Source organism: Girardinichthys multiradiatus, chromosome 15 (assembly GCF_021462225.1).
Source record: "Girardinichthys multiradiatus isolate DD_20200921_A chromosome 15, DD_fGirMul_XY1, whole genome shotgun sequence".
Taxonomy (NCBI): domain Eukaryota; kingdom Metazoa; phylum Chordata; class Actinopteri; order Cyprinodontiformes; family Goodeidae; genus Girardinichthys; species Girardinichthys multiradiatus.
The window spans coordinates 40,532,347-40,593,294 of record NC_061808.1 but is presented as its reverse complement, the minus strand read 5'-3'; the positions used below and the strand labels follow the sequence as shown (position 1 = coordinate 40,593,294).

The 60,948-nt window shown below is 42.2% G+C and overlaps 1 protein-coding gene and 1 long non-coding RNA gene across 2 annotated transcripts; both read left to right on the top strand.

Annotated features, from left to right (window-relative positions):
• Positions 1-488: 488 nt before the first annotated feature.
• On the top strand, positions 489-43,098 carry serinc1 (serine incorporator 1). Its single transcript, XM_047388162.1, has 10 exons — positions 489-643; positions 1,052-1,213; positions 23,217-23,410; positions 24,805-24,884; positions 26,326-26,463; positions 35,407-35,576; positions 38,575-38,665; positions 41,135-41,276; positions 41,397-41,621; positions 42,403-43,098. The coding sequence occupies exons 1-10, from the start codon at positions 605-607 to the stop codon at positions 42,539-42,541; spliced, it is 1,380 nt and encodes a 459-aa protein (XP_047244118.1). The 5' UTR covers positions 489-604; the 3' UTR covers positions 42,542-43,098.
• Positions 43,099-52,102: 9,004 nt separating this feature from the next.
• Positions 52,103-52,586, top strand: LOC124882551. The gene is made up of 2 exons (XR_007041934.1): positions 52,103-52,230; positions 52,532-52,586. It is a non-coding gene; the product is annotated as an uncharacterized LOC124882551 (long non-coding RNA).
• Positions 52,587-60,948: the final 8,362 nt, after the last annotated feature.

Below are 60,948 nucleotides of genomic sequence, written 5' to 3'. Positions count from 1 at the left end.
ATGGGGAATTATTGACTGGATCAGATTTTTCTTGGGGGGGTGGTAAAACATTTGGCAATGGTAATAATGTCATTGCCTAAAGGCTCAGCTTAATTTAAGAATTATTCACAAGGAATTTCTTTCTGTGTTTTTGTGCACTGTGTTAACGAAAAAGAAAATGCTATCAAGCTATTTTGCTGAGCCTAGTCCAAATAAAATACAACACACCCCCACCCTCTTTTTTAAACTAATATCAAGATTAATGCTAATGACCATCTGATGTAATTGTCTATTTTAATTTCTCTTTTTTATTGTTTTCTCTTCCTCTCTCCTATTATTGGCAAATGTTATCAGGTATAGTGCTGTAAAATACCTTCACTGCTTTTCTGTGTCGCGTATATTCTATATTGCTCTCTTTTTCTCTGCTAGACTGTAAAAGTGTAAAATTACAACGAATTAAAAGGTCTTAGCAGGAAATAAAATGTTTTTGTCGACCTCGAGAGGGCAGCAGAAGACTTTACAACCGAATGTTATTTAAGAAGAAGAGGTCGTTCGTTCTGCATAACAACCATCTTCCAGGAAAACATCCGCCATCAGCTTGACTGAAGAGAATTAAAGAGCTATCATGGGAGCCGTCCTGGGACTCTGTTCCGTGGCCAGTTGGGTAAGAAACTTGTTCAATTTCAAAAATATGACTCAGAATGAAACAATATGATAAAAAAGAGGGACGGTATAGCAAACACATCAGGGAGGAAGGTCTAAATGTCTTCCTCCCCTGTTGGTGAACAAGCAGTTCCTGGCGAACATTGGAGCTACAGGCCACAACCCCGCTTTATGTTGCCTGAGTGACGCAGCCCATAATATTCTGTAAAACAAAAGCCCACCCTTAGCACCGTTACTTTATAATGTAAACCAGAGACGTGGTGGATGTTATGTTCAACCTGCACCGTTAACAACATGGCCACCTAATTGTTCAAGCCAATAAGTAATTTAATATTCTCACTGTTGCACAAATAGGATCCGACATAGCTCGCCTTTTCCTGTCCTCAGCTAATGTGGTTTGTTTGCGCAGATCCCCTGCCTTTGTGGTAGCGCCCCCTGTCTGCTGTGTCGATGCTGTCCGAGCGGAAATAATTCGACCATGACTCGCCTCATCTATGCCAGCTTCCTGCTGCTGGGAGTGGCCGTTGCCTGCATCATGTTGATGCCTGGTATGGAGGGCCAGCTCAAGAAGGTAATGACTTCCTTTCCACCTTGAAGAAATGCCTCGATACTGTCAATGGCAAATAAAAATATGTTTCAGTTCTACCCAGTTGATAAAACATAATAATAGAATTTTGCTGTTCGTAATAACATTTAGAAGGGTTTTCAGAAAGTGGAGCCAGCAAAGAGAGATGTCTTAACCCTGATGCGAGTCTTTAACATGTTATTCCAATATTTGGTATTTGCCGATAAGTTTGGCTGTGTAACATGAATTTTTGCAGTACCTTTTCTTTTTAGCAGCGCTTTTGAAATCTAATTTTTTTTAATCAGTCATACATGTCTATTATATCTGTGCTCTTGTGACTCTAAGCATCTGTGGCAAAACATAATATTCAAGATTTAGGGCCTTTTAAGTGTCTGTTAAATTATTTGAATTATTAATTGGATTTGTCTTTGATTTAGGTTTTGGATGAACAAGATTAGTAAAAAATAAAAACAAATTTGTTTTAGGAATAGTGATTTTTTAACATTTTTATGCAGTGTGGTGTTTCTCCTAGTAATGTCATCTCGGAGCGGGGAGCAAGACCTGAGCAATCAACAAACATAAAGGAGACATCATTTTTATGTTTTTATGATAACAATATAATTTATTGCTTTAATCAGTTTCATATTCAACAGAACATTCCTATAAAAGTATTAATAATAATTTAAATAATAATACTAATAAAAATCCCTTCATTATTCTTTATTTTTATCTGTGTATTTATATCTAACTTTCTGGTAACGTCTTTCTATATTCCATATTTCTGTCATTTTATATCAATCTGTTTCTCTCAATCTCTATTTTTATCTATGAGCTTCAGAATTTTCACATCTTTATTTTATTTATATATAATATTGTAATTTGCATTATCAGTCTGCCTGAGGTGATGCAAAACGTTCACTGGGTGTCATAGCAAAGTGGAAAAAGTTTTAACCATGAATGTATGGTTTTTGTTCACAAAAAGTTAAAATCACTGCTCTTTTTTTTTTTTTTTTCCACATTTTTTCTCAACAAACAGTCCTGTGGGTTTGCCAGCTTGAGTTACAGTTCAGCCCAAAACATTGTTCCTGGCAAGTTTAGATTGAAAGCAATATTTTAATTTTATGAACAGGTTTCTCACGAGTCAAAGTAAAGCACAAATTTAGGAGCATCCCACCCAGAATCTGGACTTTTTGTTTTTTTTATAAACAGTGTCCTGTCCAGCAGAGTAGAGCTTAAAATTGTTGTCTGAGTGTCAAGAAAAAGCCCAACAGATTTATTTTCACAAGTGGAGCATTACAGCTAATGCTTTAAAGCTCTGCTTGATATTTTTAAAAGAAACTTTATTAGAAACTGCTTTGGGATTATTTCAGTTGTTACAGACATGGAGACAGATGTTAGGATTATGAATCTGAGAATATTTAATATTAATATTTTAATATTTTATCAAATAATATTTTGGTCTGTTAAGGGTTGCCCAGTAAGGTGATGGTATTAGGACAAAATAGAAAGGTGTGAGACGAGCTCTGACATTATTGAACAGCATAAACTCTGCACATATATGGAATAAATTCACACAATTTCTTAAAATACAAGAATTAATTAACAGAAATAAGTCAACTCAAAGTCCAACATATTTCAATCAACAAACTCCTTACTTTGCTAAAACAATCCAACTAAACTACCAAGCAGAATTAAAGAATAATGAAGACTAATGGACTATGTACAATATAAACAAGTTGATTAAAGATGATTGAAAATTATGACAAAAAGAGTGATGCAACATTACCATGCGATGTTTATGTTTGAGAACCAAGGATTATCTTGAAGAATCTGGAAGTGAAGTTAAGTTAGTCTTGGAACCAACTTAGGAAATAATCAGCAACATTTAGACAACCATTCACAATGTAAGATCAGATAAAATATTATTTTAATAAAATGTTTTAAATAATGATCTGCTGAATAAAACCAACCTTCTGGATGACTAATTTTCAACGGTGTCTAATTAGCTTCCTTCATTGATTCAAATAATATTTGAAGAAATATTATTAAGGGAATATTTTGGAAACGAGCCAAATCTTTCTGGAGAAATGGGGCTTAATGGTGTTTACTTAGTTATTAAATTTAGTAAAATGATGTTAGGGACACATTATTTACTGGATTGAAAACTAACAACCTTTCTGGGTAAATATTATTTGGCAGCAAGCTCGTGTCCTTAGCTGTTAGCAGTTAAAGCTAACAAAGGAAGCTGATAGCTTAGCACCAGAATCAAACACACACCTTTTAAAAATACCGTTAATAAAATGGTTAAAAGGCATGAGCGCAGACAGCATGTTATGATCAATCTTCTGTTTAAAATCACCCTTTAATAAAGTTTGACTTAACTTTCAAAACACACAAAGACAGAACACAAAACCAAACTTCATAAAATGAAAAACGTTCAGATCATTTCAATCTAAATCACTTCTATATTATTCTGCCCAAACACTTAACCTCATGAACTGTGGTGAGGAACGTTGTCCAAGGCGGAGAAGTTTGAAGAAATGTCCACAGTCTTTAAGAATCAGAATCAGAATTCTTTATTTGTCATTGCTCCACATGGGTGCAACGAAATTTCCAAAAAACAGAACAAAACAGTGCAGGCAAGTAGTGCAAATGAAAGACAATAAATATTAAAAAGTTATAAATTATAAAAAGTTATAAAAAAGGGCTGTGCAGGTGGAAAAAAATATATACAAGAATATTGACAGGTTGTTCCAGTATTGTACATGAGGTAGCATATTGCACTTAGTGTTAAAAGAAATTATACGAAATGTATTTACGGTTTATCCCCCAGTGGGCCCACCACCTGCAAGGGGAACCGTGAGGGAACGGTGCAAAGAGGATTGGGTGGCGGATGAAGGCGGAGACCTCAGCGGCCCGATCCCCGGATGCTTAGGCTGGCTCTAGGGACGTGGAATGTCACCTCGCTGGGGGGGAAGGAGCCTGAGCTTGTGCGGGAAGTCGAGAGATATCGACTAGAAATAGTCGGGCTCGCCTCCACGCACAGCGTGGGCTCTGGAACCCATCTCCTTGAGAGGGGTTGGACTCTCTTCTACTCTGGAGTGGCCCGCGGGGAGAGGCGGTGGGCTGGTGTGGGTTTGCTTGTTGCCCCCCAGCTCAGCCGTCTCGTGTTGGGGTTTACCCTTCGGGTTGGGGAGAGGTCTCTGACTATCATTTCAGACTACGGGCCGAGTGGCATTGCAGAGTACCCGGCCTTCTTGGCGTCCCTGTCGGGGGTGCTGGATAGTGCCCCTCCCGGGGACTCCATTATTCTGCTGGGGGACTTCAACGCCCACGTGGGGAACGACAGTGACACCTGGAGAGGCGTGATCGGGAGGAATGGCCTCCCCGATCTGAATCCGAGTGGTGTTTTGTTATTGGACTTCTGTGCTAGTCACGGATTGTCCATAATGAACACCATGTTCAAACATAAGGGTGTCCATCAGTGGACTTGGCACCAGGACACCCTAGGCAGGAGGTCGATGATCAACTTTGTTGTCGTATCATCAGACCTTGAAGAGAGGGGCTGAGCTGTCCACTGATCATCACCTGGTGGTGAGTTGGATCCGCTGGAGGAGGAGAAAGTCGGACAGACTTGGCAGGCCCAAGCGCATAGTGAGGGTCTGCTGGGAACGCCTGGCAGAGCCCTCGGCCAGGGATGTATTCAACTCCCACCTCCGGGAGAGCTTCGACCAGATCCCGGGGGATGTTGGAGACATAGAGTCCGAGTGGACCATGTTCTCCGCATCTATTGTCGATGCTGCTGCCCGTAGCTGTGGCCGTAAGGTCTGCGGTGCCTGTCGCGGTGGCAATCCCAGAACCCGGTGGTGGACACCGGCAGTAAGGGATGCTGTTAAGCTGAAGAAGGAGTCCTATCGGCTGTGGTTGGCTTGTGGGACTCCTGAGGCGGCTGACGGGTACCGTGAGGCCGAGCGTGTTGCGGCCCGGGCTGTGGCAGAGGCAAAAACTCGGACCTGGGAGGAGTTCGGTGAGGCCATGGAGAAGGACTACCAGTTGGCCTCGAAGCGATTCTGGCAAACCGTCCGTCGCCTCGGGAGGGGGAAGCAGTGCTTCGCCAACACTGTTTATAGTGGGGGCGGGAGACTGCTGACCTCGACTGAGGACATTATCGGGCGGTGGAAGGAGTACTTCGAGGATCTCCTCAATCCTGCCATCACGCATTCCGTGGTGGAAACAGAGGCTGGGGACTCGGGATTGAACTCTTTCATCACCCAGGCTGAAGTCACCGAGGTGGTTAAAAAGCTTCGCGGTGGCAAGGCTTCGGGGGTGGATGAGATCCGCCCTGAGTACCTCAAGTCTCTGGATGTTGTAGGGCTGTTATGGTTGACACGTCTCTTCAACATTGCGCGGTGGTCGGGGACAGTGCCTCTGGACTGGCAGACTGGGGTGGTGGTCCCCCTTCATAAGAAGGGGGACCGGAGGGTGTGTTCCAACTACAGGGGGATCACACTCCTCAGCCTCCCTGGTAAGGCCTACGCCAGGGTATTGGAGAGGAGAGTCCGACCGATAGTCGAACCTCGGCTTCAGGAGGAGCAGTGTGGTTTTCGTCCCGGCCGTGGAACTCTGGACCAGCTCTATACCCTCTACAGGGTGCTCGAGGGTTCATGGGAGTTTGCCCAACCGGTTCACATGTGTTTTGTGGACCTGGAGAAAGCATTCGACTGTGTCCCTCGTGATGCCCTGTGGGGGTGCTCCAGGAGTATGGAATCGGGGGCCCTTTACTAGGGGCCATCCGGTCCCTGTACGAGCGGAGCAGGAGTTTGGTCCGCATTGCTGGCACTAAGTCGGACCTGTTCCCAGTGCATGTTGGACTCCGGCAGGGCTGCCCTTTGTCACCGGTCCTGTTCATAACTTTTATGGACAGGATTTCTAGACGCAGCCAAGAGCCAGAGGGGGTCGGGTTTGGGGACCAGTGGATTTCGTCTCTTCTTTTTGCGGATGACGTGGTCTTGCTGGCCCCCTCTAGCCAAAACCTACAGCATGCGCTGTGGCAGTTCGCAGCCGAGTGTGAAGCGGCTGGGATGAGGATCAGCTCCTCCAAGTCTGAGGCCATGGTTCTCGACCAGAAAAGGGTGGCTTGTCCTCTTCAGGTTGGAGGGGAGTTCCTGCCTCAAGTGGAGGAGTTTAAGTATCTCGGGGTCTTGTTCACGAGTGAGGGAAGAATGGAGCGGGAGATCGACAGACAGATCGGTGCGGCTGCCACAGTAATGGGGGCGCTGTGCCGGTCCATTGTGGTGAAGAGAGAGCTGAGCCGAAAAGCAAAGCTCTCAATTTACTGGTCGGTCTATGATCCTACCCTCACCTATGGCCATGAACTTTGGGTCATGACCGAAAGAACGAGATCCCGGATACAAGCGGCTGAAATGAGTTTCCTCCGTAGGGTGGCCGGGCATTCCCTTAGAGATAAGGTGAGGAGCTCGGCCATCCGGGAGGGGCTCGGAGTGGAGCCGCTGCTCCTCCACATCGAGAGGAGCCAGTTGAGGTGGCTCGGGCATCTATACCGGATGCCTCCTGGACGCCTTCCTCGGGAGGTGTTCCAGGCACATCCCACCGGGAGGAGGCCCAGGGGACGGCCCAGGACACGCTGGAGGGACTATGTCTCTCGGCTGGCCTGGGAACGCCTTGGGCTAACCCTGGAGGAACTGGAGGAGGTGTCTGGAGAGAGGGACGTCTGGGCGTCTCTGTTGAGTCTGCTGCCCCCGCGACCCGGTCCCGGATAAGCGGAAGACGACGAGTACGAGTACGAGTATTTACTGTTTATGCCATTATTGATAGTAACAGTTGTTACAGTGTACATGAGGCGTTCAGGGCAACAACAGCTCTCGGAAAAAAGCTGTTTTTTAGTTTGTTTTTGTCCTTATTGTCCTGAAACGCCTCCCAGAGGGGAGCAGTCCTCAGGAAGTACAGTCTCTGCTGCGCCTTCTTCAGGATCGCCGTAGAGTTGGTAGTCCACGTCAGATCCTCGCTGATGTGGGTGCCCAGGAACCTGAAGTCCGGCACCATCTCCACCCTGTTCCCGTTGATGGTGATGGGCTGTGTGTCCTGTTTACACCTCCGAAAGTCAACGATGAGTTCCTTTGACTTGGAGGTATTCAGAGTCAGGTTATTGTCCACGCACCATGCTGACAGATGCTCCACCTCTGCCCTGTAAGCCGTCTCATCCCCTCCTGAGATGAGCCCCACCACCGTGGTGTCGTCCGCGAACTTGATGATGGTGTTGCTTGGGTGGGTGGGGGTGCAGTTGTGGGTGTAGAAAACGGTTAGCTACAGCTAACCTCCTTAGCTGTGGGGAGTGGCGGCTGTTCTGTCGGCCGGCCAAACTGCACGTTACCGTAACCACGGTGATGCGGCTCCTGTTGTCCTTTTCTTAGGCAGCGAAAACCACTTCACTCGGCTTGTAGAGACACCGTCTCTACTGGGGACTTCTCTGGGACAGTTTGCTTCTGCAGACCTCAGAGAGAAAGTAAGCAATGCTTATACCTTAATTTACCCCTTTTTATGAATGAATACCGGATTCTTTCAACAGTAATTTATCAGTACTTAACCTAGTGCATATGATCGTGGGATCGTATGACACCCTTGGATCCAGTTGAAGAGTTTGTCTGTTTGCCAGCAAAGAGACATTAGCGTGCTGTCTCCTCCTATCCCGATGATCACCGGCGTGGATGAGACAGGATGTAGCAAGAGCGGTGCTTTTAATTGGACAGGAAGTCCGCAGTTACCCCGTTTCCTGGCTGTGCCGGAAGTAGGTTAATGCAATTTATTTTGAAAGTTCCGGGAATGTCTGTACTGGCATTTCATGTTGTAACCATGGCTGTGGGACATGTAAAGGAAAAAAGAGGAGCACGAAAGAGAAGGAGAAAAAAAGAAGGATAAAGAGAATATAAGATAACACCATGCTTGCTTCTACGCTTACAGAAGCGTTCATATTAACACCTTTTTTGCCAAAAAGTGCACAGTACTTATGAATGGAAGATGTATTTAGTGGAACATTTGTGTGTCTGTTAACACCTAAGTCTAAACATCTGTGGGTCTGAGTGTGAACGTGCTTGTGTACACAAGGTTTCTCCATAAAAATATGCAATAGCGAGTGTGAGGAGCCCCAGACCTGCTCCCTTGGATGCGGGACAGATACGGAGGAGATGCGAGCCACTGACATCCAAAGGCCCCCCAGAGCACAGGAACCCCAGAAGAACCACCGCTGGGACTATTTCAACCCCAATCAGAGAAGAGCAGGGGAGAGTCCCAGGGGAACCACCCAGCAGCCACAGTGGAGAAGCCCCAGGGAGCTGCAGCAGCTGTCTACGCCCGAACAGATCTAGCCATGGACCCCGAGACCCGGGGCAACCACGCAAACACACCACATCACTGCCACTGCAATGGTAGCCCAGGGAGAAACATTATCTAGCTCAGCTCTACCACTGCCGCTCAGCCGATCCAAATGCCAGAATCTGGACTTGAATGAGATTTAGAATCTGTGGAAAGAGCTAAAGATTAAGGTGAGGAGGAGGGCTTCAAAACTCCAAAGACTTTATGCTTTTTGTAAATGATACATTTTCCAAAATACCAGAAACATCACAAAGACTTGTCAGAATTAAAAGGAATGTTCAATTCAATTCAATTCAGTTTTATTTATATAGCGCCAATTCACAACACATGTCGTCTCAAGGTTCTTCACAACAGTCAGGTTCATACATTCCAATTAATCGTAACCATTGAACAGTGCAGTCAGATTCAGTTATTTATTCAAATTGGATAAAAAGTTTTTCTATCTAATGAAACCCAGCAGATTGCATCCAGTCAGTGACTTGCAGCATTCACTCCTCCTGGATGAGCATGTAGAGACAGTGGACAGTCACTGGTGTTGACTTTGCAGCAATCCCTCATACTGAGCATGCATGTAGCAACAGTGGAGAGGAAAAACTCCCTTTTAACAGGAAGAAACCTCCAGCAGAACCAGAACCCTGCTCAGTGTGAGCAGCCATCTGCCACAACCGACTGGGGGTTTAAGAGAACAGAGCAGAGACACAAAAAGAACAAAGAAGCACTGATCCAGGAGTACTTTCTATGGGAAGGAAAAGTAAATGTTAATGGATTTAGTTCCTTTAGTTGTTTCATCTAGAAAGAAAGAACAGATAAACTCTGAGCCAGTTTTCAGGGTTAGAGTCTGAAAGAGAGCACATATAATAATGTTTCATTGTCATAGTGCGAATAAAGACATTTACATTTACTAGTGTAAAGCTTATACCAGTATTTAGTGCACCCCCTCGTATCTTTGCATTATTCTGGCTGTGCTTCTCCTTGCTTGGTGTGTCTTCCACCCACCATGCTGCCCCTTATCAATACCCTTAGGTGACTATTTGTTTATTTCTTTTCAATGTGTAGACCGTGAATGCATGACATTTAAAATATCCTACTAATATAAACTATTGCACACGCTGATATCCATTGCAATTCAGTTTATTTGTGTAGAGCTGATTGACAGCAAAGGTACTTTCAAAATAATGTCAGTTCATTCCAATCAGACAAACACATTCCAAGTCAGTTAAATATGTTCCAGACTGATCTCCGTTATTCAATGCAATTCAAAAATACTTTATTAAGTCCAAGGGGAAATTAAACATTGTTGTAGCTCATATTATGCAGGCGAGTTTAGTTTATTATTCTAATTGGTTACCGACAACTGTAGTGGCATTATCATTAAAATACGTTCACTTTTTGTTTATTTATATAGCGCCAATTCACATGTCATCTCAAGGCACTTCACAAAGGTCAGGTTCATACATTCCAATTAATCCTAACCATTGAACAGTTCAGTCAGATTCAGTTATTTATTCAAATTGGATAAAAAGTTTTTCCATCTTAGGAAATCCAGCAGATTGCATTGAGTCAGTGGCTTACAGCATTCATTCCTCCTGGATGAGCATGTAGTGACAGCGGACAGTTGCTTGCATTGTGTCGTTGACTTTGCAGCAGTCCCTCATACCGAGCATATGGAAAATGGTAGTGGTAATCAAAAATCCAAAGGAACACTTCCCTGAATAATTTGGTTGGGATATGGTCTAACATACAAGTTGAAGGCTCACATCAAGCTAATTACTATATTGCCCAAAGTATTCTCTCACCCATCTCAATAATTAAAATCCGGTGTTCCAATCCCTTCAATGGCCACAGGTTTATAAAATCAAGCACCTAGGCATGCAGACAGTTTCTACAAACATTTGTGAAAGAATGGGCTGCTCTCAGGAACTTCGTGAATTCCACCGTGGTACTGTGATGGCATGGCACCTGCTCAGAAAGTGCACTTGTAAAATTTCCTCAATCTTAAACAGTCCACAGTCAACTGTCAGTGGTATTATAAGACAGTGGAAGCGATTGGGAATGACAGCAACTCGGCCGCGAAGTGGTAGGCTGTGTAAACCAATAGAGAGGAGGCCTTGGATGCTTATGCGCATAGTGCACAGATGTCAGTGACTTTCTGTAGAGTGAAATGCCACAGACCTCAAAACTTCATTTGGCCTCCATATTAGCTCAACAACAGTTTGTAGACTGCGCCATGGAATGAATTTCCACGGACGAGTAGCTGCATCCAAGCCATACATCACTTAGGATGAAGTAATCATGTTCGAGAGGATGCCAATAATTTTAGTCATTCATTCATTCATTCGGGAATGGACCACAAAAGAGAACAGAGCTTTTATTGTTTGGAAATTGTACTAAAATGGGAACCATGGATTATTCTTGTTCTCCTCTCGTAATGGTGAAAAATACATTGTTCTTGCTTGACTGTTTTTCCAGATTCAGTAGGACTCCTGTAGATTTGTAGAGCTCCATTTTCTCTCCAATGTCTTAGCATTGTGCTTTAAAATAAGCTGCTCTGATCTGATTTAAACCAGGCAGTCAGCCTTGTATGAAAAATTACCTTCTTTTTCAAAGGGGCTACACTGTCTAATGTCACAGGGAATGAGGAAGTAACACTATAATCAAAATAGGCAGCGTATGTGGCCAGTAATAAAAAGAGTAAACCTTAAAATGGTGGGCTCAGATTGAAGCTGACATGGATTCCCTTCCTAAAGCCCATGGCATCCTGCCCTACTGACTGCAGTTGATCATTCAGTTCAGTTTATTTATATAGTGCCAATTCACAACACATCTCATCTCAAGGCACTTTACAAAGTAAGTTCAATCGAGTCATACAGATTTCAAGTCGGGTACATACATTTCATTTGATCCTAAATATCAAACGGTGCAGTCCAATTCAGTTTATTATATTGACTCAAATTACTCTATAATTGCGCTGCTCACAGTGGCAAAAGGTTGGAGCAGCTCTGTTACTTTTTATTCAGATATATTTTTAAGAACTCAAATTCATCTTGTGGATAAAAATTATCCTCTGTTATCAGTTGCTATGCAGTTGGAAGGATTTTTGCTGATATCTTTTGACTAGTGGACATTTGTTATGATGCATCACCAGAGCAACAAGATGTTTTTTTTGTTATTTTTTACAACCAGGATCAGCTGATTAAAATCTCAAAAGCCCAAATAGTACTTCAACTAAACCTTAAACCCCTGATGTGTCGAAACTGAGGCGCTGTGGAAGCGAAGCACTACAAAAAGAGAAGAGATGGGAGGAACTTCAAACCATCTCCTCCATCGATTATGATGGGCAATGTGAGATCATTTGGAAACAAGTTGGACGAACTCCAAGCCCTACAAAGGACCCAGCCAGAATATCAGAAATGCAGTATTATGTGTTTCACTGAGACATGGCTGCAGGATCGTATCCCTGACTCCAGCGTCTCTGCCAGGCTTTCTGACCATACGAGCAACAGAGATTTAAAGAGGAACAGCAAACGCAAAGGAGGTGGACTAGCAGTACCTGTGAACAACAAATGGTGTCATCCAGGACATGTTACTGTGAAGTGTCTAGATATTGTACTGCCAGCAGTAAGTTTTTGTCCATATTATTTACCCAGAGAGTTCAGCAGTGTTATTTTGGCAACAGTGTACGTTCCGCCTTTAGCTGTTACCGACACTGCATGTGATGTTATCAGCTCAGTTGTTGCTAAGCTAAAGACACAACACCCTAGTTTGTTTGTGGCAGTATCTAGTGATTTCAACCGTGCTTCACTTTCTGCTACATTTCCAACATTTCAACAGTTTGTCAGCTGCTCTACCAGAGAAAACAAAACATTGGATTTGTTTTATGCTAATGTCAAGGACTCATACATCTCTAGACAAATCAGATCACAGTCTTGTTTTTCTCTGCTCGAGTATAAGCCCCTTGTTCAGAGGCAACCTGTAATAAAGAGGACTGTGCGAAGATGGTCACAGGAAGCTCAAGAAGCTGCATTGTGCCAGCCACTTGGAGAGGACATCAATGCCATGACTGTGTTACTGACTATATAAACGTCTGTGTGAATAACACCATCCCCACCAGAACGGTGAGATGCTTGCCCAATAAAAAACCCTAGTTCTGAAGTGACCTGAAGGACATGCCGAACAAGGAAAAAAGAGAATTTAGAAAAAGAGACGGGATTATTGAGGAGTATACAGAAGCAACTTGAAATGAAGATAAGAGACAGCAAGGAGTTGTACAAGAAGAAGATGGAGAGCAAGCTCACCACTATATCAAGAGATGTGTGGTCAGGGACGAAGAAGATCACAGACTTCAAGCAGGACGGTGATCGGATCGATGGATATCTGAACAGAGCCAATGAACTGAACACATTCTTCAATAGGTTCAGTTCAGAAACAAGCTTCGCATCCTCCTCTCCTGCTCTCAGCCAAACAGACATTCCACCCTCCTTTGACCCACAGCTTTCCTGAAGCACCTCAAATGTTTTATCTTCCACCTCAGCCACGGAAAACTTCTGCGTCTACATGTTTGCTTTCAACCAAATCAGAAGATGCTGATGCTCCCTTTGCCTCCATCTTCCACCTGTGTGTCTCAAGAAGTCAAGTGAAGAGACAATTGGAAAGAATGAACCACAAAAGAGCTGCAGGTCCAGATCATGTCAGCCCTAGAGTCCTGAAGGGCTGTGCAGAGCAGCTCTGTGGGATTCTGCAGCACCTCTTCAGAATCAGAATCAGCTTTATTGCCAAGTTCGTGCATACAAACAAGGAATTTGACTCTGGTACACTTTGCTCTTTTGTTCTGTTTTTGCATTACAGAATATACAAATTTACAATTTACAATTTACAATATACACATATCTAATAGAAAAGGTGCATTTGCAACATCTGTATGCTGTTGTTCTGTACTCTATTGAATGTTCATCAGAGAAACAGCCTGGGGGAAGTCTTTGTGGCGGCTGGTTTTAGTGAACAGTGCTCTGTAGCAGCGGCCTGAAGGTAAAACTCTAAACAGTTTATGTGCAGGGTGTGTGGGGTCTGCAGAGATTTTGGCAGGTCTTTTCTTGACCCTAGACCTGTATAGGTCCTGGATGGAGGGAAGGTCAGCTCTGATTATTCTCTCTGCAGTCCTGATTATTTGTTGCAGTCTGGACCTGTCCTGTTTTGTGGATGAGCCAAACCACACTGAGATGGATGAAGACAGGACAGACTGAATGATGGCAGTGTAGAAGATGACCAACAGCTCCTGTGGAAGGTTGAACTTCTTGAGTTGCCTCAGGAAGTACAGTCTCTGCTGGGCCTTCTTCTGAACAGTGTCTATGTGCGAAGACCATCTCAGGTCCTCAGAGATGGTGGTTCCTAAGAACCTGAAGTGGTCCACGGCCGATACAGTGTTGTTGAGGATGGTGAGGGGGGTGTATGGGGGTGGTGTTCTCCGAATGTCCACCACCATTTCCACAGTCTTGAGTGGGTTGAGTTCAAGGTAGTTCTGACCGCACCAGTGTACCAGCCGATCCACCTGCTGTCTGTATGCAGACTCATCACCGTCCTGGATCAGACCAATGACAGTGGTGTCGTCTGCAAACTTAAGGAGTTTCACGGACGAGTCCGATGAGGTGCAGTCATTTGTGTACAGGGAGAAGAAGAGTGGGGATAGAACACACCCCTGGGGGGCACCAGTACTTATTGATCTGGATCGGGAGAAGATGCTCCCCAGTCTCACCTGCTGCTGTCGGTCTGTCAGGAAGCTGTTGATCCACTGACAGGTGGAGGCTGGGACGTTGAGCTGTGTGAGCTTCTGGTAGAGGATGTCTGGTATGATGGTGTTGAAGGCCGAGCTGAAGTCTACAAACAGGATCCTGGTGTATGTCCCTGGGTGGTCAAGGTGTCGCAGGATGAAGTGTAGATCTAAAGGATTTCATGACCACAGACGTCAGGGCTACAGGCCTGTAGTCATTTAATCCTACGATGGTGGGTTTCTTGGGCACCGGGATGATGGTGGATCGTTTGAGGCAGGAGGGGACCTCACATTTCTCCAGTGACTTGTTGAAGATCCTTGTGAAGATCGGAGCAAGTTGATATGCGCAGGCTTTCAGGCATGATGGGGAGACGTTATCAGGTCCTCCAGCTTTCTTTGTTTTCATGCACTGAAAGAGCCTATTTACATCTTCCTCGGAGATCTTTAGTGCAGGCAGAAGATGCGAAGGTAGGCAGTCAGGTTTCTCAGACCAGTCCATACAGCTGAAGTGTCACCAGCAGAAAGGCTGTTCTTAAACTTCTCACTGTAGCTTCTCTTGGCTGCGTTGATCTCCTTTGTTGGTCTGTTCCTGGTCTGCCTGTACCGCGCCCAATCTCCACTGCTGTGAGCTTCTTCCTTTTCCCTGCGCAGGTTCCTGAGGTGTGGAGTAAACCATGGCTTATTGTTCCCAAAGGTGCAGAAGGTCTTGGTCTGTACATACATGTCCTCACAGAAACTGATGTATGATATTAATGTCAGGTTTAATCAACCTAACAATACTTATAACAACACAAAACGAAAAGAGAGACAAAGTATTAGTTCTTTACTCGCTTTGCGAGGAGAAACGGTCAAGATGTGCTCAGTTACAGATCTCGCACCGCTCTGAAGCCTATCCGACCGCACTCCTCTTTTTATTGTCTTTGGGGGTCCCTAGTTTACAAAAACATTATTCTCTAAAGGATGGGAAACAACAGCTGCATCGTAAACAGGTCATAAACAGCTTTATACATTAACAACACATTTCCACAGTTCCCTTTCAGCTTCCAGGGTCAATTGTGCCTTTTGTTGAGTGCAATCAGCCTTCATCTTTATGACCTCCTCAACTGGACTGCTTCCTTCTCTGCTAGCTCAGCTCCATTTACGATCTTTGTCTGCAGACAACTCATCACATTCTTTACTCACACAAACATCATGAATGATTATGAGATCAAATAGTCAAGTTAAAGATTAGGAGAAAATATAAGATAAATCTATATTCAATTATTCCAACAGTCACCAACCACATCAGTTAGTTGGTTTAGGTCAGTGGCTGAAGTTTCAAAAACAGTCCAGGCTGTGCATTCAAAGCAGGCCTGTAGCATCTGCTTTGATTCCTCAGTCCACTTCTTAACAGTGTGAACCTTGGGTTTGGAAGCTCTTAGTTTCTGTCTGTAGGTTGGGATGAGGTGGATTAGATAATGATCTGAAAAACCCAGAGCAGCCCTGGTAACAGCATGATATGAGTCCTTTAAAGCTGTGTAACAATGGTCCAGTGTGTCTTTGTCTCTGGTGGGACACTTAATATGCTGTCTGTATTTGGGGAGTTCATTTGAGAGGTTTGCTCTGTTAAAATCTCCCAGTATTATGATGAAAGAGTCCGTGTATGTTTTCTCCAGGTCTGTAATCAGCTCAGCAAGATGTTTTTCAGCAGCAGAAGTGCAGCCATGCGGTGGAAAATATGAGCCGATTATTATAAACGAAGAAAACTCTCTCTGTGAATAAAACGGTTTACAGTTTATGGAAAATGACTCCAGATCCGGGCTACATGTTTTTCCCAGCACTTTTACGTCTCTGCACCAACTTTCATTTATATAAAAGCAGATTCCGCCTCCTCGCTTCTTCCCCGATAGCTCCGCGCTGCGATCCGCTCTGAACAGCTGGAAGTCCGGCATCAGCAGTGCTCGGTCCGGGATGTTTTCACTCAGCCATGTCTCGGTGAAGCAGAGAACCTCTGATCCGCGGAGGTCCGTCTTTTTACCGGTGAGAAGAAGCAGCTCGTCCATCTTGTTGTTTAGAGAGCGGACATTTGCCAGGTGGATTGAAGGCAGTGGTGTGCAAAGTCCTCTTTTGCGGAGCTTTACCAGCACGCCAGCACGCTTTCCCCTCTGCCATTTTTGGCGCAGAATCCCATATAGAGCCGCAGCTCCACTTGCCAGGAGCTCAGTGAACCTCGGATCAATGAAAGATGGTGAAAAAAATCCAAGAGAGGACTCTCTGATGTTGAGAAGTTCCTCTCTACTGAATGAGACCACAGAACTGTGGCTCCAAAAACATAAAAACACACAAAAACAAAGAGAGACCAAAGCTCCGAGGCTGCCATCGTCGGCGCCATCTTGAATGTTCAACCTTAGCCTGGCCCAGATGAAGGTTCCAATGTTGTGAACGACCTCCTGTCTTGTTCTGGTACCAAAGAAAACTCACCCATCAGTCAATGAATATACCCTTTTTCCCTGACATCCAACATCATGACGGTCCTAGAAAGACTCCCGTTGGCCCACCTGAGTAAGCACAAAATAAACTATCAGAACCCCCTGCAGTTGCTTATCGCTGTGGAGTTGGAGTTGAAGATGCCATCATACACCTGCTTCAACAAACCCACTGTCATCTGGACAAAGCCAGTAGCACTGTAAGGATCATGTTCTTTGATTTCTCCAGTGCATTTAATACAATCCAACCTGCTTTGCTTTGTCAGAAACTCCAGAAGACTCAGGTGGAGGCCTCAACAATCTCCTGGATCAAAGACTACTTGACAAACAGACCACAGTTTGTGAGACTGAAGGGTTGTGAGTCTAACCAGGTAGTCAGCAGCACAGGAGCACCACAGGGGACTGTACTTTTCACTCTGTACACCTCAGACTTCCAGTACAAGACAGACTCCTGTCATCTGCAGAAATCCTTGGAGGATTCTGCAGATGTGTGTAACAGAGATGGACAAGAAGATGAGTACAGGAAGGTGGTGGACCGCTTTGTGGCATGGTGTGGAAACAATCATCTCATTTTGAACGTGACTAAAACAAAGGAGATGATTGTAGATTTTAAGAGAAACAGGAATAAGTCAAAAACAATTTATATCATGGGAGAAGACGTGGAGGTGGTGGAGGAGTATAAATACTATCCAGTCTATTGTTCACCTGGACAATAGACTGGAGTGGAGATTATAGAGAACCCTGAGCATCCTCTTCATAAATCTGTCATACAACAACAGAGTGTCTTCAGGCAGTCTTCTTCTGATCTGCTGTAAGACAGACTGCAATAGGAGATCCTTCCTGCACAAAGCCATCAGCATCTACAACAGGTCTTTGAAGAAACACGCATAATATGACCTACAACATTTAATTTTCCTTTGGGATTAATAAAGTACTTTTGAATTTGAGTTATTCAAATTGGTTAAAAATGTTTTCTATCTAATTAAACCCAGCAGATTGCATTGAGTTAGCAGATTAATTGAGACTTGAGGTATTTACTCCTTGATGAGCATGTTGCGACAGTGGGCAGTCACTTGTGTTGACTTTGCAGCAATCCATCATACTGAGCATGTAAGTAGCGACAGTGGAGAGGACAATTCCCTTTTTAACAAAAAGAAACCTCAAGCAGAATCAGGCTCAGTGTGAGTGGCCATCTGCCATGACTAACTGGGTGGCTTAGAAGACAGAGCACACACATAATAAAACAGAAACACTGGTCTAGGATACCTTTCTATGAGAAAGAAAAGTACTGGCAGTTGTGGCTCCTTTATGCCCCTTTTTCCACTGGCTCGATTTGGCCAGCCCGTAACAGCTCCGCACGTTGTGTGTTGCATTTCCATAGACCCGCTTTCGCTCCACTGAAGGGAACACCTGGAGGCACAGCTTTAAAGTTTCATGTGTCATGCTGCATTACCGCGAATAAATCACTGCCATGATGTGCGGTAAAAACCTTGGCTGGCCATTTGATCGGCTACATCAGCAAACACCTTTTCATTCCTTGTCGCCCCATCCAGCTGCCGCTGAATATTGCAGTCTGCTATGATCGGCAGAAAAGCTTGCACTTCGTCGTTGCCTCAAGGGTGACTTTTCCGGATAAATGTCCAGACTCCATCATATGTTTCTCTCACTCGCTTGAATGCACGTTTGAGAATACCGGTTGTTTTTTTTTTTTTTAGGCTGGTCGACTCTTATGGCTGGCCGCGCCCACGGCCAATCAGTGAACAGCCGTTTGTTGTCGTCACGTACAGTACCTCGTTGGGCCCTGCTAAGAAGGAGGTACCAAAAAAGTAGGTACCGGTACTGAAATAACAGTAAGGGAAATGCCCTGAAAGCGAGCCGTGTCGGGCCAAATTGAGCCAGTGGAAAAGGGGCATTAGTGGCTTCATATACAGGTCCTTCTCAAAATATTAGCATATTGTGATAAAGTTCATTATTTTCCATAATGTCATGATGAAAATTTAACATTCATATATTTTAGATTCATTGCACACTAACTGAAATATTTCAGGTCTTTTATTGTCTTAATACGGATGATTTTGACATACAGTTAATGAAAACCCAAAATTCCTATCTCACAAAATTAGCATATCATTAAAAGGGTCTCTAAACGAGCTATGAACCTAATCATCTGAATCAACGAGTTAACTCTAAACACCTGCAAAAGATTCCTGAGGCCTTTAAAACTCCCAGCCTGGTTCATCACTCAAAACCCCAATCATGGATAAGACTGCCGACCTGACTGCTGTCCAGAACGCCACTATTGACACCCTCAAGCAAGAGGGTAAGACACAGAAAGAAATTTCTGAACGAATAGGCTGTTCCCAGAGTGCTGTATCAAGGCACCTCAGTGGGAAGTCTGTGGGAAGGAAAAAGTGTGGCAGAAAAAGCTGCACAACGAGAAGAGGTGACCGGACCCTGAGGAAGATTGTGGAGAAGGGCCAATTCCAGACCTTGGGGGACCTGCGGAAGCAGTGGACTGAGTCTGGAGTAGAAACATCCAGAGCCACCGTGCACAGGCGTGTGCAGGAAATGGGCTACAGGTGCCGCATTCCCCAGGTCAAGCCACTTTTGAACCAGAAACAGCGGCAGAAGCGCCTGACCTGGGTTACAGAGAACCAGCACTGGACTGTTGCTCAGTGGTCCAAAGTACTTTTTTCGGATGAAAGCAAATTCTGCATGTCATCCGGAAATCAAGGTGCCAGAGTCTGGAGGAAGACTGGGGAGAAGGAAATGCCAAAATGCCAGAAGTCCAGTGTCAAGTACCCACAGTCAGTGATGGTCTGGGGTGCCGTGTCAGCTGCTGGTGTTGGTCCACTGTGTTTTATCAAGGGCAGGGTCAATGCAGCTAGCTATCAGGAGATTTTGGAGCACTTCATGCTTCCATCTGCTGAAAAGCTTTATGGAGATGAAGATTTCATTTTTCAGCACGACCTGGCACCTGCTCACAGTGCCAAAACCACTGGTAAATAGTTTACTGACCATGGTATCACTGTGCTCAATTGGCCTGCCAACTCTCCTGACCTGAACCCCATAGAGAATCTGTGGGATATTGTGAAGAGAACGTTGAGAGACTCAAGACCCAACACTCTGGATGAGCTAAAGGCCGCTATCGAAGCATCCTGGGCCTCAATAAGACATCAGCAGTGCCACAGGCTGATTGCCTCCATGCCACGCCGCATTGAAGCAGTCATTTCTGCAAAAGGATTCCCGACCAAGTATTGAGTGCATAACTGTACATGATTATTTGAAGGTTGACGTTTTTTGTATTAAAAACACTTTTCTTTTATTGGTCGGATGAAATATGCTAATTTTGTGAGATAGGAATTTTGGGTTTTCATGAGCTGTATGCCAAAATCATTTGTATTAAGACAATAAAAGACCTGAAATATTTCAGTTAGTGTGCAATGAATCTAAAATATATGAATGTTAAATTTTCATCATGACATTATGGAAAATAATGAACTTTATCACAATATGCTAATATTTTGAGAAGGACCTGTATAGCATGGATGACCTTGAACTTTCTGCATCTGAACAAACAAACGCTAAGAACTTGACGAACACATTATTTTTTTAAAATATATATTCATGATAATAGATATGAGAGATTGTCTTAACCTTTCTGATCATTTGAAACATTTTTTTCCCAGGGTCAGACTTATTTCTATGTAAAACCAGCAAAAAGGAAATTATCATGAGACAATGAGTAGAGACTCAAATTCAGTTCACAAATATTAAGTCTACATGAAATATAAGATAAATTAGTACAATGTTCCACTGTTTGAGAAAAAAAGGATGTAAACTATAAATGATAATGGGTCTGATCTGGAGTAAAAAACATATTTGAGTTTTTTTTTTGGCCCTGGTCCAAAGATGCTATTCCTTTCTTCATCAGAATGATGAATAATAGGAGGCACGTTGTTGATGATCTTTTTAAAATGTTTATTTTTATACAAAGCATGAGAAAAGTGTTGCTATGACATTGTTGTTATTGTTTGTCATTCTATGTTTTTGTTTGTTTGTGTCAGTAGTGCCCCCTTCAGCTTCTAGTAGGTCAAAGCAAGTTTTTCATACAGCGCCTATCATATCAAACTCATTTCAAAGCGCTTCACAGGTCATCACAGTAAAGAAGGACAGAATATGGCAAAGCATAAAAGAAACTGATAAAGGCTATCCTTACTGGTTTTCCATGTAGGAAAGCTACTGTTTTTTCAAAATGATTGCTGAATTGAATTCCACTTAATGATTTTTGCATTAGTATCAATATTGAGTTTAAAATGTTTTTGTCATGGCAACTTAAATACCAATGAGATTAAATAATGAGGTAACCTTAGGATATTTTGGCCATGAAGGTGTAAAAAAAAAATCACTATATGAAAAAGAACAGAAAATCCATGATTCTAATCACCACCAAGGCCCCACCCCACTATTCATTAATTTCCATATAATAAATAATTGGTTTTGTAATCAATAATGAATAACTTCTAAGCAAATAAACTAACATTTAAAGGGTTAAAATCCTACTGGCAAAAGAGTTTTTAACAAGTTTGTGGAATAAAACCGAGTGATGTACAAAGGTTTAATAGCATATATTTGTGTTTGTCTGTATATTTACTACCCTCTAAAGGTATTTAAAGGGTAGTAAATTCGAGGAGTGTACACTGGTGACGTATTTAATCTGGAATCGTGAACAATAATTTGATCACCATGCTTGTGCATTAGTATGTCCGAAATCAAAATATCTTATTCCCCTGTTCTTGTTTTTGACACAGAGCACATCAGAAATTAATTTAGCATTTCTATTGTTATTGGGGGAGAAGAAAGAATTTTAATATATGTAGCCATAAGCATGACTTATTTTTCATTTAATTCAAGTAAAAAATACTTTATCCATCCCAAAGGGAAATAAACGTTGGAGCTCATTTTATGAAGGTTTCTTCAAAGAGCCGTTGTAGATGCTGATGGCTGTGGGCAGGAAGGATCTCCTGTAGCGCTCCGTCTTACAGCACATCTGAAGAAGCCTCTGACTGAAGACACTCTGTTGTTGTAGGACAGTCTCATGAAGAGGATGCTCAGGGTTCTCCGTAATGTTCTTCATTTTATGAAGAATCCTTCTTTCCACAATGATCTCCAGAGGTTCCAGATGAGTCCCCAGAACAGAGCCAGCCTTCTTTATCAGCTTAAAGTTGCAATATTCCTCAAGCTTACATTTTTATAAGTAACATTCTGTTTTGTTTACATGGCTGCTACATAGTCTTTTTTTTTTCTTTTCTTTTTTTAAATAGTTCATTTGTTTAGTTAGACATTGCATGGGGTTATCAGATGTGCAGAGCTGCAGAGATAATGAAAGAATAATGTTAATAATGTTCCTCACAGTGGCAAACGAGTCTTACAGTTGACTAACGGACATCCCAACCCCTTGCAAACGTATTCTCAGCTCTTTTTCCACATTTCGTCTTAGTAGAACAACAAATGTTTGTACTTTATTAGAATTCAATGTGATGGAGCAAGAAAACTGACATGAGATGCTTCTCTTGAAAAGGGATAGGCGAGTTGGTCAGAATTGATGGGAAGATGGGTAGAGCTAAATACAAGACGATACTGGAAGAAACGTGCAAAAGACTTGAGACTGCAGCAGAGGTTCACCTTCCAGCAAGACAAACGCCCTAAACAAATAGCCAGAACTACAATGGAATGGTTTAGATTATTGGTCCTCAGGGCCAACTGTCCTTGTAGCTTGAGCTACTAGTTTTCAGATGTGCAAAGCTAGTGACCTGCTGCTTGGAGCTGTTTTTACTCTTATTTGAGGTGCTAGTCAGAGCATGATCCCACAACTTTAATTCAATTATTTTTGTAGTCCAATGAACCAGCCACATCTATATATTTACACAAGCCATGACAGCAATGGACAACAAATATCAAGACCTCAATGCAAGTTCATTTGAAGGAGCTGTATTTGTTACAGCAATCGGGTGTATGTACAAAGTTCAGTTTTGTTTTCTATTTAAATCAATTTTGATTTCCAATCACTTTTCACAAAGTTTGGTCCGATTCACTTCATGAAGGCAAGAGAATCAAAAGGAACTGAGAATCTGGTGTTTTACCAAAGATAACCTCCAAAGACAGGATGCAGAAACGACAGGTTTTGCCTGATTTACCTCATTGTGTTTTGTGATTGAAACAGTGGGTTGGACTGCAGTTCCTACGGTATCAGGCAGGCATTGATGCTAATAATTGCAGCAATTGGTAGTTCTACAGAAAAACTCTGAGGGACCCAAGCAAAGACTACTACACAAGATGGATAATTACTGTGTTGCCGAACTGTAAGATTTCTGTATTTGCATCACTGTAGATTCCAGGCTTCTGTGAAGGGGGGATCGGTTCAACTATCCCTGGCGTAGAAGGCCATGTGAACTGTGACGTTCTGGTTGGTTACAAGGCTGTGTATCGGGTTTGTTTTGGAATGGCCATGTTCTTCTTACTGTTCTCTTTGCTCATGATCAAAGTAAAGAGCAGCCAAGACCCCCGAGCTGCACTCCATAATGGGTAAGTCTCTTTCTATCAAGGTCTTTCACATCATCATTTTGTGTGTGTGTATGGATGTGTCTGCTTATCCGGGACTGGGTTGCTGGGGCAGCAGTCTAAACAGACGCCCAGACTTCGCTCTCCCCAGGCACTTCCTCCAGCTCCTCTGGGCAAAGCCTGAGGCGTTCCCAGGCCAGCTGAGAGACAGTGTTTCCAGCGTGTCCTAGGCCATGCCAACGGCCACCCCTGGTGGGAGATACCTGGAACACCTCCCGAGGGAGGCGTACAGGGGTCAACTGAAACGGCGGCCACACCGATTTGTCTGTTAATCTCATGCTCCATTTTCCCCTCACTCGTGAAAAGACCCCCGAGATACTTGAACTCCTCCACTTGAGGCAGAAACTTTCCTCCAGCCCGGAGAGGGCAAGCAACCTTTCTCCTGTCGAGAACCATGGCCTCAGACTTGGAGAAGCTGATCCTCATCTCCGCTGCTTCGAACTCGGCTGCAAACTGCCCCAGTTCGTGCTGTAGGTCTTAGCTTAAGGGGGCCAGCAGGACCATGTCATATGCAAAAAGGAGAGAAGAAATCCACTCTTCACAAAAGCAAGCCCCCTCTAGCCCTTGGCTGCACCTAGAAATCCTCTCCATGAAAGTTATGAACAGGACCTCTCCAGGCTGGAGGGAACTTCCTGCCTCAAGTGGTGAAGTTAAAGTATCTTGACATCTTTTCACAAGTGAGGGGAAAATGGAGCGTAAGATCAACAGACAGATGGGTGTGTGTGTATATGTAATAATATAATACAATATACAGGGGGACAATATACGGTATACAATATTAACCAATAGAGGAGACATGCACTATATCGGGTTATAGTGCTAATTTCCACCTGTAGTCCCTCACCCAGCTAGTACATACAAACAAAACAAAATATAAATAAATATATAAAAACAGCCGGATGCTATTCAGTAAGTATAAAACACAATTAAAAAGAAAACGCCATCAGATATCCAATGCACGAGCATACACACACACCCCCTATAGTCAAATTATAACCTCATACTCTACTACGGATGCCAATCACTAACAACACATCCTCTTTCATTCAAAAAAAGAAGAGAAAAAAAGTAAATGAAGATTCTAAAATGGAAAAATGTTTAGTCATTTCACATTTTTTCTTAACTATAATTCCATGTGTATTCCTTCACAGCTTTGTTGCTTTTGGCGAGAATCTACAATGCAAATAGTCATGAAAATAAGGAAACCCATTAAGTGACAAAGTGTATCTAAAACTTTTGACCGGAAGTGTGTATATGTAAATACCAGTTTAAATCCAGACACTTTTGCTCAATTTGAACTGTAATTAGCATTGGCCTTATTGACTGGTATCCGTATTTCTGTTTTTGTTTTGTTACAGATTTTGGTTCTTCAAGTGTGCCGCAGCCCTTGGCATTACTATTGGATCATTTTTTATTTCAGAAGGACCTTTTACTACTGGTAACTCTTGATTTCCATTCTTTAATTAAAATTAGTAGTTATTGCTTAATTTTGATTTTGCCTTCTAAATACAATAATGCAGCAATTCAAATCACATACCAAAGTCAATCTGGTTATTTTTATTGGCTGCGTTGTCTTTCAGAACATACAGTTTGGGTTGCCTATAACTAACTGGCCTATAACTTCGGAGCCTTCACCTGAGCATTTTTGTCTGGCTCAATATCTAGACCTGCATGATGCAGGCTGTCCAAATGTGTCAAGTGCTTTATATACAAGCAAGCTTGTGCTCAGTCCTTAGTGTGCTATTATCCCTCTGATATACTGTGAAACAACGTGTTTCTTGGATTAGCTTGGAACATCCTCTCAAGACTCTGCTCTGTTTGGACACATGGATTGATGTGCTGCTGTTGTCCTTTTTTTTTTTTTTGGATCATGTCATTATATCACGCTTATTCAGCACTCCCATTTGACCCTATAACCTCATCATGGTTACGGGTCGGAGTACCTCCAAAAGTGCATCAGAGGTGCAGCATCCCCATTCCACATTCGGATCTGATTGTGAGGCGTAAAGACCATGTATATAGCCACATTCATATCCAGTTTAATTACATCCTAGTGATAATACAGCCATCAGTTTGTGCAGGGCGCTGTGGGGTCTATTGCCTTTCTCCAGCAGTCATTGGGCGAGAGACGGGGTACATCTTGGACCAAGTGACTAGTCAAACAACCATGCACACACTCACATTGATATCTGAGGGCAGTTTTAGATACACATGCAATTTCTTTTGTCATAAACTTGTTGTTTTGTGAATGTTTTTGTATTTTAATAAATATTGCGACATACTATACGTCTGATCCACTGCCCCTTTTAGATCGTACCTTAGTTCTGTGATCTACACTTGTTCTTCATGCTTCACAGTCCACTGTAAGATCCCCACACGGAATGGGAGGATTGTATTCAACCCCAGGAACTTGTTACAGACACAGAACCACTATGAACGGAGTAAGGAGTAATACAGGATTGCGGACTGAGTGTAACGTAATCTAACCATACAAAGACCACAGCAGAAGCGGCAGCATGTTCGTACGTCCAGAGAACCCAGACCATCCTTCAGTGTACGTCTAACATGAGAAATACATTCATCAGCAGAAACTGAGGCACATACATGTTGAGGATAGAATACAGCTTTCCTTGTATTTAAGGTATTGAAATCATTTGAACAGCCACCATGAGGACCATGACATAGAGCTCAGCCGGATACAGGAAATATCCCTGGCAAACATTCGCTCAGTTGAATACTGTGAACCGTAAGGCATGCCTTTGATTCTGCAATTCCAGCTGTGAGGTCTAAAAAAACATCCTGTGAGCTCAGTGAATTGACGTGTGTTATGTAAAAGGATAAAAAGATCATTTAGTTCTCCTTCTTGCTATGTTCTGCAGTGTGGTTCTACATTGGAATGGCAGGAGCTTTTTGCTTCATCCTCATCCAGCTGGTTTTACTCATTGACTTTGCTCATTCCTGGAATGAGTCCTGGGTGGAGAAGATGGAAGAGGGCAACTCCCGCTGTTGGTATGCAGGTAGGATAATAGCTTTATAGGTTTGAACATACAAAACAGCATAAAAAGTAATAAACACGTTAATTGATGACCTAAAAGAAAGGGGATTATCAGTTGACATTTCTAATATTGAAACTAAGAATATATTTTCATTTGGTGTACATGGATGGATATTAATGCCTACAAATACCCATAAAGTACAAAGTAAATGATGATAAAAATGATCATAATATATAAACGGACTGTGCAGTGCCTTGCAAAAAGACATTGTGTGGTTTACTACTACAAGAACAAGAACAAATTTCTGTATTTTAATTAGCATTTTTGTTATAAACCAACACAAAGTAACAAATGGGTTTTCTGTCAGGATTGTCCGGAAGTCCCTGTCCCTTTTTTGTGGCTTTAGGTTGCTTAGAGGGAACATTTTGACAGTTATCTGTACATATTCACCAAACAGAAGTTCAGATTACTACATCATTCTTAATGTTTCTGGATGGGTTTCTCAAAGGGTTACATCTAGGGCATCTGTAGTGCACTGGAGGGACTGAAGTACCCATTTAGAAGTACCCATGTACATAATTATGATGCTTCAGGGATGTGATTGGGAGGGTCAGCATCTTTGATCTGAATAAAGCTGTGTTTTGTTGTTGGACGACTGTGGAAACCTTATGGTTAGGCTAGGCGCAATAACCTTCTTTGTATTTATTTTTTAGGCAGATTTGTTTTTTATTCATTTGTTTTATTGGCACTAGTTGCCTTTATTGTTCAGTAATCAGACAGGAAAGAAAATGGAGAGAGAATGGGAAGATGTGCAGCAATAGCCCAAGACCAGGAAGAATAAACTTCTGTGTGGATACCACCATCCCCACCAGAACCGTGAGATGCTTCACCAATAACAAACCTTGGATCACCAGTGACCTGAAGGACCTGCTTAACAAGAAAAAAAGAGCCTTCAGAGAGAAAGACAGGGAATTATTGAGGAGTTTACAGAAGCAACTTAAAGTCAAGATAAGAGACAGCAAGGAGGTGTACAAGAAGAAGCTGGAGAGCAAGCACTAGCTAAACAATATAATAATAATAATACAATAATCATCTTTATTAGGCATTGCACATGTACATTACAACGAAATTTGTCCTCTGCATTTAACCCATCCCTCACAGGGAGCAGTGGGCTGCCGTTGTGCGGCGCCTGGGGAGCATTCTGGGGCTAAGGGTCTTGCTCAGGGACCCAGATTGGCTATCTGTGGGATACGAACCTGACCCCTTGTGTCCCCCCTGTTCTAACCACTAGGCCACCACTCCCCAGGGGTTAGGGTAGGGTTAGGTGTTATCAGAGATGTGTGGTCAGGGATGAAGATCACAAGCTTCAAGCAGAACTAAGATCGGACAGATGGAGGTCTGGACAGAACCAATGAACTGAACACATTCTTCAATAGGTTCAGTTCAGAAAGAAGCTCAGCATCCTCCTCTCCTGCTCACAGTCAAACAGACATTCCACCTTCCTTTGACCCACAGCTTTTCGGACGCACCTCAAATGTTTTATCTTCCACCTCAGCCATGGAAAACCTTTGCTTCTGTTGGGATTATGATTATTGATTAATTAATATTTATCAATAATTATAATTAAAAATCATAATTTGAGAAAATTTATTTATTAACCAAAATCCTCATTTATGAATCGAGACCAGAGATGTCTTCTGGTGTTGTAATTGTGGCTTAACGCCTTTGATAATTACCACGGTTAAATACTCTGTAATAATTAATAACTATTACCAGAGATGTCACTGTTTAATCGACAGTTTCTGCCGAAACGTGTGGAACCTTATTTTGACTGACGAATCACTCTTACACACAATAAACACAAACGACTTCTCTTTATCTACGTGAATCTTTATTGAATCAACCACCTGATCCACCTCGCTATTCCGATTCAATAAATCAAACATGCATGAAAAGCAAAGCTTTTAAAGGGTCCACCTTTATTTATGCTTTCCGTGACGTCAGACTTGGGATGCCCCGTCATGTCAGCCACGTTGGCCGCTGGGATTCGTAGTAGCGGGCTATCCTGGGATACAAAATGGCCGATAACGCCAAACGGCCTGGTAGCGTTCAGCAACGTGGAAATGGTCCAATATTCAGCACAACATATGGTCCAACACTTCTACATGTTTGCCTTAAACCATATCAGAAGATGCTGATGCTCCCTTTGCCTCCATCTTCCACCTGTGTGTCTCAAGAAGTCAGGTGAAGAGACAACTGGAAAGACTGAACCGGAATAAGGCTGCAGGTCCAGATCATGTCAGCTCTAGAGTCCTGAAGGCCTGTGCAGAGCAGCTCTCTGGGATTCTGCAGCACCTCTTCAACCTTAGCCTGGCCCAGAAGAAGGTTCAGATGTTGTGGAAGACCTCCTGTCTTGTTCCGGTACCAAAGAAAACTCACCCATCAGTCCTTAATGACTATAGACCTGTTGCCCTGACATCTCACATCATGAATGTCCTAGAGAGACTCCTGTTGGCCCACCTGAGTAAGCAAACAGTAAACCATCAGGACCCCCTTCAGTTTGCTTATCGCTGTGGAGTTGGAGTTGAAGATGCAATCATACACCTGCTTCAACAAACCCACTGTCATCTGGACAAAGCCAGCAGCACTGTGAGGATCATGTTCTTTGATTTCTCCAGAACATTTAATACAATCCAACCTGATTTTCTTTGTCAGAAACTCCAGAAGACTCAGGTGGAGGCCTCAACAATCTCCTGGATCAAAGACTACCTGACAAACAGACCACAGTTTGTGAGACTGAAGGGTTGTGAGTCTAACCAGGTAGTCAGCAGCACAGGAGCACCACATGGGACTGTATTCTCACCATTCCTTTTTACTCTGTACACCTCAGACCTCCAGTACAAGACAAACTCTTGTCATTGGAAGATGGAAAAATGAAAACAAAAAAAACACAAAGAAGAAAGTCTGCTTCTTCTGGGTTTCTGTTGCTACTTTGGTGTCTAAATGTAGCTGTGTGCCTGTGCCTCTTCACTTCTTCGTGTGTTTTGTTGTCAGATTCGTGCTCTTACACTATTTTTCTTCTACTCACATGCACTGCTCTTACGTCATATGCCATGCTGGAAACGGCACACATTTATACGGCAACCAAACTGCTACTGGGTCCAGATAAACTGTGCCAAAACTGGCAGTTGTAACTGTTGCTGGGTATTGTTCTTGGTTTTTATGCTACGGGAGGGAAGTGGAGACATTAGGATAGATACCTGCCAGGCGTTTTAATGAATGGTCAGGAATGCACATTTCTGAAAGAACCCAATAGGTTTTATTCTGCATAAGTAGTGTACCATATTAACTGTATTCATTTATATGGGTTTTAAACATTTAGCAAATATTGTTTTACTATTTTGATTGAGTAGAAGCTGATGGAAATCGGTTTTAAGTTTTATTCATACTTTGCAGACAAAAGAAATGGTTCAAATTTTTTTTAAGAGAAAGATGAATGAAGTTCCAAGTAATATGTTTGTCTTTTTTTGCCTTTATCCAATATTAATTAGAATTAATATTGATAATTCTTATAACATTTTGATGGACTTAAAATGTTGTTAAAAATATTAACAGTATTAATGTCCAACTGGTCAGCTTGTACAGCAGTCAGAAAAAAATATAGATTTTCACAAATTGGATTTTTTTGCACAAATTAGCTTTATAGATCTTATGTAGCAACGGTGGTAGTGGTTCGTCCTGTAACCGGTGGGTTGCTGGTTCGAACCCACATTTTGCTGTTTCAATCGTTGTGTCCTTGACCAAAACACTGCAGCTGCTTTGCTTGCAGATAGTAGTAAGAGGGACCGGTGGTGCCGATTGTATAGCAGCCTCACTTCTGTCAGTCTGCTCCTGGGCAGCTGTGGCTACAATGTAGCCTACCACTGTCAGTGTGTGGATGAATACAACTACAGGCTAGTTACCATTTACCAAGTATTTACATTAATACATTACAGTATTTTATTTAATTTTATATCCATTCTTTAATCATTAATAGCCAATGGGTTTATTAAAATTCTTAATTGCTCCTTTTATTTTGAAAAGATCAGAAAGACAAAATGATAAAAAGTAGTCAATTTTCTTCTCGACATGAAAGGATAAAATAAAAATAGGAACTTCAGATAATGACTTAAATGATTGACTGTCCTTCCTTTTTTGCTAAAATAATTTTTTTTCCCTCCCTCTCTTGAGATGGGGGCTTGTGGAAAATTGTTCCTCAAAAGGGGAACTTGACCTAAAAACTTGGGAACCACTAACCAATTCAATACAGTTTCTTTATATAGCGTCTGTTCACAGCAAATGTTATCTCCAGGCACTTTCAGAAAAATAGTCAGATAAAAACTCAATCCAATCATGCAGAAGGATTCGAGTCAATTACATACATTTCAATTTGATCCTAGTGATCAAACAATGCAGTCAACGTCAATTTTTTTTTTTTTTTTTCAAATTTATTAAAACGTTTTATCCATTATGTCCTTCAGCTGTCAAAGCCTATATCAGCATAACCATTTAAATCCCGCATTAAACAGGTTTCTAGGTGTCAAGTGGTTCCCACTTTTTTGGGGTTACACTGCAGGTTTCCCCCACTTAAAAAGGCAATAGGATTCAAAATGGATGTCACTCAATGACCCAGAAACTATTTTTTTCTTTTCTTTTCTTCCTTTCCTTTATTTTTTAAAGTTAACAGGTGGTCAGAATAGGTGAAAAACATTAAACACAAAGAAAACACAAGAGTTAAGCAAAACCTGATTAACCAAATTTAACTGATCAAAATTAATTAGCCTTTAAATGATTAATTATTCTTGAAACTAAGTATAACATATCCAAATTAAACACCCAAAAATCAAACAAATATATTTAAAGCACTAAATATCAGTTTCTACATGTATTCAAATACAGTCCACAGCTCACCGGCTCCTTCCTTTCCTTGAAACAAGCTTTCTCAGTCCTGCAGTGTCCAATTCCCAGCACCTCTCACATTTCTAGCAGCTCCTGTGTTAGTGAGTACCTCCAAACAAATCATTTAATCATCTCCACCTGGAGCAAACAGCCTGTTGCCACCAGGCTGGGAGACACACCCAGACCTGCACTCAGCCAGAAAGGGGCGGGGCCTGAAGCTCAGCTCAATACTAGGATTTCCTTCTTTCACCTCCAGAACATTGCCAACATTAGAAATATCCTGTCCAGGAGTTATGCTGAAAAACTAGTCCATGCATTTGTTACTTCAAGGCTGGACTATTGTAATTCTTTACTATCAGGATGTCCACAAAATTCAGTTAAAAGCCTTCAGCTGATTCAAAATGCTACAGCAAGAGTTCTGATGAAAATTAAAAAGAGAGATCATATTTCTCCTATTTTAGCTTCCTTTCATTGGCTCCCTGTTAAATCCAGAATAGAATTTAAAATTCTCCTCCTCACATATAAAGCCCTTAATGATTTAGCTCCATCATACATCAGAGATCTGATTGGTCCATATGTTCCTAACAGAGCACTTTGTTCTCAGACTGCAGGTTTACTGGTGGTTCCTAGAGTCTCTAGAAGTAGAATGGGAGGCAGATCCTTTAGTTATCAGGCTCCTCTCCTGTGGAACCAGCTCCCAGTTTTAGTCTGTGAGGCAGACACCCTGTCTACTTTTAAGGCTTTTAAGGGCGAGGACAGCTGGCATCGAACATCGAAAGGCATCAGGGGATGCACCGCCTGAATTTGGACACAGCCATAGTTAAGAATCATCTGTACAACAGTTAAAATATTTCCCATGCCGTCTGGTAATCTTACCAAGTGGAAGCATATACAGACCCATTCAATAACACATATGTTTTCTTTTTATTTTAATTTATTGCCTTTCTTAGTGTAACTCTTCCAGAACAAACATGTACCATGTCATTTAATAATATCAACTTAGGTCAGGATTGACTGTCCCTGAATGTTATATACACTACTCAAAAAAAATAAAGGGAAGACTTAAACAACACAATATAACTCCAAGTAAATCAAACTTCTGTGAAATCAAACTGTCCACTTAGGAAGCAACACTGATTGACAATCAATTTCACATCTTGTTGTTCAAATGGAAAAGACAACAGGATGAAATCTTTGGCGATTATCAAGACACTCAATAAAGGAGTGGTTCTGCAGGTGGGGACCACAGACCACTTCTCAGTACCTTTGCTTTCTGGCTGATGTTTTGGTCACTTTTTAATGTTGGTGGTGTTTTCACACTCGTGGTAGCATGAGACGGACTCTACAACCCACACAAGTGGCTCAGGTGGTGCAGCTCATCCAGGATGGCACATCAATGCGAGCTGTGGCAAGAAGGTTTGCTGTGTCTCAGCGTAGTGTCCAGAGCCTGGAGGTGCTACCAGGAGACAGGCCAGTACACCAGGAGACGTGGAGGAGGCCGTAGGAGGGCAACAACCCAGCAGCAGGACCGCTACCTCCGCCTTTGTGCAAGGAGGAACAAGAGGAGCACTGCCAGAGCCCTGCAAAATGACCTCCAGCAGGCCACAAATGTGCATGTGTCTGCAGAAACGGTTAGAAACCAACTCCATGAGGATGGTATGAGGGCCTGACGTCCACAAATGGGGGTTGTGCTCACAGCCCAACACCGTGCAGGACACCGTGGAGAGAGATCTGCTGCCTGCAACATCCTTCAGCATGACCGGTTTGGCAGTTGGTCAGTAATGGTGTGGGATGGCATTTCTTTGGAGGGCCGCATGGCCTTAGACAAAGTCAAATCTGTGTTACATATTGTAACCATCCATTACAGATGTTTAAATTTCTCAACCTCCAATCTTATTGACACCGTTAATTTCTCCAAAAACATAAATACTTAACAAGACAGCTGTCAATAAATACATGCATGTATTTACATTTACACGTTATATTAGCAATTGTTTACATTAGATCAATTAGTTCAGTTACTGGGCTATATATATTAACTAAGGTATTCTAAACCAAACAATTAAACATTAAATGCACCAAACTAAGCAACAAATATAGCTTTGGTGTACTCTGTACATTGTAGAACAAAAACAGGAAAAATCAGGATGCTTGAAACGAATAGTAAAGTCGTTTTAACTTGTTTAACTTCCACAGAATGAGTTGTTATGGACTTGCTTCCTCATTTATCACTGGCTTTTATTGCACGATCTGCGTATGGTTCTTGGAGCACCTCCAGGCTTCGCAGCGGAACAGAGATCAGAAGGGTGGAGAAGTTTGCGGCTGAACCAGAGCAGATACACTGTAAATCCAGGGTTACTGTATGGACGACGCTGAGTGATGCAACCGGAAGCGAAGCTGAGCAGCATGGAGTAGCAGCAGGCACAATGGATGATTCAAGATTTGAAGACACTACCTGGTGTCATTTTTTTCTTAAACTTTATATTTGAATAAATGTTTCTATCATATTGTATATATTTATTAATAAGAATAATAAAACATTTGGATTTTTAATTGACAATATATGCAGATATCTAAATGTACTTTTGTGACGAGGAAGTGTTCTTACCAGGGGAGGCATCAAAAATATTGCTGTTATAAGTTCCTTTCTAATTGTTTTTGGGGAAATACTATCCCCTAGTTGCTGGTTGCAGTCCACCAAGATATTTCTGTGCTATGCAACCCCAACCATCAACATTTTTGAGGGCCAGGGCCCACAACAGGTTTGCCAATTATCAGTGTAGTCCACGTCGTTTTCAGGACACAACCTAGACAACTAGTGATTAAATGACAGCATGTGGCTACACGTGGTCAGATCAGGGAGGGGGACCAGCGAAAATTACGGAGTCCAATTTTATTTTAGCAAACTTGCATACTGAAGCAACACTGATTTTAGTTGCCTTCAATTGGTGTCACCAGGTGTCAGTATGACCAGAGTGAATAACAATCTTCCTGTATTTACACTTATCTTTAGCCAGCAGTTTCAGGTATAAGTAGATGTTGCCTGTTATGGCCCCTGGGTTTTGACTGATGTCTCCAATGCTTTTCAGCAGGGAGGTTGCTGAGTCAGGAAAATGTGCTAGAAACGCAGATGGGTTGGTGGTGATCTGTGAGCTGGGATGTAGGACTATGCTTCCTATGTATCATCGACCAGCCAGCCTGAAGTCTGCTGAAAGGCTGCTATCGGTGGCTCTGTGCTGGCTAGGGGCCTTGGTCATCTGCTGGTTTTAAAACAGCGTAGAGCCAATTCCAACACCATCTCCTCCAAAGCTACAAAAAGACTAAAATGTTGTATTGGCATAGCATTATAACTATAGGAGGCAGATAAGTAACTAAATGTCTTATACGCTGGAGAGAAAAGGAGAGTAAGAGAAGGAGAAACAACAGGAGAGACAATAGTTATGTTAGTGCTAAAGCTAAGCCACCCCTAAGCACAGAGAGAAAAAAATTGTGAAACAGTAGGGGTTCCCAAATGTAAAGTGCAGCACCAGAAAATGTGTTTAAACTTGCTAATGTATTAGAATACCTGAGAAATGTCACAATAAAGAGAAATTAGATCAAGTTGAGTCAGAAAGACCAAACAGATTCACTGTGGATTGAACAGAGCTCTAGGAGATGTTCAAAGCTTGGGATATTGTTTTAGAACACAACTCTGCGTTAAACTTCTCCAAAACTTTCTCCCTGACCTGCCTGTTTGGTTCCTCGGTGTTCACGATGCTGTTTGTTCTCCAATGTTCTCTAACAAATCTGTATAAAATATTTTTAGAACCATGTTCTATTTCTTATTTCTTTCTCTTTCTAACCATGTGTACTACTTTGTGTTGGTATATCACATAAAATCCTAATAAAATACATAGAGGTTTGTGGTTGTAACAATTTGTAGAAAAGTTTAAGGGGGTATGTATGCTTTTGTTACTGTTGTACAGTATGTCCTTGTGTTTTTTAACTAGACCTTTATCTAAAATTTGCTTTGCTATTCTTTTGCAGCTCTACTTTCAGTCACTGCGCTGAACTACCTTCTGTCCCTAGTCTCTTTGGTCCTGTTTTATGTGTACTACACCATTTCTGATGGTTGCACTGAAAATAAGGTCTTCATTAGCATCAACTTGCTTCTCTGCGTCACAGCCTCTGTTATGTCCATTCTACCACAGATTCAGGTAATCTACAGTACTCTTCAAGTTCACCTGTGTAAAGGAGAATCATGTCATTTAAGTTGAAATTATTTGGTTTATGTAGAGTTTTTTTCTCCTTTTCTTTTTTTTTTGTATAAATTGTCCCTAAAGTAGGCTCAGGAAAGATTTTATTGCCTAACATAATTACAATGCATCTCTCAATATTTAATGTGTCGTGGTCTGGAGACCGGTCTCGAGGAACTTTAAAAAGTCTTGAGTCCATCTAGTTTTCACATGAATATCTATATATATATATATATATATATATATATATATATATATATATATATATATATATATATATATATATATATATATATATATATATATATATATATAGAATACATGTCTGGTTGACCATACAAAACAAAATGCAGAAGTGATTTTAGTGCTTTGCAATTCGGTAGAGGAAAATTATGGGTTAAATATTTTAAAGAATTGTAGCTATTAATAGGCCTGGGACTAATGAAAAAATTGGACTATAAAGATGGTTGCTGGGCGTGGCGCTGGTGGTGTAACAGTTGAATGACAGCATGCAGCTAAACATGTCATCTGTCATTGTTTTGGCAATTTTACACACCAATGCCGCATACATTTTTGTGAATTCCGACTGGGGAACCAGGTGTCATTACCGCCAGCATGAATAACAATCTTACTGTATTTAAGCTGATCCTTAGCCAGCAGTTTCAGGTAGGATTTGATGTCGCCCGTTCTGGCCCCTGGCAGACATTTGACTATGGTCGCTGGTGTCTCTAGTGCCACGTTTCTGACTATGGAGCTGCCAATTACCAGAGTCGGCTTCTCAGCGTCTGTGTCGCTGAGCGGGCAAAATCTGAAACGCGGACAGGCTGTTGGTGACTAGTGGGCTGGAATATAGAACGATACGTACCGTCACCTGGTCGGCCTGACGCCCTGGCTGCACAGGCTCTGCTGGAGGACTGCCCTGGCTAAGGGGAGTTGGCTGTCTGCTGCTGGGCCTCCAATTTTGACAAGCTGGCTTCCAAAACTATAAAATGCTGGATTTATTACATTCATGATTTTATGCACTCTTTGTGCATAACTTCCAATATGTAATGGCACTTTGTGGATATTTTTAATACATTTTTACAAAACCATGAAGATTTCTCAACAGTAATGGGAGCACAATTGTTAAGTGTTATTACATCCCAATTTAGAATACTGTAAATTTGTACAGAAAACGATGGCAATCATAAAGCTGTCATATTTGTGATGGTAAAAAATGGTTAAATGTTTGGTGCAACTATCTAAAAACATTAGCTCTCAATTTCAAACTCCAAAAGTGTTTTATTGCCTCCCATTAATCATATTAAAGATAAATTCAAACAGTAACCTAAGGCAAGTTGTTGATATAGTAGCCCCTCTAAAAAAATAAAGAGCTATAGTAAAGGATTAACTTCTCCTAGAGCAAAGAATTAACACAATTAAATAGAATGTCATAAAAATACAAAACAGCATAAGAACTGTTAATTATCTTTTCCATGAACAGCAGCTACCTACGATGTTATTCCTTAAAGAGGAATTAAATCCCAAATCAACTTTTTTTTATTCAGATAATCTGTATAAACTGAGCCTGAAGGGTGCTATCTTTATGTTACTGTGCTATTTTTTTTATAGCACAACTAGTCCACTAATTGAAAAAATAATCAATAGATTAGTTGACTATTAAAATAATTCTAAATTGCAGCCCTACCACTGCTATATTTGACAAATTACAATCACAGTGTGGAAACACTTGTAAAAATCCTAAACAATCACTGTCTGTGTGGATGGATGGGAGGAAATCATCAGCATCAGTTCAACTCTAGCAACTTGCTTTAGGCCACAGGTGTCAAACTCCAGTCCTCGAGGGCCATTGTCCTGCAACCTTTAGCTGTGTCTCTGCGTCAACACACCTGAATCTAATAATTAGGTCATTAGCAGGATTCTGGAGAACTTGACTGTAGATTCATGTGGACACATGTAAAAGCTTGAGGACACTGGCCTTCGAGGACGGGAGTTTGACATCCCTGCTGTAGAGCATTCCTTCCTCTTGCCTTCCGGATTGATTTCCAGATTATCTTGCGCTGATGGTGATTGGCTGGCTGTTTTGGTTCTACTCTATGGACCCATTGGAATAAAATGTTAATGTTATCTCATGGCTACTATGTAAACATGAATCCTTTAACAAGGTGTTTTTGGTTTTGGTACGCCAGTAAAGACCACATTGTCTCTCTAATTTGAGTCCTGGCTAATCCAGGTGGAAGTGGACAAGACTTTAACCCCCAACATTAGTGCTTGGCAGATTGATCTAAAGATGCATTAGCATAAATACAAAGGATCAATCCCGGTGTCATGGGATTCTTCATTCAATACTCTGAGCACACCTCAGTTTAGGCCGTCATGTGACTCAGCAGAACTGAGTTAAGCTCAGAGCTGCAATGAGAGGCTTGTTTCAGCGCTTTCAGAGTCTTTTAGAGGTTTGAGCGGCTGGGTTCATTTTGTTAATGTGGTCCAGACAGTTTTTAAAGGTTTTGTCTTAATCTTTTCCAGGAGATTGTTGTAGTACATTCAAGGTGCAAAATATAAAAAAAATGAGCAGAAATTATTATGGAAAATAGAATGACTGTTCAGTTCCTTAAACTTGTTGAAACAAAGAAGCTTCAATAACAAGTAAACATACTAACTATGCTGTATCATTTTAAAGCTAGAAATACTGCAATCATTCCTTGACAAATCTCATCTGTATGTTTTGGGCTGTGTACACGTTGTATGTGAGCTTACCTGTTTTTACATGTATGGATTCATTCCATTTATTTAGAATATGTCCTTTGTCAAATGATTGGAGTGATCTTTTTTGTTAGGTAACAAAGACAATTTTAGATTCTAGCAATGTCATTAAGAATAAAGTTTTGGTGAAAGTTTTCAGGTGGTAGTTTGTTTTACTTCTCTACTTTCTTACTCATGCTGTGTGTTCTTCATAAAGGAGTCCCAGCCTCGGTCTGGCTTGCTGCAATCCTCCCTGGTTACACTTTACACCATGTACTTGACCTGGTCTGCAATGACCAATGAGCCTGGTAAGAAAACACATCTACTAATTATGGGGATTCTGGGTATCTAGTTACTGTAATAGTTGTGTCCTGTTAACACAGTGCTTCTGTGAGGACATTACACACCTCACACAACAGCAGTTCAAAAAATGAAGAGAAACATAATCCGTTTTTACTACCACATTATGTTGTTATTATTCTTCTTGAGCTTCTGGTGTATTTAGTACATTTTAAAGCAGGCCACAGTAAGATGTTTTCTTTTACTTCTCTTCTATAACATGTTGAATATCAATAAATGCATGTGTCTGTTCACTCACGGGGCACACAATAAGTCAGATTGCACAATAATACACTAGTGAGTTGTAAAACTTTCATCTTTGTCTGGACAGCTTAAGTGAGAAGTGAGAAGATGTTTTTACACTCAGCATGTGTTTAAATGAAACAGTTGGTGAATTAAAACGTATTATATTTACTACAGCTGCATTGTAGTTTAGAAGAAGATTCTAGAAGTTTAGGTCACAATCTTGAGATGGGTAGAAATAGACTTATTTCCTGAATGAGCTTTTCTTCATGTACAGGTCCTTCTCAAAATATTAGCATATTGTGATAAAGTTCATAATTTTCCATAATGTCATGATGAAAATTTAACATTCATATATTTTAGATTCATTGCACACTAACTGAAATATTTCAGGTCTTTTATTGTCTTAATACGGATGATTTTGGCATACAGCTCATGAAAACCCAAAATTCCTATCTCACAAAATTAGCATATTTCATCCGACCAATAAAAGAAAAGTGTTTTTAATACAAAAAACGTCAACCTTCAAATAATCATGTACAGTTATGCACTCAATACTTGGTCGGGAATTCTTTTGCAGAAATGACTGCTTCAATGCGGCGTGGCATGGAGGCAATCAGCCTGTGGCACTGCTGAGGTCTTATGGAGGCTCAGGATGCTTCGATAGCGGCCTTTAGCTCATCCAGAGTGTTGGGTCTTGAGTCTCTCAACGTTCTCTTCACAATATCCCACAGATTCTCTAAGGGGTTCAGGTCAGGAGAGTTGGCAGGCCAATTGAGCACAGTGATACCATGGTCAGTAAACCATTTACCAGTGGTTTTGGCACTGTGAGCAGGTGCCAGGTCGTGCTGAAAAATGAAATCTTCATCTCCATAAAGCTTTTCAGCAGATGGAAGCATGAAGTGCTCCAAAATCTCCTGATAGCTAGCTGCATTAACCCTGCCCTTGATAAAACACAGTGGACCAACACCAGCAGCTGACACGGCACTCCAGACCATCACTAACTGTGGGTACTTGACACTGGACTTCTGGCATTTTGGCATTTCCTTCTCTCCAGTCTTCCTCCAGACTCTGGCACCTTGATTTCTGAATGACATGCAGAATTTGCTTTCATCTGAAAAAAGTACTTTGGACCACTGAGCAACAGTCCAGTGCTGCTTCTCTGTAGCCCAGGTCAGGCGCTTCTGCCGCTGTTTCTGGTTCAAAAGTGGCTTGACCTAGGGAATGTGGCACCTGTAGCCCATTTCCTGCACACGCCTGTGCACGGTGGCTCTGGATGTTTCTACTCCAGACTCAGTCCACTGCTTCCGCAGGTCCCCCAAGGTCTGGAATCGGCCCTTCTCCACAATCTTCCTCAGAGTCCGGTCACCTCTTCTCGTTGTGCAGCGTTTTCTGCCACACTTTTTCCTTCCCACAGACTTCCCACTGAGGTGCCTTGATACAGCACTCTGGGAACAGCCTATTCGTTCAGAAATGTCTTTCTGTGTCTTACCCTCTTGCTTGAGGGTGTCAATAGTGGCCTTCTGGACAGCAGTCAGGTCGGCAGTCTTACCCATGATTGGGGTTTTGAGTGATGAACCAGGCTGGGAGTTTTAAAGGCCTCAGGAATCTTTTGCAGGTGTTTAGAGTTAACTCGTTGATTCAGATGATTAGGTTCATAGCTCGTTTAGAGACCCTTTTAATGATATGCTAATTTTGTGAGATAAGAATTTTGGGTTTTCATGAGCTGTATGTCAAAATCATCCGTATTAAGACAATAAAAGACCTGAAATATTTCAGTTAGTGTGCAATGAATCTAAAATATATGAATGTTCAATTTTCATCATGACATTATGGAAAATAACGAACTTTATCACAATATGCTAATATTTTGAGAAGGACCTGTATATGTTAGGTATTTCACCTGTCCTCCTGTCTTGTCCCAGCCGACAACCAAATTGTTCCTGACTAAATAATGCAAACTATTGCAACAAGCACACAGCACATTGCTTATGACTGAGAGATCCCATTACATGAAAGTTCTGGTTTAAAATGTTGCAAACACTTTGCAGATCCCTCTAAGATAGGGCTTAGCATTCCATCTGTTGTGATGCGTTCATTTATTTGACTTTATACCCCATTCACAAGCAGATTCTCAACATACAGAAACTTGTCATGAAGTGAAAGTTTGTGTATATTTGTGTGTGTGTTGGCAGACAGAAAATGTAATCCCAGCCTTCTGGGTATAATTGGGCTGAACAGCACCAGTCCTAAAGGCCGGGACCATGTGGTTACGTGGTGGGATGCTCAAGGGATTGTGGGACTGATTCTTTTTCTCATGTGTGTCCTGTACTCCAGGTGAGAAGCTCCCTTTATATTCAAGCTTGCTTTGAACTAGCAGAGATGCTCAGATTATCAGTAGTGGTCTATGAAGGGTTGCTGCATAATATAACTCATGTTTTTCTGTTTGTCCATCAGTATTCGTAATTCTTCAAATGCCCAGGTCAACAAGTTGACTCTGACCACTGATGAGTCTGCTTTGATTGAGGACGGGCCTCAGACGGACAGCTTTGAGGAGGGCAGCAATCTTAACAGAGCTGTGGACAATGAGAAAGATGGGGTCACCTATTCTTACTCATTTTTCCACTTCATGTTGTTCCTAGCATCACTCTACATCATGATGACACTTACTAACTGGTACAGGTAGGATTACCTGTACTCATACCACCTTTCCATGTGTTTTGTCAAAGTCCAAATGGCCTCTGCTTACACCCCTTACTCATCAAGCAAGGACGTTCCAGCTGACTTATGCAAGGTCAAGCTGGCTTTACAGGTTGAGTGAGTGATGTAGTGACGACTCTGGGTTTGTAAGAGCAGCAAGCAGCATGATTTAACAGTGTAATCAAGACTCAGAAATCATTTCTGACAAAAGGAGTTAGGTGAGAAATATTATTTCAATTTCAAGCATTTGCTCATCCAACACCAAGTTTACAACACTGAGTTTGTCCACTATAAAACAGTACAGGGAGATTTCCAGCACATTTTCTGCTTAGTTCTGACGTGAATGCTTCCTGTCATCCCACACAACCAGGTTTGTTTCTGAAAGCTGTACTAGATATCTGACGCAGCTCATCTTTGTGGAATTCTGAAAAAAACATTTTGTTAAAGAGTCAGAGAGCCGTCTCTCCGACCCAGAACGACGCTGTATCTATTGGAACAATGTATTTATTGCACATCTTGAGTTTAACTACCATTTAAAGATTAACAAGCTTGTTATCTGATTTGTCAGGATGTTCCATGAATTAAAGACCCTTTGTGTAGAAAAATGATGGATGTGTCTGTAAACCTCAAAATCATGTTCAACACACACAGCAGAGAATTTTGTCACTTTGCTTAATTTATAACAAAACAGAATGGCAAAGTTTGATTTTTCCAGTTAAAGTGGCAACTTTCAAACCTGTTGGCTATTTCTCTGTATCTGCAGCCCTGACTCCAGTTACGAGACCATGACCAGCAGGTGGCCATCTGTGTGGGTGAAGATCTCATCCAGCTGGATCTGCATTGGCCTTTATGTGTGGACACTAGTGGCTCCACTGGTCCTGGTTAACAGAGACTTTGACTAAAAGCACGCTCTGTTGTTGCTAACCAACAAATTCTCGCAATTCTTCCAGTGTTTTCTGTAATCAGCTACATTATATAACTTGCGCCCACTGACTGTGACGAGCTGATTAGTCCTGGTGTTTTTGGCCTGTGCAGTCTGAGTAAAATCTGTGTGCATTTCAGCTTCATTCTCAGTAATATTAACCTTTTTGTCCTTTTAAATCTTGTAGCCTATTTTAGTGAGTCCTTACACTGATGCAGTTGTAAATATGTTGAGTTTGTTCTGTGGTGCATCCAAAGTGCTAAGCTAGTTAATAAGCATGATTTTGCATTAAACAATAAATGTCTGTTTTTTCAGCTTTTAGCGGTGTTGTAATGGTCTAAATTGGCTCTAGTTGTCAGCCTAACAGTAGAGATCTCTGTACTTAAGGACAGGTGAAAAGCTGTTCCACTTCTTTGCATGAGCAGTGCGGTTTAGATGTTTTCTGTTTGCAGCTTGCACATACATAACAGACATTCTTATGTTTATTGACTCTAATCAATATTGTCTATTATGTAAAAATAAAACTGGTTAAAAATATTTTTGTGGAGTGGTTGGACAATAGTTGAGCACTATGTTTTCAAGGCTTTTTATCATCGGTTTCCCTCAACAAAATGAAAGTGAGTGACTGTGTATGCCTCTGTTAAGCTATAATCAGAATATGTTAGACCAGTGGTCCTCCACCAGGTACTCAGGGCCCACTGCGCTTCACATTTCAGATGTTTCCCTGCTCTCACACACCTGACTTAATACATGGGTGATTAACAGGCTTCTGGAGCACAAGATGGCTGCTCATGTTGCTGGAGCAAAGATACATCTGAAACATAAAGGACAGTGGGTCCTGTGGACCAGGATTCAGTAGCTGCACCGAGGTAGCAGCTATTTTAGTACATTGTTTACATACATTTTTTTTTCAGTTTTATTATGAAGGTAATAAACAAACAAATAAACACATACTATGATCATTCTCACATCACCCTGCTTTAATCAGATTCGTATACAACCACTATGACGGCTGTGGCCATCGCATGCATCGTGAATGATTTCTGAAAGTCATAACACTCAAATTCAACAAAACTTTATATTTAACTTCATTTTAACTGCATGGCTTGCAGCAATGCCACACACGAGAAATTGCTGATAAAGTTTAATTTGATCACAGAGGAACGTCACCTAAAAGCTCCAGGTCTAAATGGGTATTTTTCTGCTGTGCTAGATAAAGACCTGTTTTCACTCTAGTCATCTGGGCCAAACATGCCTAGGGGTATTCAAGTGTACTGAAGAAATCTAAAAATGGAGACTGTTTGGTTCTATAAAGGCAAAATAGACTGAATTGATAATTGTGGTCCTGAGAAACAAGTGGGATAAGTAAATAGTTCGAACATCTTTTCATTCTTCTGCGTGCCATCTTATGATTGTGGTCAGATGTACAGGTCCTTCTCAAAATATTAGCATATTGTGATAAAGTTCATTATTTTCTATAATGTCATGATGAAAATTTAACATTCATATATTTTAGATTCATTGCACACTAACTGAAATATTTCAGGTCTTTTATTGTCTTAATACGGATGATTTTGGCATACAGCTCATGAAAACCCAAAATTCCTATCTCACAAAATTGGCATATTTCATCCGACCAATAAAAGAAAAGTGTTTTTAATACAAAAAACGTCAACCTTCAAATAATCATGTACAGTTATGCACTCAATACTTGGTCGGGAATCCTTTTGCAGAAATGACTGCTTCAATGCGGCGTGGCATGGAGGCAATCATCCTGTGGCACTGCTGAGGTCTTATGGAGGCCCAGGATGCTTCGATAGCGGCCTTTAGCTCATCCAGAGTGTTGGGTCTTGAGTCTCTAAACGTTCTCTTCACAATATCCCACAGATTCTCTATGGGGTTCAGGTCAGGAGAGTTGGAAGGCCAATTGAGCACAGTGATACCATGGTCAGTAAACCATTTACCAGTGGTTTTGGCACTGTGAGCAGGTGCCAGGTCGTGCTGAAAAATTTAATCTTCATCTCCATAAAGCTTTTCAGCAGATGGAAGCATGAAGTGCTCCAAAATCTCCTGATAGCTAGCTGCATTGACCCTGCCCTTGATAAAACACAGTGGACCAACACCAGCAGCTGACACGGCACCCCAGACCATCACTGACTGTGGGTACTTGACACTGGACTTCTGGCATTTTGGCATTTCCTTCTCCCCAGTCTTCCTCCAGACTCTGGCACCTTGATTTCCGAATGACATGCAGAATTTGCTTTCATCTGAAAAAAGTACTTTGGACCACTGAGCAACAGTCCAGTGCTGCTTCTCTGTAGCCCAGGTCAGGCGCTTCTGCTGCTGTTTCTGGTTCAAAAGTGGCTTGACCTAGGGAATGCGGCACCTGTAGCCCATTTCCTGCACACGCCTGTGCACGGTGGCTCTGGATGTTTCTACTCCAGACTCAGTCCACTGCTTCCGCAGGTCCCCCAAGGTCTGGAATCGGCCCTTCTCCACAATCTTCCTCAGGGTCCGGTCACCTCTTCTCGTTGTGCAGCGTTTTCTGCCACACTTTTTCCTTCCCACAGACTTCCCACTGAGGTGCCTTGATACAGCACTCTGGGAACAGCCTATTCGTTCAGAAATGTCTTTCTGTGTCTTACCCTCTTGCTTGAGGGTGTCAATAGTGGCCTTCTGGACAGCAGTCAGGTCGGCAGTCTTACCCATGATTGGGGTTTTGAGTGATGAACCAGGCTGGGAGTTTTAAAGGCCTCAGGAATCTTTTGCAGGTGTTTAGAGTTAACTCGTTGATTCAGATGATTAGGTTCTTAGCTCGTTTAGAGACCCTTTTAATGATATGCTAATTTTGTGAGATAGGAATTTTGGGTTTTCATGAACTGTATGACAAAATCATCCGTATTAAGACAATAAAAGACCTGAAATATTTCAGTTAGTGTGCAATGAATCTAAAATATATGAATGTTAAATTTTCATCATGACATTATGGAAAATAATGAACTTTATCACAATATGCTAATATTTTGAGAAGGACCTGTAGACCCGGCTTAATACTTTGAATTCTGATTTAGGGAAAAAGAAAAACCATGTTAATAAAATTTATTTAAACCAGTCATTCCAGCTATTAGACACAAGGATTTGAAATGGGACTGACAGTTAATTACATGCTTCCAAAATGAGGAGTTCCTTTCTGTCTGTTGGGACCCCAGCCATGGATGAACATGAACTCTGAAATATACATCATCAAAGGCCTGTATGAATGTCTGCACCTTTCACCGTCACACTAATCTATTCCTAACACAGCCCAGAAAGAAGAGGAGACAGAGCTGGAATATTTGACACGGACACCTTTCCCCCTCTGCTCAGCCTCATTCCAACTGCCGACAGCGGATAATGGAGGGACCAAAGCACATGTCAGCCGAAACCTTAGGGTTTGAAGGAGTAAGGGTTCTCCTTCAAAGAATCCTTGGATCCAAAAGTGACTACAATCAGGCTGATCGTATGCAACAAAGTTATGATTTTGCTGTTCATGTATCAAGCAGTCATTCATAAAAAGGGTGTAATAAGACAGGCCTGGCTTGCCTTCTGAGGCCTCCAAAAGCAGCCCTAACCCAAGCAGATTTCCTCCCACAACCTGAAGAAGGCAGCATCGGGACCGCAGCATTACATGCCTTCCTGCGTCCGTGTCCAGGTAGTGAGAGCTACGCCCACTGAAGTTGCCGCAACGTGCCTTTGTTGTACAGTTTTGCTGGGCCAGCTAAGCAGCCAACCCTTTACAGCTACTGAGATTAGCTGCAACGCTAGTCCCTTTAATGCCCACACGAGTATGACCGGACAGCTTCGCCTCCCTCAACCCATCGCCCGTAAACCTTTTCCTCAGTCTTCCAGAGTTACTAGTAATATTTTAAGCTGATAATAGCATAGACAATGAATTTTAATAAAAATGGCAAGCTCCGGTCCCAGAAGCACGCACCAAGAGGCAGGCCCCGTCTAAATTTCTTCCAAAATTTTCTAGTTCTCCATCTGCATTTCACACAATGGGCATCGAGATAAGGTCAGTCTCTGGCATAAACAAGCTCCTGCAAGGAGGAGCCATAGTGTTACCGCGTGGGAAATTCCCATCACACTTTCTCACAAACTAAACGATTCTTAAACACGACAAAACAATATAATAGCAGAACTGGCGTGACCTGGATTAAACATATTTCAATAATATGCAAGAAAACAGAAACCATAAACATATTTCATAAAATGCATGAATAATATTTCTTTATCACAGCAGAGACACGTTACCTCGTCAATGATCCTCATGACTCTGAGGATTACCCATAATACCCCGCTCTTTCTAAGGTGAATACATTACGACTTTTTACCAGCAGATGGTGCATTTTAGCAGGATTTAACCTGAATCATTTTAACTATGTTACATTAGCTTCAATTGCTAACGGCTAAGGTAACATGTGACTTATGACCGTTATCTTATGAGCCTGAAGAAGGCTTTGTTGTCACCAAGTTAAGAATCACGTATCGAGAAAGGTTGTTAGTTAGTTTCCAATCTAGAAAAATAATATTTCTCTAAATATTATTTTACTAAATGTGATATCTACTTAAGACTAATTTGTCCAGAAAGGCAAAGAACACACCCTCCATTTCTGCTACCTGTATGACCCCTTCTCTTTTCCAATGGTTATAATCAGTCTGACAGAGAGAGGTATCCCAATCATTGTGGTTTTTAGTAGAACAATGACCATCAGTGGGACCCTTTATGAGGTTCCTTGAGACGACATTGTTGTAAATAAGCGCCATTTAACTAAATAATCTGAACTGAAACTATCTGTGTAGTTATGCTGTTATAGGCTTAGGCTGCTGGAGGACATAACGACCACTTTCACCCTCTTCGCTACATTCTCACACTACTCTCCAATTTTGCATTATTTGCTGTTATTTCAGCTTTTAACCTGGTTCTCTCTTTTCTCTTCCTAGAAGCTACACCTGGCCTGACTCTGTGTCTCCCTGTGACACCTTTCTGGAGAGGGGAATTGTCCGAGCTTCTGCTGGCAACAACTTAATGCTCACCCTCTACCGATGATCCACATAGCCCTGTCTTTTAGTGTTTAACCCTTTCTCTCTCCTAGACATGGCTACTGACTGAGCTTTTACTGTAACTAACTCTATGTGCTCTCTTTCAGACTAACCTTGAAAACTGGCTCAGAGTTTATCTGTTCTTTCTTTCTAGATGAAACGACTAAAGGAGCTACTCTGCTCTGTTCTCTCAAACCCCCAGTCGGTCGTGGCAGATGGCCGCTCACACTGAGCCTGGTTCTGGTTCTGCTGGAGGTTTCTTCCTGTTAAATGGAAGTTTTTCCTCTCCGCTGTCGCTACATGCATGCTCAGTATGAGGGATTGCTGCAAAGTCAACGCCAGTGACTGTCCACTGTCTCTACATGCTCATCCAGGAGTGAATGCTGCAAGTCACTGACTGGATGCAATCTGCTGGGTTTCCTTAGATAGAAAAACTTTTTATCCAATTTAAATAAATAACTGAATCTGACTGAACTGTTCAATGGTTACGATTAATTGGAATGTATGAACCTGACTGTTGTGAAGAACCTTGAGACAACATGTGTTGTGAATTGGCGCTATATAAATAAAACTGAATTGAATTGAATTGGCTCTTTTCAAAATGTTTCCTTAAATATTATTGTACTAAATAATGGCTGCTAATTAAACATCACTGAGAATTTATTATCCACAAGATTGGTTTTATTCAGCAAATCACTCTTTAAAATATAATTTTATGAAAATAATGTTTTATCTGATCTTGCATTGTGAATGGTTGTTTGAATGTATATAAACTATTAAGTTGGTTCCAAGACTAATTTAACTTAATTTCCAGATTCTTCAAGTTAATTATTGGTTCTCAAACATAAATATCGGTGAATGTTATTGTTGCATCACTTTATTCTTTCATTTTGCTTGGTAGTTTAGTTGGATAAATTTGGTATAGTAAATAATTTATTGATTGAAATATGTTTGACTTTAAGTTGACTTTTTTTTGTTTTTTATAAATTCTTGTATTTTAAGAAATTATGTGAATTTATTACATGTGTGTGCAAAGTTTTGCCCAAACCACCGCCTTATTGGGCTGGTATTCACCGGAAAACAATTTAATAAAATATTAAATAATATATTCTTAAGCACACATTACAGTTAACAAATACTGAAGGCCCTATTTAGTTTTAGGCAAAGGGCCCACAGAGTCCAACAGAACTCTATACAGAGGAAAGCATTTGTTCTCGACTCCATGATTTTGGAGCATTGAAGCAGACTCCTTGAATCTTTCCCTCAAGAAAAGCTCCTACCTAAACACCACTTTCTTGGGCATTACCCTCAGCTCATTCAGGAATTTAGCCCTGTTGCAGCAACGAGATTTGAGGCTGAACATAGCTTCTTTAAGTGAATTGTCAGGCAGATAAGCAGTTTCAGGATTATCTTGCTGTCCCTTGCAAACAAGCACCAACTCAAGGTTTCAAACCACTTCTCTCAGTCACAAAAACAGCAGTCTCTTTAGATGTACATAAGGATGACCTGCAGTACACGGTGAAGTCCAGATTTCCAGCTGTTACATCAGTGCACATTGCTTATAAGTTGTGCTTTTTGGGCACTAACTATACAGTTGGAATCTTGTGTTGCAGGTCCACTGCAGGATTGCCTGACTTTGCCGAGCTATTACAGTTACTGATAATTTGTGACAAGCTGATGTTTTTTGTGAGACTACAGTGTGCATGGTATAATGAACACCTGAGGAGCTATGAGTTGGAAAACACATGCAACGTCCAGTTACTTGAGCAAAGTGATCTTCCACATTTTTATTCTTTAACTACATACTAGTTACCAGACTAGACTACTAGTCCAGACAGAAGATGACTAGTGACCTTGAAAGACATATTTGCCTGGCCTTTAAATATCACAAGGATGAAACTTGTTCTGGTCTATGGCTAATGCACATTTTATTTCAAAGTGGTTATCTCTTTTCTTTATTTTTTCTTTTCTTTATAATGTAGTTTTCCTTGGGTACCCCTGCAAAGCTGAATATCAGTTTAGGAGATGATGAAATTCAGAAACTGGTTTTACCTTCAGGCATCCCTAGTACACTTCAGGATCTTAGTGATGTAATTCAAGAAAATTTTTATATTTCCAGGGCCTTTACTCTAAAGTATCAAGACATGGATTTCGATAGCCAGTTTTTCAGAATGACCTCCATTAAATTGAACAACTGATCCTGCCATAATTAGGAATAAATACAGAAATAAATAAATGAATCAATAAACTAATTACTGGGCCAAAAAGTAGCTAGAAATATAAATTAGTGCGCCATTACATGCAACAAAATAATAAAAAGAAGAGATTTATTAAATTATTGATTGGGGCTGTTGGTGCTGTCTGGGGTGGGTTGGGCGGGCTTGGTGGTGTGCTGCTCTGCTGGCTGTCGTCTGTGGGGGGGGGCTCGTGGAGGGGCTGCAGCCTGTGGGGTGAAGGGGTTGTATCCTCTTCTGGGATGTGGGGTTGCCTGCGTTTGGATCGGCTGGGCGGCGATGGTGGAGCTGAGCTGGATGGTGTTTCTCCCTGGGCGGTCGTTGCAGTGGCAGGGGTGTAGTGTTTTTTTTGTGGCCGACTGGGGCATTGTGGGGGCATGGTGGGGGACACTGGCCCCGGGTACCGGGTGGGTGAGTTTGTCCCGTCATGCTGCGCGGTCGGGGGTCCTGTTGTGGGTGCGGTGCTTGGTGGGGTCTGCCCTGTTGCGCTGGTGGGCGGGGGTGGTGTTGCGCGGGGCCCTTGCCTTGCCGTTGCGGCGCGCTGTGTGGTGGGGTAGCAGGGTGCGGCGGGGGTGATTAGAGCGGGGCTGAGTGTGGAGCTTGCGCTGGGTGGTTGTGGCTTCATCGGCCTCTCGGCTATGGAGTTCACCTGTGGGGGTGTTCCCCTGTGGGGGAGGGGATTTGTAGCGTTTGGGTTTGGGGGCATGTGTTCGATATTGGTGTTGTCCTTGTTGGGGGTGGCCCTGTGGGGAGGTTCATGTTGGGGTTCACTGGGGGTGGGAGGAGGGGTTGGGATCGGAGCTCATTGGGGGATCGGGACTGCTCCGTCCTGGGGCGACTCTGGTTGGCGGGCTGGTTTGGGCCATGTGGATCCCTCTTTTGTGGTTCCGGGTTCGGGGCGGGGGCCGGGCCGGGGCCGCCCGGGTCTGGGCGGTGCTGACGCTGTCTGCCTGTCTCTGCCCCAGGAGGGAAGGGGACCACCTCCTGGGTCCGAGGGCTGGTTGCCCCTAGGGGGTACCGGCGCAGGCGACCCCACATCCCAGAAGCGGATACCGGCGCCTGGACCTGGGAGTATAGAGTATGCATGGGGAGTGTGAATGAGTGTATGACATCCATTGTCCATTGTTTGTCTTTACGTTAGGTACGAGTGATTTTATGTGTATGCATGAGGGTGGGAGTGGGTGATTGTGACTGACTGTGAGTGCCTGTTTTATTTTTATTTTTATTTTTTTTTGTGGCAGGTTGGGTCTTGGACTGCTCCCTCTCCTGGATCAGCTTAGGCCCCCCCCCCCATCTTATGGGGGGCCTATTTCCTCCCCGCCACACTACCTGCCGGTGGTTGGAGTCTCTGCCCGCTGGTGTACTTGTGGTTCTCGGTGTCCGGGGCTGGGTGCTTTGGTGTGGGCTGTTTCACTCCAGGTGGCTGCTTGCCCCTGGGCTCTGTCAGGCCTCTGCTTGGGGGGTGGTGTGTCCCTGGGTCTTGGGCCTCTGGGTCCATGGCTGGATCTGCTCGGGCGTGGACCGCTGCCGGCGGGGCCTGTGAGCTCGTCGCTGCGGCTCCCTGGGGCTTCTGCATTGTCGCTGCTGGGTGGTTCCTCTGGGACTCTTCACTGCTCTTCTCTTGGGGGGTTGCGGTAGTCCTGGCGGTGGTTCTCCTGGGGTTCCTGTGGTTTGGGGGGCCTTTAGATGTCTGTGGCTCTGATCTCCTCAGTGTCTGTCCAGGGACCATGGGGCAGGTCGGTGGGTCCTCACACTCGCTATTGCATATTTTTGTGGAGAAACCTTGTATACTGGAGCGCGTCCACACCCATACTCACAGGTGTTAAGCTTCAGGTGTTGACAGATACACAGATGTTCTATATTGGGCTGCACCTCTCACTAAGTACATTTTACATTAATAAATACCATGTACTATTTTGTTAATTCTAATGTGTTGTGAATTCCTCCAGGTTACGGTGAATAAACGAACGCGCAGAAGGCCCCGGTAAAGGGGTACTTCAACACTATATTTCATGTGGCATTACTAAATTAAAGCCAAAGACCAGTGCTCCATACATCAATGATGTACAAGACAAATTGTAAAGGACCTTACTAATATGTTCTGTATTTTTAAGTTGGTTCATAAGTGTTTATTATTTTGCTGCAGCAGTAACGCAGCCAATGCTTTTATTTTGAAAAGCTCAGAACGGCAAGGTGTCATAAATCGATTTCCGCAAACGGTACAGCAGCAACGGCGCGGATTGCTGTGTGCTCAGAGAAGGTGTGCCACACGGTTGTATAGGAAAAGGATATTGTTAAGGTTTAATTTCAAGCAGCAAATTGTTTCTTAGCACCTGGTCGAGGAGGGAACAAGGTTGGTATTGGCATTTAGACGTGAAAATGTGTGTTTAGTTATATTTCACGGAGCATACGGGTTGTTACTAAGTGTAGCAGTTACGTTATTACTCAATAGAGGGTGCTCATGTTCTTCGTTAAGTTATGTTTAGCAATTTAAACGTTTCAATGTTATATATACTGTGTAAAGACACAAACAGTTGCAACATAGTGTATCTTGTTTTATTTCACAGTATAGTAAAAATAGAAGGCAATATTAAAGGGTTAAAAGCACATACTGGTTGAGTTATTAATAGTATATTTATTTTGTATGTTTATAGCTCTTACGGTGTGTTCACAAGAAAGGCCGCACAATAAAAGGATTGTGAAACATCAGTTTGAGAGACCATCATTTCGACCGGGACGCTACACAAATAACAACAAATAATGCAAAATTTAAATTTGGCCCTTTTTTAAAAACAGTTCTAAACTTTTGTTCGTATTTATTTTTTATTTTTCTGTTGTCCTTCGCATTGGTTCAGGACACAAAGCATGACAGAAATATTATTCTATACCTCAAAATAAACCCATGAAATTGTGAGACAAATGCACATTAATTTATTAAAATGACATTAGAGTGCTGTAGGATATTAAATGGAACTTTGAAGGTGGCAAACAAGACACTTTGACATGATAGTATGCCAAAATGGGCTAAGGGTTAGAGCAAGTACACCTCGCTGCATCAAACAGCAAGGGGCGAGGACAGACCCCACGACAGACTCATGCCATACTTGGAAATGGCACCATTGCACTCCGAAAATGAAGGGGACACTATTTTCTATACTAGCTGCGGAATGTCACTTTTTTTTTCTTTTGAAATCTTTATTGATTCCGACTGTTAAAACATAATAAAAAACAACGTAGCCGTGGTGTCAAACGTTTTTAAAGAAAATCTTCTAATTTACTTTGCTTGTATTCCTTATTTTTTAAAAGAAGATTTTTATCCAATTGTCAAACAAAACAGTATATTTAAAATTTTGTAGTTTGTTGGTTTTACTCTTTTTTTTGTAACAGCCACAAACAAACTTCACCATTTGCTTAGAAGTGGAGGTGGAGCCGACGTTATTCGTATGAAAAGTAAATAACACTGTCCTGCACAGGAGTGGGTCAACAGAGCCAAAACAAAAGGGACATTTGTAAATGTACATAATATTTAAAGAACACATTTTGTAAACAATCAAAAAGATGAATGCACAATTCCAAAGGCTCAAATAAAAATAATTACCAACAATATGTGAAAACTAGCCTAAGCATCTGGAGATCGGGCCGCCGAGGTCTCCACCTTCATCCGCTGCCCATTCCTCTTTGCACCGGTCCTTCATGGTTTCCCCTGCAGGTTGTGGGCCCCGTGGAGAATAAAAATCATGTACTTTCATGCTATTAGTTTAGTTTGCATGTGGGAACATTAAACTGAGACTTAACATGAGTGAGGCTTAAGGACAGGAATCACAGATCACAGCAGGAGTCTGATGGAACAAGGGTGAAACAGAGGTTAGGAAGTTCTCAACAACTGCAAGCAGTAAAAGCTGGCTGTAGGGACAATAAAGCAATAAATGTCAACTTTTGGGCATGGTATAGATACCACAAGGGACCTTGGCTGATTTACAGTGCCTTGCGAAAGTATTCGGCCCCCTTGAACTAGTCAACCTCTTGCCACATTTCAGGCTTCAAACATAAAGATATAAAATTCCAATTTTTTGTGAGGAATCAACAACAAGTGGGACACAACCGTGAAGTGGAATGAAATTTATTGGATGTGTCAAACTTTTTTAATCAATAAAAAACTGAAAAGTGGGGCGTGCAATATTCGGCCCCCTTGCGTTAATACTTTGTAGCGCCACCCAATTACAGCTGCAAGTCTCTTGGGGTATGTCTCTATCAGTTTTGCACATCGAGAGACTGAAATTCTTGCCCATTCTTCCTTGGAAAACAGCTCAAGCTCAGTTAGGTTGGATGGGGAGCGTTTGTGAACAGCAGTCTTCAGCTTTTTCCACAGATTCTCGATTGGATTCAGGTCTGGACTTTGACTTGGCCATTCCAACACCTGGATACGTTTATTTGTGAACCATTGCATTGTAGATTTGGCTTCATGTTTTGGATCATTGTCTTGTTGGAAGATAAATCTCCGTCCCAGTCTCAGGTCTCTTGCAGACTCCAACAGGTTTTCTTCCAGAATGGTCCTGTATTTGGACCCATCCATCTTCCCATCAATTTTGACCATCTTCTCTGTCCCTGATGACAAAAAGCAGGCCCAAACCATGATGCTGCCACCACCATGTTTGACAGTGGGGATGGTGTGTTCAGGGTGATGAGATGTGTTGCTTTTACGCCAAACATATCGTTTTGCATTGTGGCCAAACAGTTTGATTTTGGTTTCATCTGACCAGAGCACCTTCTTCCACATGTTTGGTGTGTCTCCCAGGTGGCTTGTGGCAAACTTTAAACGAGACCCTTTATGGATATCTTTGAGAAATGGCTTTCTTCTTGCCACTCTTCCATAAAGGCCAGGTTTGTGCAGTGTACAACTGATTGTTGTCCTATGGACAGACTCTCCCACCTCAGCTGTAGATCTCTGCAGTTCATCCAGAGTGATCATGGGCCTCTTGGCTGCATCTCTGATCAGTTTTCTCCTTGTTTGAGATGAAAGTTTAGAGGGACGGCCGGGTCTTGGTAGATTTGCAGTGGTCTGATACTCCTTCCATTTCAATATGATTGCTTGCACAGTTCTCCTTGGGATGTTTAAAGCTTGGGAAATCTTTTTGTATCCAAATCCAGCTTTAAACTTCTCCACAACAGTATCTCGGACCTGCCTGGTGTGTTCCTTGGTCTTCATGATGCTCTCTGCACTTTGAACAGAACCCTGAGACTATCACAGAGCAGGTCCATTTATACGGATCTTTCATATTTAACACTTCTGGAATGTGGACAGATGAAAATCAGATCGTTGTGAATTCTACACTGCGCAGTGACCAGAGATTAAATTATAGCTGTGACCCAGAAAACTGCACTTGCGACAGAAAACAATGGCAACCTCTCAACATTACAGGGAAATCAGAACCATTCAAAGCATATGTAACAGACCCCCGAGGGCGGCGGGACCGTATGAGTATTTCCCACAAAATATAATCTGTTTACCGTCCATGGGTTTCTGCTCATACAGAGTATTTTTCTTATTCGTTTTTATATTAAATGTTTTTACTTGTGATAAAAGGAGGGACTGTTGGATGGGTGCAAAAACTTGTTATCACTCATGTAAAAACTTTGTGTTGCAAGGCACCTGCACTATGCCTTCCTCCCTGTGTGTGTGAGATCATTGTTATCTTCGTGAGAACCAGCCTCCTTTCTGTCTCACACACATACAACCGGTCTGAACTGTCTGTTGAATTGTGTATATAAATAAAGAAATAGGGTGTCAAAACTTTGTAGTTGCACTGCAAAGTGGGCTACCCTTGCTGCAAGTAACTCTGACTGTATCGTTCTCGCCTCTGAGTTGACTAAACAATACCTAACAGACACGATGGTGTTCCAGAAATCTCAGAGTTAGCATCTATGTCAATGTCTTGTAGCCCTAAATCCTGTAAGACTGAATTACCCAGTGTGGACACAGAACAATCAGAGCAAGCCATCAAACTCTTTTCACTGGCACTGTCTGCCTTACCCAATCCGCACTTCACACAGTCTGGAACGTCACCCATATATAAATAGTCAGTGTCAAAATCCTCAACTGCTCACCAGGGGGAGACATCAGCAATCTTGCAGCTGGGCTTCAAGGTTACAGATTTATGATGGGGGTTAATGACTCTCACCGGCACCCAACCATTGCCACATAATAGTGTCACAAGTCGCTCCTCTAAAACTGTCCTTGACACTGTTTTCGATTCACTTTCCTCAACAACAACTGTGCTGCCAATGGAGATGCGCACATTACCAGGCAGCCGACCCCACACTAGGTGTTCTGTCATGGGTTCTAAAGTCACCACTCGTTTCAGCATAACTGTACCCACTGTACCCACTGTACCCACTAGAATCACATCCCTTCTCCAAGTTTCAACACTGGGTAACAACTGCAGCACCTCTTTCTCCACGTCAGAAACCTGCTTTCCCCCACAGACCAGAAGTTTTATATGTCCAAATGAGGTGCTTTATGATATTGCTACCCAGAATCAGGTCATCACTTTGGCCATCCACAACCAGCGTGGGTACTTTGATACAACATTTAAGCACCTTTATCTGGAGTTCACAGACTCCGATTGGCCGAGTCCTCAAACCCCCACAGCCTATCAATGTAACTGAGATAGGTGAAATAGATCCAGGAGAAATCAAATTAGCCTCCTGTAAGCGTGGGACTATACACAAACTCAAAGAACAGGCCATTAAACCACTATCTAACATGGCACTCAGCACGGTGTCATGAATCAGCACAGTGGTATAAAAAAGATTATCCCTGTTCGTCAGCCTGTGTGATGAAGTGTCGTTCCAAGCACTATATTCAGAGTAAATATATTGGAAGTCAAGCTCATCACATGGGGATTCATCCACCAGCCCATCACAACTCCCTTCCATGTGTGGGAAGACTAGTTCTCCTGGTTTGTAGGATTCACCTACATTGAAGCAGGTGAGTGAGAAAGAGAATCAGTTGAGCACGATCCTGCCTGATGTGCGGGTCTATAGCATCTGAAACATAAACCCTCCCCCCGGCAGTGCTGCACTGAACTATGAAGGTTGTCACCACAAACCGCACAGGGGCCCTGAGTTCTAACCTCCCCCCTATTCCTGGGTCTAACTGACTGTGAAAGCTGAGGTGGGTCTTGTCGCAGCAAGCATTCCAACAGAGTGATAACATGTTCAAGCGAATGACAGTTACCTTCCAAAGGGTCAACGGCCATTGCCTGGCTTGGGGACAAAGCCGAAGGCAGCACTGCAGTCTGATCTTGTCCGTGCCAGGCCATCCCCAGGCCTGACAGTGCACCCAGTGTCTGCCTGCTGAATGAATAGACACCAAGTGAGTCTCGTTTTCTGTGATATTCATCAGCTCTCGCTTGAACATCACTAGCAGTCCATTCATTAAGTGGTTTACAGCTAAAGACAAGTGACAGTTCAGGGTAAGGGCAATGAGTGAGAAACATTAAAGTTACATCCTTCGAAAAGCCATCTAGAGTTTTCCTCTTCAGTCCATCAACAGCTGTATTGGCAGTCTAATTAAGTCAAATCCAATAGTCAACAGCATTCTCAAAGGGCAAAGGCCTGGTATCATAAAAGCTAATGGCATGAAAGATGTCACATGATCACGGAAATGCTGATGTAAAATATCAAAAATAGCTTCAGAACCAGACTTCAGCTCAGAGCAGTCCAACTTTCACCACGTCCCGTGCTTTTCCCTGCAATTTGCTCAAAACTTCGTCCATCTGAGCACCCAATGTGGTTCTTATCCAAGTACGCATTAACAGACTCCTCCCTCTCAAGAACAGACATCTTGTCAGTGTTAAACAAAGGTGGTTCGTAGCTGTGATGGCTAACAGTGAGGTTAACTCTAGAAAGATCTGTGGTATTACAGCGTGACATGCTGGCATCATCAAGTGGTATAACCTTAAGGCAGGAGACGATGTTCTCCCCAATACTGGTTCCTATCTCTTTCACCAGACCACTGAGGACACTCATCAAAACATATCTGTCATTCTGGCTTGAGTGAGGGGCTGCTGAATCAGCAAAACCAGAATCCCCATCAGGACAAGGTGGTTGAAACCCTGCTGTAACATGAGAAGTTGAAGAAACAGGCTCCCCATTCCTGAAACCCCCCACAGATGACAACAATGGGCTAAACAATCGTTTGTGTCCTTGACCGACACCTGGAAGCATGGAATCATCCATTCTTCAACTGAAGTGCACGCCCCAAAAAATTTAAATGCGTACACAAGAAGCAAATAAACAAATAAAAAAAATTGTTGAATGCACCCTCTATAATACTCAATAAAAACACAACCACAGTGCAAAATAACGAGCACATAAAAAAAAAAACAACTGCCAGCAGGTCCATTCCCAGGCCGCAGCTTGCAGTTGGCGATGCCCCAGACACAGCAGTTGACTCCTAGAAGAAGATCCAGGTCACGGCACCATTGCAGTGGTAGTGTTTGCTTTTCTGCGTTGTGTTTAATAAAAATGTCCAAACTCCTTCTCTTCTGGCCGGCCAGCTTTTATTGTAGCTCACAGACATGAACATAAATGTAGTATCTTAAACCTTAAGGAGGTCCACTCTGGGGTACTCCTTGAACATCCCTTTAATCCTCATTTTCAGCACAGCTTACCGTTCTCTGGAACACATGTAACTCGACTAACTCGCTGGCTTCTTACAAACAGAAACATTCAGACTCCTACTCCCTCTATTGGCCGGGAGTGATGAGTGCTAACATGTGAAACATTCCAGACTCAGGATACTACATCCCTCCCCCTTTAAGAGTCAACTACGCTGGTAAAATGTTACTTCAACCATCTTTAATTAGTCCAAATATTGTACTGGAAAAATAATTATTTATAATCTATGTATATTTCCACTTTAAAAAAATGTATGTGTGTATATACAGGTCCTTCTCAAAATATTAGCATATTGTGATAAAGTTCATTATTTTCCATAATGTCATGATGAAAATTTAACATTCATATATTTTAGATTCATTGCACACTAACTGAAATATTTCAGGTCTTTTATTGTCTTAATACGGATGATTTTGGCATACAGCTCATGAAAACCCATGAAACCTAATAAGGGGAAAGAATGTGGAAGCTTAAAGCTCTGATTGATAGAGGAAAAGTCTTACTATACAGGTCCTTCTCAAAATATTAGCATATTGTGATAAAGTTCATTATTTTCTATAATGTCATGATGAACATTTTACATTCATATATTTTAGATTTATTGCACACTAACTGAAATATTTCAGGTCTTTTCTTGTCTTAATACGGATGATTTTGGCATACAGCTCATGAAAACCCAAAATTCCTATCTCACAAAATTAGCATATCATTAAAAGGGTCTCTAAACGAGCTATGAACCTAATCATCTGAATCAACGAGTTAACTCTAAACACCTGCAAAAGATTCCTGGGGCCTTTAAAACTCCCAGCCTGGTTCATCACTCAAAACCCCAATCAAGGGTAAGACTGCCGACCTAACTGCTGTCCAGAAGGCCACTATTGACACCCTCAAGCAAGAGGGTAAGACACAGAAAGACATTTCTGAACGAATAGGCTGTTCCCAGAGTGCTGTATCAAGGCACCTCAGTGGGAAGTTTGTGGGAAGGAAAAAGTGTGGCAGAAAACGCTGCACAACGAGAAGAGGTGACCGGACCCTGAGGAAGATTTTGGAGAAGGGCCGATTCCAGACCTTGGGGGACCTGCGGAAGCAGTGGACTGAGTCTGGAGTAGAAACATCCAGAGCCACCGTGCACAGGCGTGTGCAGGAAATGGGCTACAGGTGCCGCATTCCCCAGACCTGGGCTACAGAGAAGCTGCACTGGACTGTTGCTCAGTGGTCCAAAGTACTTTTTTCGGATGAAAGCAAATTCTGCATGTCATTCGGAAATCAAGGTGCCAGAGTCTGGAGGAAGACTGGGGAGAAGGAAATGCCAAAATGCCAGAAGTCCAGTGTCAAGTACCCACAGTCAGTGATGGTCTGGGGTGCCGTGTCAGCTGCTGGTGTTGGTCCACTGTGTTTTATCAAGGGCAGGGTCAATGCAGCTAGCTATCAGGAGATTTTGGAGCACTTCATGCTTCCATCTGCTGAAAAGCTTTATGGAGATGAAGATTTCATTTTTCAGCACGACCTGGCACCTGCTCACAGTGCCAAAACCACTGGTAAATGGTTTACTGACCATGGTATCACTGTGCTCAATTGGCCTGCCAACTCTCCTGACCTGAACCCCATAGAGAATCTGTGGGATATTGTGAAGAGAACGTTGAGAGACTCAAGACCCAACACTCTGGATGAGTTAAAGGCCGCTATCGAAGCATCCTGGGCCTCCATAAGACCTCAGCAGTGCCACAGGCTGATTGCCTCCATGCCATGCTGCATTGAAGCAGTCATTTCTGCAAAAGGATTCCTGACCAAGTATTGAGTACATAACTGTACATGATTATTTGAAGGTTGACGTTTTTTGTATTAAAAACACTTTTCTTTTATTGGTCGGATGAAATATGCTAATTTTGTGAGATAGGAATTTTGGGTTTTCATGAGCTGTATGCCAAAATCATCCGTATTAAGACAATAAAAGACCTGAAATATTTCAGTTAGTGTGCAATGAATCTAAAATATATGAATGTTAAATTTTCATCATGACATTATGGAAAATAATGAACTTTATCACAATATGCTAATATTTTGAGAAGGACCTGTAGTCTTTACTATATGTCAAAGTGAATTCTGCATAAACTGCTATGGACTTAAGAAAAAGTCATTCTTAGCAGGCCTGTTTTGAATGTTGTTGGGCCCAAAAAAGGGAAACAGTAGTCCAGTTCAGCTTTGGAATGAGGAGTTTATAAAAGTAATTAAACTGTTATGGTACAACTGTCACATAGACTGGTTTGGTTTCTTGCAGATGTAATGCTAGTCTTGTATTGCCGTAAATGCGCCTGAGAATGTTTCACATACATAACAATGATGTGACTTTTATTTTATACACACACACACACATATATATATATATATA

Excerpts from the sequence above, each read along its gene's own strand:
- serinc1 (XM_047388162.1), top strand. The coding sequence starts at position 605 with ATGGGAGCCGTCCTGGGACTCTGTTCCGTGGCCAGTTGG. Across the intron at positions 23,411-24,804 it reads CGAGCTGCACTCCATAATGG|ATTTTGGTTCTTCAAGTGTG; the intron begins GTAAGTCTCTTT and ends GTTTTGTTACAG. Across the intron at positions 35,577-38,574 it reads CCATTCTACCACAGATTCAG|GAGTCCCAGCCTCGGTCTGG; the intron begins GTAATCTACAGT and ends TTCTTCATAAAG.